Here is a 72089-nt window from a genome sequence, read left to right on the forward strand (position 1 = left end):
ACATGGTTGATGTGGTACTGGGAGGCTTCCCATATGCATAATGGTTGCCTCCGGTCTTGTAATGAAATACATGGCAAGAGAATCTGAATTTCATTGAAGACACAGAGCCTAACATTATCCCACCCTCCCGGCCCAGAAGTGGAGATTAACTTCTGTTAGATTAGTGGTACTAAAAAAAAACATAACAATAAAAAGGAGTTAGAGAAGAGTTAAGGAAAATGTTATGGTTTTAGATGAACATTTAATTGTTAACTGTCTTGCTGTTTTCTTGTTCTTTAGGCTTCCTTAAACTGGATTATTAATGTTTCCCTGTCCATACGGATAATAACCAATAGTTTGCTTCCTATACGGAGCTTTGCTCCGCTGAGTTTTTTTGCGCTCCCAGTGGATTCTTTATCTTCGTTCATCCATGAAGGAGAGAGCAAGTTTCACTTTTTAAAGAGGCAGATTGTTCTGTTCATGGACTTATTATATGTTATGTATGTTCTTTTCTAGAATGTTTACTTTATGATGTAAAAGGTCTTTCAAGTGCTGCGTGGAGTGGCATTAAAGAAAAAATGCATAATGGTAGCCTCTGTGTCTTTAATGAAATGTAGATTTTTCTAGAAATTTATGAAGGACAGTCTTAATTTTATTAAAGACACGGAGGAGAGTATTATGCTTTCTCAAATCTTGCAAATTTAATAGCAGCAGATAAGCAAAAGCACAGAAGAAAACTACAAATCCCATCAGGCGGAGAGTAACAGCCAATGGGATTAAAACAGTTGTATCAGAACAGATCATAACCAATCACAACAATAGACCTCCAATTATAGCTCAACTTGACTGAGAGCAGCCCTCCTTTCTTATGCGAGGTGTCAAAAAGTGTCAAACAGTGGAAAAATAGTAGAAATAATAGCAACAGCCATAACAATAAAGTTCATAAATACAGGACTGATAATGGAATGGCGAGAAGTCGAGCAATCTGGAATCCCATGGTGATCCTTAGACCACGTAGCAGTGATGCAGGAAAAAGAGGTAAGTGAAGAAAAATTAGGAGGAGGATGTTGCAGCCGTAGTAGTTGCTGAAAGGGAGAGAGAAATGCAATGAAATGAATAAATGTTGCAGTTGGATAATACTCGCCTCTGTGTCTCTAATAAAATGAATACTTTCCTTCAGAAATTACTAGGAAAATCTACATTTTATGTCAAGACTGGAGACTCGTATTATACTTGTTGAAAGAGAATTAATTACAGAAAAATAAATATTATGTACAGGTTTGCAATAAAACACTTTAAACACATTGTCATTTGACCAATCTGCTGATCTGAGAATGTCAAGACGGGAACCCGCCCAAAAGGCCTTAGAAGCCATGGCTCCCCTGGAAGAAATGACCGCCATAGATGGAAGTATCTATTCTCGCTAAGGGCATATTCTATTTAACCCAATGTGCCAGTGTAGGGAAGGAAACAGGTTTATATGGTTTTCTGAAGGAAATCAAGAGTTGCGTAGCTGAGGACGTTCTTAGATCAGCAGTTTTCTGTTCATAAACTTTTAGGCATTGACCCACGCAAAGTTTAGGTTGATCTGGAAAGTAAGGATAAAACATAGTGAAATTATTTGTTTTGGTACGTCTATGCATCATGAACAAAACCCCTGTTGGAGTAAATTGTCTAGAGGAAATATCCAAAGCTCTAACATCTCAAAGTTGTTTAATGGATATCAGGCATAACAACATAGTAAGTTTAGCAGATGACATTTTAAGGGAAAGAAACATATAATCAGGCCATGATTAAAATAGTTTGAAAACGACACTCACATCCCACAATGAACTATATTTAGGCACAGGAGGATTACAAAAGTGTACTCCCTTTAGTAGTCGACAAATGAGTGGATGTTCACTCACTGGTTTTCCACCAATGTAAGGGTAATTGATAGAGACAGCTGATCTGTATAGGTTTATCATTCAATATGTTTTGCCACTGCTGGCTTCAGCAGCTAAGAAGTTAACAATAAACACTACATCTGCTGAAAAGGGATTGATGTGTTTTCCCATACACCAACTTGACCATAAAGACCAAGCTGACTTGTAAGCTTTTGCTGTTGCTGAGCCCATGACTGATTGATGTACTTGCAAGCTTCTGTCAAAATAAGAGAGGAAGATTGGGAACGCCTGTTATTTTCCAACCTGAGAGGGAAAGCTTATTGTCTAGAATCAGATTGTGAGGCTGGTTGAGAGGGTCCAGGAGGAGATCCTGGAAAGATGGAAGGAGAACTGGAAAGTCTTCTGGATCGGATAAGTTCCAGAAGAGGAGGGAACCATACTTGAGACTGCCAGAAATGTGTTATCAGGACGCAGATGCTTGCTGATGTCTGACGTGTGCAAGAACTTTGTTTATCATGATAAAAGGAGGAAAGGCGTAATTCGTTGAAGTTGACCAATTCTGTAAGAAAGCATCTGAGGCTAGTGCTAAGGGATCTGGGCCCCAGCTGAATAATCCAGAAAGTTCAGAGTTGAGACGGGACGCAAAGAGATCTATTTGAAAAGGACCCCCTTTTTGGTGAAGTTTGTTGAATATTGAAGGATGTAGTTTCCAATCGATGGAACCTCGACAATGTCGATAATGCAAATCTGCTACTGAATTCAGATTGCCTGGAAGAAACTCAGCATGAACAGAAATTTTGTTTAACTGCAAAAATTCCAGAATGCTTTTGCCAGTTCCGCTAGAGGTTTGGATCTGGTGCCGCCTAAATGGCTGATATATTGAACGGTAGAGATGTTGTCCATACGGAGAAGAATGGAACAACTGACCCTGTTCTTCTCAAGGCTTCTGATAGCAAAGGAGCCTGCAAGCGTCTCTAAACAACTGATGTGCAATTGGGACTCCTCTAGCGACCATGAACTCCCAGTCGAGATTGGTCCACAGTGGGTGCCCCATCTTTTGCGGCCTGCATCTGATTCTAACACAAGATCTGGGGCTGATGCAAAAATAGTACTGCTGTTCCAGGTGTCTAACTGGTCTATCCACCATTGCAACTCTAGAAGAGAGTCTTGATCAAGAGAAATGTTGTCTGAGTAAGAAAGACCTTTTTGAAGGTGACAAATGTTTAATCTTTGAAGTGCCCGATAATGAAGAGGACATGGGAATATAGCTTGTATTGAGGAAGAGAGTAGACCCACTATCCTTGCCAAAGATCTGAGGGAGATTACTGAGCTGTACAAGGCTTGTAGGGTTTCGGATTTGATGGACTTTACTTTTGCTGAAGAAAGATGTAAAGAGGCTGAGTTGAATTTATGAGGAAACCTAGAAACTCTATCTGTTGAGTGGGAAAAAGAAGAGATTTTTTTTTTGTTGATCAGAAAGCCTAAGTCTGAAAGGAGCGAATACATTAGGTAAATATGATTCTGTAGAGAGGGAAGTCTTTGGCTCATAATGAGGATGTCATCCAGATAAATAATCAGTCTTACCCCTTAAGCTCTGAGGAAGGAGACTACAGGCTTCATCAGTTTGGTGAAGCACCAAGGGGCTGATGACAGACCGAAAGGGAGAGATGAAAACTGATAAGTGTGGTCTAGCCATTAAAATTGTAGATATTTCCTGTAGTGTGGATGAATCGGGATGGTGAGATCTGATCTTGTAAATACAAGTGAATCATCCAATCATGAAGAGGAAGAGAGTCTCGGAGATGAATAATAGTTTCCATTTTGAAGTGACCATACACTACAAAATGGTTGAAGTGTTTGAGATCGATGACTGGACTCATCTTCTTGTTTTTCTTTTGTACTAAAAAGATAGAGCTGAGGAAACTGGAATGATCGAGATGACATGGAGAAATTGTTTCTTTCTGTAGGAGAGATTGAATCTCTAGAGAGATGAGGGATGACGTTTCTGTGGAGAAATGAGGAGGATGAGGAAGTATTGGTTGAAAAGGTTCTGAGTAAAGCTCTACATCATAATCTTGGACTGTGTCTAGAAACCATGGATCTGAGCTTATTGTAAGCCATTTTGGAAGAAACAGACAAATACGACCTCCTATTGGAGGATAGCCAGAAACTGGACTTACCTAGCTGAGAGGCGTATCTGGACATTGCTGCGGATGAAGAAGGGCACTTTCTGCTATCCCCAGCAGAATAGGCCAACAAAGTCTTTGACATGATGTTGATTACAGAATTCTCAATATTCTTAGAAAATGTATCCATAGAGGCAGAAACTGCCTGTTCGACATTATTCTGGATACATTTGTTCAAATTATCCTTCAAAGAATCGCGTGCGGATGTAATGGTTATGTAGTGCCTCAACGTGCTGGCTTTTATGAACACAGTGAACTATATAAGTGTAATACAACAGTAAAAAAGTAAGGTAATATCAATGAAAGACCATTCATTAATGAATATTAAAATATTGAAAGTACTTAACTTGACTTCGAGCAGCAAGAAAAGAGGGCTGTTCTCAGTAAAGTTGTGCTATTCTTGGAGGTGTATTGTTGTGATTGGCTATAATCTGTTTTGATACTACTTTTTAAATCCCATTGGCTGATAATCTCTGCCTGATGGGATTAGTAGCTATTGTTGTGTATGTACATGACTGCTGCTATTAAATTTCAAGATTTGAGAAAGCATAATAGGAGCCTCGGCTCTTCACATAAAATTCAGATTCTCTTTGCATTTATTTTGTAGAATCGTTATTCTCGACCTGTTCAGGACCGCTGCACAGATTGGTGGTACACGGCTTAAGATTTCCAGTAATTCTGAATGCTGATTTGCATATCATCCACATACACGAACACAGAGAAGCCAAAGGATTGGATAGATGATCAAAGGGAATCTTATAAAGGTTAAAAGGCAGTGGGGGCAGAACCTATCCCTGAGGGACACCACAAATCAGCTAGGTTAGTGCTCCGTCCTTGACACAAGAGTCTCCATTCTGTAAAACAGCAGCTGGTGGTCCACAGTAAGCAGGGGCATCTTAGTCGACGGACCAACCTATTTTGCGTAAAGCTGCTACCACCACCAAATTAAATTCTGCATTCAGATCAGAATCCGGCTTTCATCGGATGCTGGGCTTTGAAAGCTAGGTGAAGACAACCTTTTCCAAAAGTTTGGCCAAACAAGAGAGTGATGAAATTGGCTGAGAATTTTACAAATAGCCTGAATCCCACATGGGTTTTTTCAATAATGGTATAAGACGTGCTATCTTGAAATCTTCTGGAACGGTGCAAGAGCCCATAGAGGCATTCATGGTGGATCTCGCTTGTGTGTGTGAGTGTGTGTGTGTGTGTGTGTTGCAGAAGATGTTTGTGCATTCCAATAGAAAGAAAATCAGCATAGGATTCCAAAGAAATAAAGATACCAAAGAAATTAATTCCTCACTCTCAAGAATGAAAAGTGAGTTATGTCCCTCAGAAGCTTGGTCTGCAGAAAGTAAAGATTAGCTAAAGAAGAAAGATTTAATGGCCCGATTGTATGTTCAACTGAACTTTTTGCTAGTTACGTTTGGCAGCAAGGGAGTAATCCTGATGCCAAAAACTTTTCAAGGTGGCATAGTGTGTAATGCATTGTATACAAATGGTTGTTAAACCAGCGTTTAACCAACTTAGGACATTTCGAGGAACCGTGTCTCAGTGAAATAATCTGATCTAATATTGTATTAAGTTGTCCATTATAGATCTGAAACAGCAAATTAAGCTCTGTGGCTTCACTGCGGAAGCCAAATATTCTACAGACACAGTGCTCCATTTCCAATTAACAAAAGGTACGGAGTATTCACAATATTTGTTAGATGGAGGGGGTAATATTACATAAAATGGAAACAAAAAGGTCTTACCAATGAACAGTGATTGGGGGAAAAGGACTAACAGAAAGGGAAATCAGAGCAGAGAATATCTAGAGGATAACCCTATCTATGGGTTAGGGCAAAATGATTCATAGTTTGATTAACAGGAGAAAAGATATCCTTTTATTTCATTGGAAGTGTTCTGTGGGCTTGTCTGAAATGAGCTGAGACAATGTAGTAGCCTCAGGTCATATGCCTCAGAGGTACAGTGAGGGAGGCTGTATTTAAAAACAAATTCTAGTCAAAGTGTGTCATGACCACACAAACTTGCCAAATCAAATCAAAGAAATGCTTGAGGAAAGCAAAGAGATATCCTCAGTGGAGACAGCAAAGCCCAAACTGGAAGAAGGTTTGCAGAGTAATCTTGCGCTTATTTCAAAGTAAGAATCAAGAAGAGAAGATTCAACATGGCCGTCGTGAGTCCTGAAGGTTAGTTACAGTTCTAGTCTTGCAATCAGTTGGTTGCTAGGTTACGAGCTCTCCAGCTGGAAGCTTCGCACTTCAACTGAGGTCCGACAGGAATCAGCTGTGTGGAGAGAGAGCGCGCTTCAGAGCAGAAACTCCTGTGAGGTAAAATTACCCTTGAAGACTATTTTACAGAAAATGTGATAAATATTGTCAAGGTTTATTTGAGGAATTTGATAGTAGACCGTTCCAGTGGAGGTTTGGCAAGGCTACAGAGTTTAATGTATGAATAAACCTTATGTTTACAAGGTTCCTGTTTAAGATATCAAAGTCAAAAGAAAAACGAACTTTAACAAGCAAGTATTTACAAATACCAAGGTTATAAACGAAGGCCGAGTTTAACGGAGAAATTAATGTTAACAAGTAAGCATTTACAAATGCAACGGTAATAAACCAAAGTAGAGTTTAAAAGAGAAACAAACTTTAATAAACAAGCATTTACAAATACAAGTTATCGACAGATGTCGAAGTAAGAAAGGAGACACTAACTTTAATAAACAAGCATTTACAAATACAAGTATTGACAGAAGTCAAAATAAGACATGAGAAACAAACTTTCACAAGCAAGAATTACCAATGCAATAAACGTAATTGAACTCTCTAATGTAAAGTAGAAACCAACTAACATCAGCTGATTTGGAGAACGCATTATCACCAACTATATATATATATATATAGCAACATAAAACCAATCTCTAACAAAGGTTGAGAAGTTCTTCCAGAATCAGTAATAAGCATTTTTAAGAAGAGCTTCTCATTCATAGAGAGAAGCAAGGCTACAGAGAACTCAGGGTGAGTGAAGAAATAATAGAATTAAAGAGAATCAAGTGTTAAGAGTAGAAAGTGTAAAACTGATGTTGTATGTCCCTAGTAATTGCGACTGTGACTCTTGCAGGTGCTGCATCCAATCATAGACGTGAAGAGGCAGACTGAGTACTGGCGTTCATCATCTCTGTGGCAGTCTCTCTACAATCCCATTCCCCTTTCCCCCTCCGGGGTACTCAGCACGAAGGATTAAAATTAGTTGTGAGTAGCTCGGGTCGGGACTGAGGAGTTATCTTCTGCTTCTGAGGAAATAGAATTGAAGTATCCTGACAAAGTGAATTAGGTCAGAAATCCTGACCGATAGGATTGCAAGATTTGGGTGAGTATCAGAATATAATTTACAATGCTTCAAATTGTTTATCACATTGAGAGCAAGCAGCTACCCCCATCTAAGCAACCCAATCGGTATATAGTGCTGGGCTGCTCAGAGGAAACAGATTGTTAATCGCTGAGCCACAATCATCGTTTATCATTCTGACAACAATTTCTATATCATGTGCGCCGGGCACCACTTCCTTTTCTATCTGTGGAGCATGGGCCAAGCTGATTATGCTATGATTAAGGTACGTTGTTTAGGACACTTCCTCTGTTTCCAGTTCTCATGCTGCTTTGCCTATTCCTGCCTCTGTTTGCTTGTTTGTACAACTAAAGTAAAATTACATTTTACGTAAGTTAGTTAAAGCTGTTATAATGTATAAATGCCACATTAGCAACACATTTACACCTTTATGATGCTTGCTGGCGGATGCCTACTTTTGTTGTCTTTTAGAAATTCTTACCTATTTCTCATACCTTTGGATTGGTTTCAGGTTTGGTTCCTTTTTTAACCCCTTCGCTGCCAGGCCTTTTCCCCCTCCTGTGCCGATCCTTTTTTGAGCTATTTGGGGCAGTTTGCGCTTAGGCCCTCATAACTTTTTGTTCACATAAGCTACCCACGCCAAATTTGCTCCTTTTTTTCCAACATCCTAAGGATTCTAGAGGTACCCAGACTTTGTGGGTTACCCTGAAGGAGACCAAGAAATTAGCCAAAGTACGGTGAAAATTTTGTTTTTTTCAAAAAATGGCATCAACAAAGGGTTTGCAGTGGCAAGATCACCATCTTCCCAGATTTCAGGAACAGGCAGACTTGAATTGGAAAACCCAATTTTTCAATACAATTTTGACATTTTACTGGGACATACCCCATTTTTACTATTTTTTGTGCTTTCAGCCTCCTTCCAGTTAGTGACCAAAATGGGTGAGAAACCAATGCTGGATCCCAGAAAGCTAAACATTTCTGAAAAGTAGACAACACTCTGAATTCAGTAAGGGGTCATTTGTGTAGATCCTACAAGTGTTTCCTACAGACAATAACAGCTGAAATAAACAAATATTGAAATTGAGGTGAAAAAAACAGCCATTTTTCTCCACGTTTTACTCTGTAACTTTTTCCTGCTATGTCAGATTTTTGAAAGCAATATACCGTTACGTCAGCTGAACTCTTCTGGTTGCCGGTATATATGGGGCTTGTAGGTTCATCAAGAACTCTAGGTACCCGGAGCCAATAAATGAGCTGCACCTTGCAATCGGTTTTTATTCTATACCAGGTATACAGCAATTCATTTGCTGAAATATAAAAAGTGAAAAATAGGTATCAAGAGAACCTTTGTATTTCCAAAATGGCCACAAGATAAGGTGTTGAGAAGCAGTGGTTATTTGCACATCTCTGAATTCCGGGGTGCCCATACTAGCATGTGAATTACAGGGCATTTCTCAAAAAGACATCTTTTTTACACACTGCCTTACATTTGGAAGGAACAAATGTAGAGAAAGACAAGGGGCAATAACACTTGTTTTGCTATTCTGTGTTCCCCCAAGTCTCCCGATAAAAATGGTACATCCAGTGCTTAATTTGTGCTTGTTGTTTCCGGTGCTGAGCACTGGCACTTATTTTTGAGGGCTGGCGCTTACTCTTCTGCCTCAAGCATTTGCTGCGAGCAAAAGACACGTTTGGGAAAGACGGAGGAAGACAAAAAAGAAAAAGCGTCACAATGAGAGAAAGCAGAAGGCTGCAGGTGTGAGCTGAAGGGGCAGGGAGTGGTTTTAAATGGATTGAAGAGGTCCGAGATGGCTTCGGGAATACGCTGCCTCAGTATTCCGCGTTCGCACATTTAATTGCAGCAGCCGTGTGTTTAAGAGGAGGGCTTTGGGCACTGGCACCTTTTTATTTACAAATTAAGTACTGGGTACCTCACTTGTGTGGGTAGGCCTAGCGCCCACGAAAGGAAATGGCTCAAAACACAACGTGGACACATCACATTTTTTCACAGAAAACAGAGGTGTTTTTTGCAAAGTGCCTACCTGTGGATTTTGGCCTCTAGCTCAGCCGGCACCTGGGGAAACCTAGCAAACCAGTGCATTTTTGAAAACTAAACACCTAGGGGAATCCAAGATGGGGTGACTTGTGGGGCTCTGACCAGGTTCTGTTACCCAGAATCCTTTGAAAACCTCAAATTTGACCAAAAAACACATTTTCCTCTCATTTCGGTGACAGAAAGTTCTGGAATCAGAGAGGAGCCACAAATTTCCTTCCACCCAGCGTTCCCCCAAGTCTCCCGATAAAAATGGTACCTCACTTGTGTGGGTAGACCTAGCGGCTGCGAAAGGAAATCCCCCAAAACACTATCTGGACACATCAAAATTATCAAATACAAAACTACCTGTTTTTGCAGGGGGGCACCTGTGTTTTTGGTCCTAAAAAAATCACATTTTTCCCACATTTCTGTGTGGGATCACCGCACTGGGACACATTTCATACCACCCAATGTTCCCCTCAGTCTCCCGGTAAAAATAATACCTCATTTGTGTAGGTGGGCCAAGTGCTTGTGAAAGGGAAGAGCCAAAAACATGTCGATATTTAGGGGGAACAAAGGGGGTCCAAAAGGGCAGTTTGCAAAAAAACATTTTTAGGCTGACAAGTGCAGCAGAATTTTTATCGGTATAGATGAGACAATGCTGGGTGGTAGGAATTTTGTGGATTCCTGCAGATTCCGGAAGGTTCCATCACAAAAACGTGGGAAAAATGTGTGATTTCCAGCAAAGTTGGAGGTTTGCAGGGGATTGTGGGTACAAAAATGGTGCGGGCTGCATGTGAAACACACCACCCTGGAATCACCCAGATGCTTAGTTTTCAGATGTGTCTAGGTCTTGTGGCTTTTTCTACATGGCAGCGTCCCAAAGTCCATAAAGTGCAGCCCTCACCATTCCAAGTGGGACGATTTTGAGAGTAAGCCAAGTTCTCATGGCCCAAATGTAAAACTAAAACCCAAAATAATCAAATGTCTTCTTGCTTGCTGTGGGATAAGATGTTTTAGAGTGCGGGGAGAGCTGAAACACTGTTACCCCCTTCAGTTGAGGTGGGGGCGTAACCAGGCCCATACTGGTTGGTAGCCACCACCTCAATAGTTTTCTTTAAATTCCCTGGCATCTAGTAGACTTTTTACCCCCCCGGGGTGTGGATCAGGGGTAATTGCCCCATCTGCCCACTAGTGGGCAAAACAACTTTGGCCCCATTTATTTGGGGTGGGGGTATGGCCATACCCCCACCCTCTTATTTTTGGGAAAAGATGGGCCTTCCAAAAATAGGCCCATCTGCCCCCAATGGGGGGAAGATATGGCCAACAGTAATGTGCCCCCATGGGGAGTGACCCTTACCCAAGGGGCTGCCTCCCTAAAGAAAACACACGCATACACACATACCAATCCTGGTGCCTAAGTGGTTTCTGCCCCCATGGGGGCAGATTGGCCTAACAAAAATTGGCTGATCTGCCCCCAAAGGGGGCAGAAATGGTCTAAATACAATTTGCCCCCCAGGGGAGTGAACCTTGCCTAATGGGTCGCTCCCCATCTCTAAAAAAACAAACAAACAAAAAAAAACACAAAAACAAATGTGCCCTGGCGCCTAGAGGTTTCTGCCCCCCCTGGGGACAGATCGGCCTAATAACAATAGGCCGATCTGCCCCTGGGGGGGGCAGAAATGGCCTAAAATAAATGTAGCCCCCATCCCACCACCCCCCCCCAGGGGAGAGACCCTTGCCTACGGGGTCGCTCCCCTTGCGTGAAATTGTCGCAAAAAAAAAGATCCCTGGAGCCTAGTTGTTTCTGCCCCCCTTTGGGGCAGATTGACCTAAAATCGGCTGATCTGCCCCCAAGCTGGGGGCAGAAATGGTCTAAATACAATTTGCCCCCAGGGGAGCGACCCTTGCCTAATGGTTCACTCCCCATCTCTAAAAAAACAAACAAAACAAAAAACTAAAACAAAAAATTTGCCCTGGCGCCTAGAGGTTGATCGGCCTAATAACAATAGGCCGACCCCGCCTTTTCCCCTAGCGCCTTGAGACCCGCACGGGTGAGTAGCGCGCTTTATAAATGTTAATGATTTGATTTGATTTGATTTGATCTGCCCCAAATGGCCTAAAATAAATTTGCCCCCCAACCCCCGCGGGAGCGACCCTTGGGTCACATTGGTGCAAAAAAAAAAAAGATCTCCGGTGCCTAGTGGTTTCTGTCCCCCTTGGGGGCAGATTGGCCTCATACAAATAGGCCAATCTGCCCCCAGGGGGGGCAGAAATGGCCTAAATATAATTTGCCCCCTAGGGGAGCGACCCTTGCCTAAGGGGTCGCTCCCCAACTCTAAAAAAAAAAAATACAAAAAAAAAAAGATCCCTGATGCCTAGAGGTTTCGGCCTTTAAAAAAAATGCCCCCCCTGGGAGTGACCCTTGCCCAAGGGGTCGCTCCCTCATGCCAATTTCCTAAAACAAAATAAATCCCTGGTGTCTAGTGGGTGTTTTAGCAGCCGGATTGCCCTTCCATCCACGACCGGGGTGTGTGGGTGGGGGGCCCAAGGGAGGAGCGCTAGCGCTCCCCCCGGTTCCCGGGTGCAGGACAAGGTGATCTCGTCCAAGGCACCCGGGAACCGGTGCCATGGACGAGATCACCTCGTCCAAGGCACCCAACAGGTTAAGTTACTTACACCCACAAATGTACTACTTCATGCCACTCTACTTTATGCTATTCCACTCTACGCCACTCCACTCTACACCACTCTACTCTGTGGCACACCAATCTACTCTAAACCACTCTCCTCTACTCTACACCACGCTACTCCACTCCATCTCAACCCAATTTACACTTCTCCACTCTATTCCACTCTACACCACTCTATGCCACTCAACTTGACTCCACTCTGCCCTACTTTGCTCCATTCTACTCTACGCCACTACTTTCTATTCCACTTTATTCTGTCACTTCGCTCTATTTTATGCCATTCTACTCTACACCACTTTATGATGCTCTACACAACTCTACACCATGCCAATCAAATTTTATGCCACTCCAAATTATGCCACTCCACTTTATGCCACTCTATACCAGTCGACTTTATGCCACTCCACTCTACTGTATGCCACTCTAATCCATGCAATCCTACTCTATTCTACTCCATGTCTCTCTACACAACTGTAGGCCACTCCACGACAGTCTACTGTATGCCATTCTACTCTACCCCACTCTACTCCACTCTACACCACTCTAATCTAAGCTACTCCATGCTCTACCATGCCATTCCATGCCACTCTAAGCCACTTTACCCTGCTCTTAGTCACTCTTATCCACTCTGCCTCTCTACACCACTCTGTGCCACTCCATGCTGCTCCATGCCACTCCATGCCACACTACACCTATCCACTCTAGCCTATGACATGCCACGCCACTCCTGTCTATGCCACTCTACCCCACTCCATGCCACTCTTATCATTCCATACCACTCTGCACATCTCTACTCCAGTCCATGCCACTCCACTCTACATCACTCTACTCCATGCCACTCTACGCTACCCCATGCCACTCATCACCACCCCATGACATATATGACGCTACATAACTCTATTCCACTCTATGCCACTCCGTGCCACCCTATGCCTCTCTACACAGTTCCATGCCACTTCATTTCACTCTAAACCACTCCACTCTGCATTATTCCACTCTGCTCTTCGCCACACTCCTCTATGTCATTCTAAGCTACGCCACTCCACACCTCTCTACAACACTCTCTGGCACTCCACGCCAATCCATACCACACTATGCCACTTTACACAACTCCACTCCACTGTACACCACTCAACTTTACGCCACTCTGCGCTATGCCACACCACTCTATGCCATTTTATGCTACTCCACACCAGTCTGCAGCACTCTACACCACTCTCTGCCACTCCATGCCACTCTGCACAACTCTCCTTCACTCCACTCTGATGCTCCAGTCCATTCCATTCTAGTCCACTCCAATCTATGCCATACTGTGCCACGTTATTTTACGCCATTCTACTCTATGCCACTCCACTCTGCTGTATGCCCCTCTACTCCACATCACTGTACTATACGCCACTTGACGACACTCTACACAACTCTCTGCCACTCTACTAGACTCTACTCTTTCCTCTATTCCATTCCACTTTACTCTACACCATTTTGCATCACTCCACGTCACTAACACAAATATACTCCACTCCACCCTACACCACTCCACTCTATGCCACTATCTATACTCCTTGCCATCCCACTCCATGCCACAATACGCCACCCCACATCACTCTACTCTGTTCTACTCCGCTCTATGTCACTCCACTGTACGCCACTCCACTCTGCCACTATACTGTGTGTACTCCACGACACTCCACTCTGCCCCACTCCACTCTAAGGGCCAGATGTAGGTAGCCTTTTGCGTAAAACGCAGTTTGCGAGGCGCAAAAGGTTGAACGCGATGCAGAATCACATTTTGCGAGTCGGTACCGACTCGCAAAATGTGATTCTGTCTCGCAAATAGGAAGGGGTGTTCCCTTCCTATTTGCGACCGCATCGCGATGTAGAGTTGCTTTGTGACCGCGAAAGTGGTCGCAAACCAACTCGCAGTTACCACCAACTTGAAGTGGATGGTAACTCATTCGCAAAAGGGATGGGTCCTCATAGGACCCCTTCCCCTTTGTGAATGCCCACAAAAATATTTTTTCAGATCAGGCAGTGGTCCTATGGACCACTGCCTACTCTGAAAAAACCGAAACCAAATGGTTTCGGAATTTTTTCTGTTTGCAGCTCGTTTTCCTTTAAGGAAAACGGGCTGCAAAGAGAAAATAAAATACTGCTTTATTAAAAAAGCAGTCACGGACATGGTGGTCTGCTGTCTCCAGCAGGCCACCATCCCCGTGAGTGCCTAGATTCGCTATGGGGTCGCAAACTGCGACCCACCTCATGAATATTTATGAGGTGGGTCTTTGCGACCCCATAGCGAGTCGCAGAAGGTGTCTGAGACACCTTTCTGCATCTCGGTTTGCGAGTTGCAATTTGCGAGTCGCTATGACTCGCAAATTGCAAGTCGCAATTTGTAACTTACCTACATCTGGCCCTAAGCCTCTCTACTCTACACTACTCTATTCTACTCTATGCCACTCTACTCCACTCTGATCTACTCCACTCTACTATACGGCATTCTACGCCACACCACTCCATACCACTCCACTCTACACTGCTCCATGCTACTCAACGCCACTCCATGCCACTCTATACAAATCTAAGTCCTTGTCATCTCCGCTACTGCTCTCCCTCTGCTCTATGCCACACCAGTCCATTCCGTTTGATAGGGAAGGAACAGTATTCCTTACTTGTATCCTCAAGTGGCATTTCTGTGCATCTGAAGCCCACTCTGCCCACTCCCCGTCCATGGTCTCTTCCTTGGGAATCCCTCAAACTCTCTTTAGTTTGCCATAGGCTGTCTATTCTGAGAGCCTTTCTTCTCTGGGGGCCTTGGAATTTGACATAGCCAGACAAGTCCCCTTGCCTTGGCTGGCCCATGTAAAAATATTGGGCTCAAAGATATTTTAGGTCAACACCTCAGCTGTATCAAAAGATGAAAATGTAGTAACAAATGTGTCCAATTTGAGGGGCTGTGCACTCCATGGATAGGGTGTAAGTGACATTTCCTAGAAAGAAACTGGGCATTGGACCAATCCGAACTATCTGCTGAAATCAGACTCACCAATTCCTTCGCTTTCTCCTCATGTCAAGGATTTGTGTCAACCAGCCAGAGGTGTAAAGCCGTTCTCCTGCCACGCTCACCAGGACCTATCTATATATTTCCTTCAGCCTCAGATGAATTTCACCAGGAAGGTGACCATCTACCCATCGATCTCTGGAGGTGCAATTCTTGATTCACATGCAGGTAGATACAAAAGACATATTCATACACGCCTTCTCCTCCTAATGTCCAGGAACCCATCTACAGAGCTGGTTTACTTTAAGCATCTTTAGAAGACTATAATTACACGTGCAAACACGTGTACACACCAGGTGCACTGCAGGGTGCAGCAGCACGGGTGCAGCCTGATAAACTGCAGTATGAACTCCCATATATGCCAGACTCTTACTGCAAAAGAAGCAGCAATGCAGGGGAACGCCTCAGACACACACACACAGAGCAGCAATGCAACCTTCTCTGATCTACAGAGACTTATTACAACTCTGTAGCAGCAGTAGTGGGAATAAAAAATGTTCTAGCTTACGCGTCAAGAATTTTCAATTCTATTAAGGACATGGAGGCGAGGATTATGCTATCTCCTTCTTTACTGACCCAAATACAGCAGCCAATCAAAACACAGAAAAAACATAAACTACACATCCCATGATGCTCAGTCTTAGTATCACATGGTCCAATCACCTCCCGTGCCCTCTGTCCATAACAGCTATGACCCTCAATGTCACTTCCTCTTTCTTTGTCCAAATCCGACAATTTTGAACTTCTGAAACGAAACTTCTTACATAGTCGAAGAGCCCTCGGTCCTCAGACTCATAAGTGTAACTCAACTCTAGCTCAACTGGAACCAAGTCCTTAAAACTGTACCGGACAACAGATCCGAATAACGATGCTATCCAAGGAATATCACGAGTACTTCATTTAGTCTTCTGATCAGAACCTAGGAAATATAAAATAGTCAAAGGTAATATCACGTAATTTATTATATCAATAATACTTTAAGACCATACATATATTTCAGGGCGGGTAAATATAACATTGACATATAACCAAGATATTAAGAAAACATTTTACTCAAATAGTACTATTTTAATGGGAGGGATAATCCTCGCCTCCGTGTCTTTAATAGAATTGAAAATTCTTCACTCGTAAACTAGAATTTTTTTTATTCTATTTCAGGACCGGAGGCTCAGATTATGCTTGTTTTAAGCTGACTAATAACTACAGAAGCAACATCTACCACAGGTTTATGATTTGTTTTTCTAAATGTAGACTCAGAAGGCCAATCAGCTGCCTTCATAATGTTCTTCAGACGTGAACCTAATGCATACGTCTTTGGAGGCCATAGCCCTCTAACTGAATGGGCTCCAAATTGGTTGGTATCTATCCCTGCTTCATTCATTAACCATTTAATCCATCGAGATAGTGTGGCTGACGAGACTGGTTTGAAAGGTTTTTGTAAAGATATAAGCAACTGACCATTAGAATCTTGTCTGAATTCGTCTGTAACCACCTCATACTCCTTCAAACATTGAACTACGCAGAGTTTGGCATTATCCAGAAACATTGGGTATGATACTGACCTGCAATTAGTTTTTGTCAGTCTGGTAATTGTAAACGTAACACCTTCAGGAGTGTAAACCCTACCAGCCAAGTCCAAGACTTTGACATCTGAGACTCTCTTACAAGAGATCAAGCAGAGTAACATTGTCAATTTTGCAGAAATCTGCTTACGAGACAGATATCTATTGGATTGCCAGGAATCTAAAAATCTCAAAATAATGTTCACGTCCCATAAAACTGAATATCTGGTTTGAGGGGGATTAGATAAGCGAATACCTCTAATTAACTTACAAATAAGAGGATGTTCCCCCACAGGCTTGCCCTCAATATGAACATGACCGGCTGAAATTGCCGATCCAAAATTATTAATGGTTCTATAAACTAAACCTGAACCTACTAATTCTGCCAGAAAGTTTACTATCATATCAACACCTGATTCCACGGGATTAATACTCTGTCTATCACACCAATCACTCCATTTGCGCCATGCAGAGGCATATCTTTTATGAGTGCCTACCGCCCAAGCTTGCTTGATGAAATCAGCAGCTTGTTGCCAAATTCCTGGGGAATTGCATCTTGTCCTGAAACCCTCCAAGCCATCAATGTTAGTTTTCCTGAAATGATCATTGGATGTTGATGGTTCTCCGGATTCAAGAGAAGATCTGGACGTGGGGGAATGAGAAGCGGGGAGCACAAGCTAACTGTAGAGCAAGTGGGAACCAAGGCTGAGCTCTCCAAAAAGGAGTCACTAATATGATCTCTGCTTTCCTGCGCCTTATCTGAGAGAGAACTCTGGGAATCATTAGAAATAGAGGGAATGCAACCCCCCGAAATCTTGAACAGTCCTGAAGGAAGACATCTGTCGCCGGTGCCAGAGGATCCGGCCGCCCACTGAAGAATTTTGGGATCTGGGTATTGAGCCGAGAGGCAAATAGATCCACTTCGCATGGGCCCCACACTTTGATTATCTGTAAGAAAATTACTGGATCTGGCCTCCAGTCACTGGAATCCGTTAAATACCTGGAGTTCCAGTCCGCTATTGTGTTCTGATCGCCTGGGAGATATCCTACCAGGACAATCAGACAATGATTGAGACAATAATGCCAGAACTCCTTGGCTATCTCCGCCGGGATTCTGGATTTCGTTCCCCCTAACTTGTTGATGTACTTCACTGCTGAGATGTTGTCCATTCCCAACAGTATACAGCAATCCGTTTTCTGAGGGGAAAGGCTCCTTATGGCAAATGTGCCTGCTAGAAGCTCTAGACAATTGATATGCAGAGTCTGTTCCCAAGTCGACCATCGACCACCGGTTACTAAGGAGCCGCAGCGAGCTCCCCACTCCCAACGGCTGGTGTCGGATTATATCACTATTTCCGGAAGAGAACGGAATATCGCTCTGCCGTGCCAAGCTTCCATGTGTTGAAGCCACCAACGAATCTCTGCCTTTAGTTCATTGGTCAGGGGGATCATCTCCGAGTAACTCAGGCCCTGTTGCAAATGTCTGATCTTGAGTCTTTGTAAGGCCCAATGATGCAGGGGGGCTGGGAAGATTGCCTGAACCGAAGAGGCCAAAAGGCCCACTATTCTGGCAATGTTCCTCAATGATATCATCTGATTGGATAGAGCAGATCTCAATTCTCTCTTGATACTTCGAATTTTCTGAGACGGGAGAATCAGTTGCGAGCGAAAAGAATCTATCTTGAACCCCAGGAAGTCTATCACTTGGGAGGGTTCCAATAATGACTTCTGCACATTGATAAGAAAACCCAGATCCTGCAGAATACTGATGGTCCATTCCAGCTGAGACCTGAGTGTTTGAGGGTTCTGCGCCATCAACAGAATGTCGTCCAGATATATTATCAAGCGGACTCCCTTGGTCCTCAGCCATTCCATCACTGGTCTCAACAGTTTTGTGAAGCACCAGGGGGCTGACGAGAGGCCAAAGGGAAGCGCATTGAATTCTAGGCAATGTCCCTTCCAAAGGAACTGTAGGAACCGCCTGTGAGGGGGGAAATGGGGACCGAAAGATAAGCATCCTTTAGGTCTAGACGGACCATCCAATCTCCTTCTAACAGGATATCTCACAACATGTGGATTCCTTCCATCTTGAAGTGTCTGTATGATATCCAGTAGTTTAAATCCTTTAGATTCAATACTAGACGATGGCCTCCACCTTTTTTGTCTTCGACAAATATGGGGCTGAGGAATCCTGAAGGATGGGGGGATGAGAAACTCACCGCACCTTTGTCTAACAAAGCCTGAACCTCTATGTCTGTAAAGGTCTGATCTGCGAGGGAAAAAGACATTTGAGTTGTATGGGTTAGTTGAGTAGGAGTCCCGATGAATTCCAGATGAAACCCTAAAACTGTTTGAAGAATCCAGGGATCCCCTGAAATCTTTTTCCAGTTTTCCAGAAACAGTCCCACTCTGCCCCCAAAACGAACCTGAGAATAATGAATAATGCTCACCTGAATAACTGGATTCCTGGATTGCTCCTTGTTGGCCTCTACGGGGACCTCTTCGATATCTGGGACGGCCTCCTCTATTGCGAGTGGGGTAGAAGGTGGTGTACGCCTGGTCGTTATACCAACCTCCTCTTCCTCTCGGATAATAGTTTTGAGGACTTTGGAAGGTTCCTCGGCCGGGCATACGTCCTCCAAAACGTCCAGCCCTGGCAAAAAGGCTTCTTTTAAACACTTTTTTAAGCGACATTTGCGCTTTATCTAGGGATAAAAATGTGGAGCAGAATTTGGCCAATTCCTTGATAAAGGATGAACCAAATAGAAGGCCATCTGCAGAAGGACCAGCTTCAGAACAGGCGAGATCCGTTAACTTAGGATCAATCCTCATGAGGATCGACTTTTGTCGTTCTGATGATATAGCGCAATTTGCATTGCCTAAAAAACACAGGGACCTCTGGGCCCAACCAATCAGGACATCTGTGTCCATAGGCGTACCCGATTCTTTGGCCAGAAATGCCATATCAAGGATCTTTGTCAGGGGGCATGTGGCGTCAAGTAATTTGTCTTGGCATAAACGCCAGGATCTATCTAGACCCTTCTTAGGGTCTTTGCCGAACTTTTTCATGAATGTGACCATCGTAGGGACTATGTCTGGGGTGTCCGTCACTTTCTGGTCCAAGTCTGGTCTGGGGCATTCCGCTCTAAGGCGTGACTGAACCTCCTTATCAAAACTCTTCCTGATATTGTTGTGGACATACTGCGCCACTTCTGAAAAGAGGGTCCAATTGGAGGCTCTTGGGTGGACAATCTCCGTCGGGTCGAAATCTAGGACTCTAGGGGTGGATGCCTGTTTTTTAGGCTTTTTAAGGGGGCCCGGAGTATCAGGGTCATCAGAGAGAGTGGAAGAGGAGTCAGAATCATTAGAGGATTGGGAAGCAATCATGTCTTTTTTAGAGCAGTAGTTGTGCTCAGCAGCATGTTTTTTACGTAATTTATTAAATGCTTCTTCATGTAAACCACCAGAAGTCTCCTCACTTCCCTCTAGGTCTTTAGATTTTGATTTGCCTTTCGACTTTTTCTCATTTAGAGAAGGTTGTTGTTCTTGAATCCAGCCCTGGGACCTGGCGTAGTCAATGAGTTGCCGTGAGAAGGGACCTAAAGCTCTCACCAGGGCATCGTTGACAGATTGTTGGACCCTATTGTCGAGGGCTTCAACGAGGTTAACCTCGAGCTGATTACCCAGCTCCTCAGGGTAGTGCCCTGTATCATTCTCACTCCAATGATCCATCAGATTTGCTTCAAAATATATATAAAATTGAATAGGGGGAGTGCAAAAACCCCTGCCAGGCAATATGAGCCCAATAGAAGGTGGAAGGAGCAGCCTGGTAAAGGCACTGTAGGTAGAACCTCGAATGTTTTACAGCCCAAGCTCTATTATTATAAGCTGGGCGTCAGGGAGCCAAAGAATCTTGAACAGGGAGAATACACCGGGATTCAGCTGTTCCACGCGTCCGCTATCGAGCCGATCTGTCAGGAAACTGACAAGATGGGCTCGATGCGAGCAGGGAAGCGCTAGTACTAGAAATGAAAAGGGGACTACACAAACGCCGTGTAGATTGGTCCTGCTCCCTCTCCACAGGGGATAAAGCTCAAAATAACGGCACTAAGCCGAAGGCAAATAGAACGCTCAAGGCGTTTAAACAAAAGCAATGAAGCGCGCAAAATCGCGTCGCTACGATATCAACAATGAACAATAACCATACACAGAGCATACATTAAGAATAAACTGAGTAAATATAAAAGCCACTTATCTGCTGCGAAGCAGCAAAGAAAGAGGAAGTGACCTTGAGGGTCATAGCTTTTATGGACAGAGGGCACGGGAGGAGATTGGACCATGTGATACTAAGACTGAGCATCATGGGATGTGTAGTTTATGTTTTTTCTGTGTTTTGATTGGCTGCTGTATTTGGGTCAGTAAAGAAGGAGATAGCATAATCTGAGCCTCCGGTCCTGAAATAGAATTTATTTCCACTTATAATGAACATATATAAATGTAACAAACTTTTCAGAGAAGATAAAAACGCACAAAATAATTTAAGGTCTCAAAAGATGTGCCCTCTGTGAGGCTCGAACTCACGACCTTCAGATTATGAGACTGACGCGCTGCCTACTGCGCTAAGAAGGCTCTGAAGATACTGTAGTAATCAGTCTCTGATAACCCGTGTTCCCTGCGAGGAGGTGACACTTCATATGGTATGTTTTCACAATATTGACATTCTGCGTCATCCAGTGCTTTAAATGGAAAAATAGAAGTGCAGGTACTCTCCAATTAAAAGTATTACGTTTTTCTTGAGGTGTGCCGGTACTCTCCCTCTCAAAATAAAAAAATGCCGGTACTCAGTACCGGAGAGTACCGGCCCATTTAAAGCACTGGCGTCATCACTCTGAATAGTCCACCTTATAAATTTACAACAGACAATATCTTTAAACGAATGTGCGTCACTTCCGCTGGCAAGCACACACTGACCGGAAATTGCCGCCGACAAAGCGAGACCAGTTCATGTTGACGCAACTAAGTTTCTCCCGAGGGGAGCTGGAGCAGGGAGTTATCCACCGAGACTGAGTGATAACTTTATTCTCAAGGCGGTGTCTGGGCGAGTTCTAGAGAAGAAAGTTAGTTTGGGTGAATTTGATTCAATGTAACAAATAAAACAACAATGGCCAGAGTATTTACTTGAAAATAACACACCGTGAAAATGTGTCCAAAGGACAGCATCCGTTCTGAGCACTACCCTTCGACCTAGTCTATAATATCCCAAAATGTGTCACATTCGTAAGCAGAGATCGGAAGAGTGAGTCCTGATGTGGAGCAAAAGCCATACTGTGGAGTCAGTCAGTTCTTTCCCACAGGAGCACCGGGTAGCAGATGTGTGAAGCATTTTTACTGTCGGACACGCTCAAATTTAGCGTTTGTGAGCATAAAAATGCTTTACATGTGTACTAATCCCATTTTAGTTGCCCGGAAAGTTTCCCTGTTTTAGGCGTCCCTTCCAAATACCAATACAAGTATCATCTAATTCTTGTTGGGTTCCAGAGTAGCGTGCTACTCACCGAAAAGCGCTTCACCTCCTCGTCAGGGGTAGTAAGCGCTATATAAATACGATTACAATACAATACAATCTGTGTAAATGCCTAGTGACCAAAATGCATTGGCAAAAAAAACACCTGAAGTGTTACTGACCCTGAAGCTGGTGTGGGATCCCATTCGCAAAAGGAAAGGGTCCCCTTTAGGAATTTCTACTTTGTGAATAATAACAAAAAATATGCTAGGGAGTAGGCAGTGGTCCACGGGGTCAATTCCAACGCTCAAACAAACAAAATAAAAAGCTATTTTTTAAATTGAATGCATCCTTTCCTTTAAGGAACTGGCTGCATTAAAAATAAAAGTTTATTTTATTGGTGGTCAATCACAGACCTGTGGCTGTATTACAGTAAGTGCTCCGGGGATGCTAGGGGTATGTGCACTGTCTGTGAGGTTCTCAATCATGATAAATTAGGCACTGCATAGGTGGCAAGTTTCCTAAGTCCATGAGTGAGTAGCTACTCCAATTTTTTTTAATTTTTTTTTGCATTCTGAATCATGTAGTCCTGGTTGTAATGATTGCTGGGATAAACCTAACAGCAAAGAAACTTGGTAGGTCTCGGACTTTGTAGCCGAAATATCTTTTGGAGGATTTAGGAGTTGATAGGATGATTGAGGGTGGCTAATTTTCCATTATTTGGGACAAGCGAAGGCAGGAAGCCATCTGGACACATTTTCTAGAGGATGTGGAAAAACATTGTGTGAGGTCAATGAGCTCATTTTAGGGGGTTGATGTTTTATTCCATATCTCACTCCTCCAAATCAGGTTCCTTGTTCCTGTAACTGCCCGTTAAGCTTGTCAAATGTTATTACAGCCTCATAGTGTTTTTGAATTGCAATCCCTGGACATTCTATTGCAGGAAGCCTTGACTCCTCAATATCCCACCCTTGAAGAGTCAAGTGCACCAAAGAGAGTCATTTGATTATTTAATTGTGATTAAACAGTAATTTATCCCTAGGCCACCAATAGTAAACAAGAATAGTGACTCTATACTGGGCGTAATGGCCTACTGCCCCAGGACCCAGAGAAATATCTCACAATCTCCTTCTATCTTTTGCCCTTATCTGCAGACAGTGCAAGGATTCAGAGTCTCACTTAGATTTTGGTGGACGGGTTATTCTGTCACTAACGTTACGGATATCCCCTCCACTGTATTTCGATCCCCATAGACTATAATAGGATCGTAATACGGCAGACGGTATATCCATCACATATTAACCCCATCTGCCAAACTGTAAATCAGGACCCAAGTGACAGTTTAGGTAGCGAGGGCTATAAAACAAAAACCTTGACCAGAACCTCAACAAGGTGGACAATCCACTGGGATGGGCAGCGAGCGCTTCAAACTCCCTCACCCCATCACTCGGTGTGGCCCAATGGGTGAGTTTTAGCCACAGAGCTGTGACACTTGACATCTCATCTTGACTTAAATACTTTTTACCAACAAAGACTAAGGTTTGTATAGGCATGCTGCTTTGTTCACGTCATAACATAATAAGTGATTTGTGGGATATAATTTGAGATGGTAAAGACTAAGGTTTGTATAGGCATGCTGCTTTGTTCACGTCATAACATAATAAGTGATTTGTGGGATATAATTTGAGATGGTAAAGACTAAGGTTTGTATAGGCATGCTGCTTTGTTCACGTCATAACATAATAAGTGATTTGCGGGATATAATTTGAGATGGTAAAGACTAAGGTTTGTATAGGCATGCTGCTTTGTTCACGTCATAACATAATAAGTGATTTGCGGGATATAATTTGAGATGGTAAAGACTAAGGTTTGTATAGGCATGCTGCTTTGTTCACGTCATAACATAATAAGTGATTTGCGGGATATAATTTGAGATGGTAAAGACTAAGGTTTGTATAGGCATGCTGCTTTGTTCACGTCATAACATAATAAGTGATTTGCGGGATATAATTTGAGAAGGTATAGAGTCATCCATGACTGGAGCTCCCTTGTGGTCTTAAGGACTTTGGTATTCTGGTTATGTCTTCTGGGGAGTACACTTCCTTTATAGCTGCATATTTTCAGTGTAAAGGTGAAAAAGAGACCATTTTAGGACCGTGCCACATATTACCGTCTGTTCTTTGATGATATTTAGCAGGGAGGCATGGCTGACTGTGTCAAAAGCTGCAGACAGGTTCAGAAGAGCAGGAAGGCATGATTCACGTTAGTCTAAGATGCACATTGCCAGTTATTTGTAACATTGCCCCATCTGCAGCTTCTTCTAAAGCCGCATGGCGGCCATCTAGTAAGCTGTTTTCTTCTATGAAGTATTTCCGCGGTTTGACAACACATCTTTCAAAGACCTTCACTATGAAGGGGCAGGGTTGAAGGTTGTTAAGCTCTTCAGGGCCTGAGTCAGGTTTGTGTGAAATGAGGAGCCATCTGTAAAGTTTTTAGACAAAGATCCCCTTGCGTTAGAGACGAGTTAATCAGCTTTGTGACCTAAGCAGAGAGAGTGAGACCTCTACACTTCGTTATATTTGCCGGAATAAGGTCAGTGAAATGGGCGGAAGTACTTGGGCAAATTATTGTGTTCATCAGGTCCCTTTCAATACGCATCTTAAGGATTTGGTGGGCCCTGGGCCAAAGCTATTTTGGGGGCCCCTGTTCAGAACAGGTTTGAATTTATGGTGCAATTTCAGCTCTTTCTTGCCCTCTTTGACCAGGTGACTGACAGCGCACAGGCGCAATTGTCCAAATTCTAAGTGTGTTTACATCCATAAGTGGCTTTGAATGGCCTCATCGATACAGAGAAAGGCAAGGAGGCGGAAATCGCTGCGTTGCCTGACTCTGCACTATGGAGTCAGTTCATTGGCATTTCGGCGGGTCTTCCCATGCAACACCCATGGATTTTGACGCTGCCCCACATTTACAAGAACTTGTAACCCTTTATGAGGCTCCTTAGAATGCCCTTACTAGGACAAATTTACTGTCACATTTATCCTTGATACGAATTTCTTTGAGCGGGTTTTCTTTTTTTAATAAAATGCATAAGTTGACTGTTGGACTCTGCTTTTCAAGCTCTGCCCCTCGTGACTCCACCCCTTTCCTCTGCCACACCTTGATCCCTAATTTATGGGTTTCCAGAGTAAATGTTTTCCAAACCCAGCACTGCTGACGAAGCTCCTGTGCTGCAACTGCCCACTGGAAGTATTGCAGCCCTCCTGAGTAAAACAGGCAACATCTCTCCCTCCCCACCAGGGTGCACTGTGCATGCTTGGTTGGGTCGGGAGGGGTTAACAGGTCATACCTACAGGTACACAATCGCAAGGCCTCTGCACTGAGAGTACCGACAAGTCACAGCACACTCATTATCATACACAGAGACACAACACATCCCCACACTAATTGCACGAAATATTTTCAATGCAAACTAGTATTTTTGTCTTTACCAGTGCTTGTTGAGGAAACATGCTTCATTGACAAATAATGTATATATGGATCAGAACAAGCTTCGCCCACCTGTATGTTTTAATATGAGATATCAGATTTAATTCTCGTCTTGATCCGAATGAGCCTCGTTTATCTGTGTTTTAATAGGACATATTCATACATGCCAATATTTTAAATAAGCAAAGTGGGAGATTTTTACAAAATAATGGGGAGAATGTGTTTCCTCTATTGACTTCTATTAGTGCAAAGGCAATTTAAGTCAGGACACAGCCAAAAACAGTGTCACTTTTGGCTCCAAAAATCGGGACTCTCCCGTCTGAATCGGGTCCGCTTGCATGCAGGGATGCAGCTGAGGGGTGAAGCCGCGGCCCCAACCTGCCGCACATCGAGTGACGTGCGCACCCTGGGCCCAGCAGCTGGACCGTCCCGTGTTTTTGAGTGACAGGGCTGGTGGCCACTCAGATGGGCGGTGCTTGCGAGGGGCGCGGTCTATGCTCCAATCAGGCTCCAGCGTGTGCTGCAGGTACCTTCTGGTCCTCCCTTCGGGGAGGGTGCAGTGCACGAGGCCGGAGGGGGGAGTGTGTAGGGGGGGGGGGCTGCATGAATCAGAAAGTAGGGTGGGGAGCTGTGGGAGGGATGGGAAGTGCAACTGATACGTGCACTCGTGGGGGGCCGCACCCCAGCTCTGGCCGGGTGTACGGAGCGCACACCCGGTACCGGTGCGGGCAGTGCCAGACACGAGGACACCACGTGCACACCTACTCACAGCTGGCTCCATAGCTCAGGGGTTAGAGCACTGGTCTTGTAAACCAGGGGTCGCGAGTTCAAATCTCGCTGGGGCCTCGTACAGTTTTACTTTAAATTTTTATTTTTCTTTCCACAGCACAAGCACCGCGGTCAGCTGTTTTTAAATCCTGTTTGCATCGAAAAATACATAAGTTGAAAACGTTGCCAATTGAACACGTGACTTCGGTAGTGCATCATACGTGCCAACACTGGGGAAGCAGAGAGAGGGAGGATTTAAAGAACTAACCGGGTGGATTTATTTTCTCCATTCTCTTGGAGTGAAATGGATAACATTTCATGCGGGAGAAAACTAAACGACTGCCGCTTGGCTTTAACAATCAGAATCTTTTAGAACTCTGTCTGAATGATGGAATGGGCCAGAGGGCTCGTCCCATGAAATGCATCACGCCATCGATGCCTCGCTGACTAGGGTGACCAGGCGTCCCGGATTTGCCAGGACAGACCCGGTTTTCCACCAGCTGTCCCGGCGGATTTCGGGAAATTTAGCTCATGTCCCGGTTTTTAAAGAGAGCCACCTGAAAACTGTAAGAAGCAATTTTTTTTGTTTTCTAAAGCAGAAACACAAAGCAGGTGTCATTGGAAAGCTATTTAATTAACAGGCATTATTCTGGCTTTAAAAATAGCATTTGATTTGTGTTCTTAGTGCCTCTTCTGTAATTCTGTGGTGATGAGCGCTGTCATTCTCGGCGCTCGGTTGAACAAAACATGTTGTCCTTCTTCTATTTTTGTGAAATGTCCCTGTTTTTGGCTTAAACAATTCTGGTCACCCTATCACTGACATGTTTAAACCTGAACAATACACCCCTTTGAACATATCACATATTTTGCCATAACAAAGTCCCAACCTATTGCTACAACCCCACCGAGCTGACCTGCCCGCCCAGCAGCGAAACCAGCCTTATTGGGGCCTGTAAACCATCACCACACCTGCCACTCAGAAAACCCCCTGCTTACAGGCCGTTTTCTGTTCTTCTCCCAAAAACAAGGTTTCCCCTTTTACAAATAGCCTTGTCACTCTAATTTGCATTAGGTATAACAACATTCATATCAAAGAGAGATACCCACCCAGAGTCAGCTTTAGGGCGGTGCGAACAGTGCGGCCGCACAGGGTGCTCACCTGAATCGGGGGGGGGGCGCTGTATTTAGCATTATCTTAGAAACTTTCGATTTAAAACAAATGCTGAAAAGTTCCCTCTGCGTCCAGCCTTCATAAAAAAAGTTAAAATGTCAAGATACCGCTTATGATTAATGTTCCTGCTAGGGGGGAGAGATGGGAGTTTTGTCTAGAGGCAGCTTTGATTCGCCATAAAGTAGCGCAGAGGGTTAATGTGCCTGCTGCAAAAAACAGAACTATATTTTATGTGGCTAGCTTAGTGGATTAGTAAAGCCAAACTTTACAAGCCCTTTAAAACAAATGAATGTATATGAAGGGTGGGGGGGCTATGGAGAGAGAAGGGGCATATTTACTGGGTGGTAGTGAGGGAATCCGAGGAGGTGGTCATGGGGTGGGGGCACTAAAAAAGATTGTCGCACAGGGCGCCACCAGCACTAAAGCCATCCCTGTGCCCACCGTTGTCCTTAAATACGTGTCTGCCTTCAGAAGGCGATGTTGGAATGTCCCAGTACCCATTTGTCATCCGCAAGACAAGGATTGGAGTTGGACGTCTCCCTACTGCGCTTCCTGCATGCCCTGTCAGTTGCCGTTGGGTCCATGGCATCCCTCTAAAGCCGTCCCACACCACAACCTCCACAGCTCTTTATGAGAGACAAACACTTCAAATGGCCCAGATTGTTCTCCCCTAAGGGGACCAAAAAGTACATCCGAATAACCCGGGCCTTTAAACAGTTCTGCAAAGTGCAGCAGCAATTACCCCAACGCATCCTTCCATTCCCTCTACGCTTAATCTGAAAATGAACGTTGTCCAAACCTAGCTGGCTGCCAAAAGACCTCCACTCAGCCACCCACTTAATGAACAAATGGCCGCCGATCCAGACCAGAGTGTGCTAGTGTGCTGGACCAGGATCACACCCACAAACGAGCTACAGTTAAACCAACTTCAGTCTCACATGACGCCTGTAAGTGCCCGACCTCCACCTGCTCAAAGACTTAACTCTTTCTTCTGATCCTCCATGTAGGAGGCTGGCCTGGCTTGTAGTGGGTTCCAGAGGTACTTACACCTTGTGCCAGCTCCAGTTATCCCTTAGTGTAGAAGAGGTGTTTCTAGCAGCTTAGGCTGATAGAAGGTAGCTATAGCAAAGCAGCTTAGGCTGAACTAGGAGACATGCAAAGCTCCTGCTACACCACTGGTATCATATGCACAATATCATAAGAAAACACAATACACAGATATACTAAAAATAAAGGTACTTTATTTTTATGACAATATGCCAAAAGTATCTCAGTGAGTACCCTCAGTATGAGGATGCCAAATATACACAAGATATATGTACACAATACCAAAATTATGCAGTAATAGCAAAAGAAAGTAATGCAAGCAGTATAAAGTTACAATATCAAATCAAATCAAATCATTAACATTTATAAAGTGCGCTACTCACCCGTGCGGGTCTCAAGGTGCTAGGGGAAAGGGGGGGTTACTGCTGCTCGAATAGCCAGGTTTTTAGGAGTCTCCGGAAAGCGGAGTGGTCCTTGGTGGTCCTGAGGCTGGTGGGGAGGGAGTTCCAGGTCTTGGCCGCCAGGAAGGAGAAAGATCTCCCACCCGCCGTAGAGCGGCAGATGCGAGGGACGGCAGCGAGTGCGAGACCAGAGGAACGGAGGAGGCGGGTGGGGACGTAGAAGCTGAGGCGTCGGTTGAGGTATTCCGGTCCCTTGTTGTGGAGGGCTTTGTGTGCGTGGGTGAGAAGTCGAAAGGTGATCCTTTTGCTGACTGGGAGCCAATGCAGGTGTATCAGGTGTGCGGAGATGTGGCTGTTGCGGGGTACGTCGAGGATGAGGCGTGCCGATGCGTTTTGAATGCGTTGCAGGCGATTTTGGAGTTTAGCTGTGGTCCCGGCGTAGAGGGTGTTGCCGTAGTCCAGGCGGCTCGTGACGAGGGCGTGGGTCACGGTTTTTCTAGTGTCGGCGGGGATCCAGCGGAAGATCTTGCGGAGCATGCGGAGGGTGAGGAAGCAGGCGGAGGACACGGCGTTGACTTGCTTGGTCATGGTGAGAAGAGGGTCCAAGATGAAGCCGAGGTTGCAGGCGTGGTCTGTGGGGGTCGGTGCGGTGCCGAGGGCCGTGGGCCACCAGGAGTCGTCCCAGGCGGACGGGGTGTTGCCGAGGATGAGGACTTCCGTTTTTTCAGAGTTCAGCTTTAGGCGGCTGAGCCTCATCCAATCTGCGACGTCCTTCATACCCTCTTGTAGGTTGGTCTTGGCGCTGGCGGGGTCCTTGGTGAGGGAGAGTATAAGTTGGGTGTCGTCGGCGTAGGAGGTTATGATGATGTCGTGCTTGCGAACGATGTTGGCGAGGGGGCTCATGTAGACATTGAAGAGTGTCGGGCTGAGCGATGAGCCTTGAGGTACGCCGCAGATGATCTCGGTGGGTTCTGAGCGAAACGGAGGGAGGTAAACTCTTTGGGAACGGTTTGAGAGGAAGGAGGCGATTCAGTCCAGGGCCTGGCCTTGGATCCCGGTGGAGCGGAGGCGGGTGATTAGGGTGCGGTGACAGACGGTGTCGAAGGCAGCCGAGAGGTCGAGGAGAATGAGGGCGACTGTTTCACCGTTGTCCATCAGGGTTCTGATGTCGTCAGTGACTGAGATGAGGGCGGTTTCCGTGCTGTGGTTGGTTCGGAATCCGGTTTGTGAAGGGTCGAGCAGGTTGTTGTTTTCCAGGAAGGTGGTCAGCTGTTTGTTGACGGTCTTCTCTATTACCTTGGCTGGGAAAGGCAGAAGAGAGATGGGGCGGAAGTTTTTCAGGTCGCTCGGGTCAGCCGTAGGTTTCTTTAGTAGGGCGTTGACTTCGGCGTGTTTCCAGCATTCGGGGAAGGTAGCAGAAGAAAAAGAAGAGTTGATGACGGTCTGGAGGTGCGGGGCGATGATGTCGTCGGCTTTGTTAAAGATGAAGAGAGGGCAGGGGTCCAAAGGGGCGCCGGAGTGGATAGAGTTCATGATGGATTTGGTTTCTTCAGTGTTGATGTGGGTCCAGTTGTTGAGGGTAATGGCGGGGGTGCGGGTTCGGTGGTGTTATGTTGGGTCTGGTGTCCGAAGCTGTTGTGGAGGTCGCTGATCTTGCGATGGAAGAAAGTGGCGAGGGATTCGCACAAATCCTGTGAGGGCGTGACGGCGTTGGCGTTGGGGTTGGAGAACTCCTTGACGATGGAATAGATTGCAATAGGAGCACATAGGTATAGGGAAAACACAAACCATATACTCCAAAAGTGGAATGCGAACCACGAATGGACCCCAAACCTATGTGAGCTTGTAGAGGGTCGCTGGGACTGTAAGAAAACAGTGAGGGTTAGAAAAATAGCCCACCCCAAGACCCTGTAAGGTAGGTGTAAAGTGCACCTACAACCCCCAGAGAGCATAGAAGTCGTGATAGGGGGATTCTGCAACGAAAACCAAAACCAGCAAAGCAACAACAGTGGATTTCCGGACCTGAGTACCTGTAAGACAAGGGGACCAAGTCCAAGAGTCGCGACAGTGTCGAGAGTGGGCAGGAGCCCAGGAAATGCCAGCTGAGGGTGCAAGGAAGCTGCCACCGGATGGAAAAAGCTTGGTGTTTTGCAAGAACGCAGAGGACTAGGAACTTCCCCTTTGGAGGATAGATGTCCCACGTCGTGAAGAAGCTTGCAGAGTTGTTCCCACGCAGAAAGACCGCAAACAAGCCTTGCTAGCTGCAAGGGTCGCGGTTAGGGTTTTTGGATGCTGCTGTGGCCCAGGATGGACCAGGATGTCGCCACTTGGATGAGGAGACAGAGGGGGCACCCAGCAAGTCAGGGAGCCCTCACAGAAGCACGCAGCACCCGCAGAAGTACAGTAACAGGCACTTAGAAGAGGAGTGAACCGGAGTCCACCCGAAGTCAGAAAAGGGAGTCTCACGACGCCGGAGGACAACTCAGAAGGTTGTGCACTGCAGGTTAGAGTGTCGGGGACCCAGGCTTGGCTGTGCACAAAGAAAATCCTGGAAGAGTGCACAGGAGCCGGAGCAGCTGCAAATCACGCGGTACCCAGCAATGCAGTCTAGCGTGGGGAGGCAAGGACTTACCTCCACCAAACTTGGACTGAAGAGTCACTGGACTGTGGGAGTCACTTGGACAGAGTTGCTGAGTTCCAGGGACCACGCTCGTCGTGCTGAGAGGGGACCCAGAGGACCGGTGATGCAGTCTTTTGTTGCCTGCGGTTGCAGGGGGAAGATTCCGTCAACCCACGGGAGATTTCTTCAAAGCTCCGGGTGCAGAAAGGAGGCAGGCTACCCCCAGAGCATGCACCACCAGGAAACAGTTGAGAAAGCTGGCAGGATGAAGCGATACAAGGTTGCAGTAGTCGTCTTTGCTACTTTGTTGCAGTTTTGCAGGCGTCCTAAGCAGTCAGCGGTCGATCCTTTGGCAGAAGGTGAAGAGGGAGATGCAGAGGAACTCTGGTGAGCTCTTGCATTCGGTATCTGAAGAATTCCCCAAAGCAGAGACCCTAAATAGCCAGAAAAGTTTGCCAGGTAGTTTGGCTACCTAGGAAGGAGGATTGGCTATTAAGAGAGGTAAGAGCCTATCAGAAGGAGTCTCTGACGTCACCTGCTGGCACTGGCCACTCAGAGCAGTCCAGTGTGCCAGCAACACCTCTGTTTCCAAGATGGCAGAGGTCTGGGGCACACTGGAGGAGCTCTGGGCACCTCCCCTGGGAGGTGCAGGTCAGGGGAGTGGTCACTCCCAGAGCAGGGCTGGGGGATCCCTGAACCGGTGTAGACTGGCTTATGCAGAGATGGGCAGCATCTGTGCCCATCAAAGCATTTCCAGAGGCTGGGGGAGGCTACTCCTCCCCAGCCATCACACCTATTTCCAAAGGGAGAGGGTGTTACACCCTCTCTCAGAGGAAATCCTTTGTTCTGCTTTCCTGGGCCAGGGCTGCCTGGACCCCAGGGGGGCAGAAACCTGTCTGAGGGGTTGGCAGCAGCAGCAGCTGCAGGGGAGACCCCAGAAAGGCAGTTTGGCAGTACCTGGGTTCTGTGCTAGAGACCCGGGGGATCCGGCATGTCTCCCCAATGCCAGAACATGGCCATGTTCGGAGTTACCATTGTGACGCTATACATGGGTAGTGACCTATGTATAGTGCACGCGTGTAATGGTGTCCCAGCACTCACAAAGTCCGTGGAATTTGCCCTGAACAATGTGGGGGCACCTTGGCTAGTGCCAGGGTGCCCACACACTAAGTAACTTTGCACCCAACCTTCACCAGGTGAAGGTTAGACATATAGGTGACTTATAAGTTACTTAAGTGCAGTAGTAAATGGCTGTGAAATAACGTGGACGTTATTTCACTCAGGCTGCACTGGCAGGCCTGTGTAAGAATAGTCAGATCTCCCTATGGGTGGCAAAAGAAATGCTGCAGCCTAAAGGGATCTCCTGGAACCCCAATACCCTGGGTACCTCAGTACCATATACTAGGGAATTATATGGGTGTTCCAGTATGCCAATGTGAATTGGTGAAATTGGTCACTAGCCTGTTAGTGACAATTTGGAAAGCAGAGAGAGCATAACCACTGAGGTTCTGGTTAGCAGAGCCTCAGGAAGACAGCTAGTCATCGCACAGGGAACACATACAGGGCACATACTTATGAGCACTGGGGCCCTGCCTGGCAGGGTCCCAGTGACACATAGACTAAAACAACATATATACAGTGAAATATGGGGGTAACATGCCAGGCAAGATGGTACTTTCCTACACAACCTCCTCCCCCAAACGAAGGACAATAAGACTAGCCATGACCTGATAAGTCTTCATTGTCTAAGTGGAAATATCTGGAGAGTCCATCTGCATTGGAGTGGGTACTCCCAGGTCTATGTTCCACTGTATAGTCCATTCCCTGTAGATATATGGACCACCTCAACAATTTAGGGTTTTCACCTTTCATTTGTTTTAGCCAAAGTAGAGGTTTGTGGTCTGTCTGAACAATGAAGTGAGTGCCAAACAGGTATGGCCTCAACTTCTTCAGTGCCCAGACCACAGCAAAGGCCTCCTTCTCTATGGCAGTCCAACGCTTTTCTCTAGGGGTCAACCACCTGCTGATAAAAGCAACAGGTTGATCCTGGCCCTCAGAGTTAAGTTGTGATAAGACTGCCCCTGCCCCTAATTCAGATGCATCAGTTTGGACAATGAATTTCTTGGAGTAACATGGGCTTTTTAGGACAGGTGCAGTGCACATGGCCTGTTTGAGCTCCACAAAAGCTTTCTGACAGCTAGCTGTCCACAATACCTTTTTAGGCATCTTCTTTCTATTGAGATCATTAAGTGGGGCTGCAATGGAGCCATAGTTTTTAATGAATCTCCTGTAATACCCAGTGAGGCCTAGGAAGGCTCTCACTTGGGTCTGAGTTGTAAGGGGAACCCAATCTATGATAGTCTGGATTTTCCCCTGAAGTGGTGCAATCTGTTCTCCACCTACAAGGTGTCCCAGATAAACCACTTTCCCCTGCCCTATCTGCCACTTTGAAGCCTTGATAGTGAGACCTGCCTTTTGCAGGGCCTCCAAAACTTTCCACAGGTGGACCAGGTGATCATCCCAGGTGGAGCTAAAGACAGCTATATCGTCCAGATATGCTGCACTAAAAGCCTCCAACCCTTGCAGGACTGTATTCACCAACCTCTGAAAAGTGGCAGGTGCATTTTTCAAACCAAAGGGCATTACTGTGAATTGGTAGTGCCCTCCTATAGTAGAAAATGCAGTTTTTGCTTTAGCATCCTCTGCTAATTTGATCTGCCAATACCCTGCAGTCAAATCAAAGGTGCTTAGATACTTGGCAGATGCCAGTGTATCTATGAGCTCATCTGCCCTGGGTATAGGGTGAGCATCAGTTTTTGTTACCTGGTTGAGACCTCTGTAATCTACACAAAACCTCATCTCCCTTTTTCCATCTTTTGAGTGAGGCTTTGGTACTAGCACCACAGGAGAGGCCCATGGGCTTTCAGAATGTTCAACCACTCCTAGATCAAGCATTTTCTGAACTTCTTGCTTTATGCAGTCCCTGACATGGTCAGGCTGCCTATAGATTTTACTTTTGACAGGCAAGCTGTCTCCAGTATCAATTGTGTGTTCACACCAAGATGTGGTGCCTGGCACAGTTGAAAAGAGTTAAGAAAACTGTCCAAGGAGATTTATGTAGTTGTATGTCTGCTCAGCAGTAAGACAGTCTGCCAAAACTACACCTTCCACTAAAGCATCATCTTCAGTGGAAGAGAAGAGATCAGGGAGAAGGTCACTCTCTTCTTCCTGTCCTTCATCTGTTGCCATGAGCAGGGTGAGATCAGCCCTGTCATAGTAGGGTTTTAGGCGGTTGACATGGAGCACCCTAAGGGGACTCCTGGCAGTACCCAGGTCAACAAAGTAGGTGACCTCATCCTTCTTTTCAACAATTAGATGGGGTTCACTCCATTTGTCTTGGAGTGCTCTTGGGGCCACAGGCTCCAATACCCACACCTTCTGTCCTGGTTGGTACTGAATCAGAACAGCCTTCTGGTCATGCCATTGCTTTTGGAGCTCTTGGCTGGCCTGAAGGTTTTTACTGGCCTTTTTCATGTACTCCGCCATTCTGGATCTTAGGCCAAGTACATAGTCCACTATATCCTGCTTAGGAGCTTTTAAAGGTTGTTCTCAACCCTCCTTCACAAGTGTTAGTGGACCTCTTACAGTGTGCCCAAATAGGAGTTCAAAGGGGCTGAAGCCCACTCCTTTCTGGGGTACCTCCCTGTAAGCAAAAAGGAGGCAAGGTAATAGGACATCCCATCTCCTCCTGAGTTTTTCAGGGAGTCCCATTATCATTCCTTTGAGAGTTTTATTAAACCTCTCTACCAGTCCATTTGTTTGTGGATAAGGTGAAGAATTGTCAGAGCTCCCTATGGGTGGCAAAAGAAATGCTGCAGCCCATAGGGATCTCCTGGAACCCCAATACCCTGGGTACCTCAGTACCATATACTAGGGAATTATAAGGGTGTTCCAGTAAGCCAATGTAAATTGGTAAAAATGGTCACTAGCCTGTCAGTGACAATTTTGAAAGAAATGAGAGAGCATAACCACTGAGGTTCTGATTAGCAGAGCCTCAGTGAGACAGTTAGTCACTACACAGGTAACACATTCAGGCACACTTATGAGCACTGGGGCCCTGGGTTACCAGGGTCCCAGTGACACATACAACTAAAACAACATATATACAGTGAAAAATGGGGGTAACATGCCAGGCAAGATGGTACTTTCCTACACAACCCCCCCCCCAAACGAAGGACAATAAGACTAGCCATTACCTGATGAGTCTTCATTGTCTAAGTGGAAATATCTGGAGAGTCCATCTGCATTGGAGTGGCTACTCCCAGGTCTATGTTCCACTGTATAGTCCATTCCCTGTAGGGATATGGACCACCTCAACAATTTAGGATTTTCACCTTTCATTTGTTTTAGCCAAAGTAGAGGTTTGTGGTCTGTCTGAACAATGAAGTGAGTGTCAAACAGGTATGGCCTCAACTTCTTCAGAGCCCAGACCACAGCAAAGGCCTCCCTCTCAATGGCAGACCAACGCTTTTCTTTAGGGGTCAACCTTCTACTAATAAAAGCAACAGGTTGATCCTGGCCCTCAGAATTAAGTTGTGATAGGACTGCCCCTACTCCTAATTCAGATGCATCAGTTTGGACATAGAATTTTTTAGAGTAACAAGGGCTTTTCAGGACAGGTGCAGAGCACATGGCCTGCTTCAGCTCCTCAAAAGCTTTCTGACAGTTTGCTGTCCATAATACCTTTTTAGGCATTTTCTTGGATGTGAGGTCATTAAGAGGGGCTGCAATGGAGCCATAGTTCTTAATGAACCTCCTGTAATACCCAGTGAGGCCTAGGAAGGCTCTCACCTGAGTCTGAGTGGTAGGGGGAACCCAATCAATAATAGTTTGGATTTCCCCCTGAAGTGGTGCAATCTGTTCCCCACCAACAAGGTGTCCCAGATAAACCACCTTACCCTGCCCTATCTGGCACTTTGAGGCCTTGATAGTGAGGCCTGCCTTTTGCAGGGCCTCCAAAACTTTCCAAAGGTGGACCAGGTGATCATCCCAGCTGGAGCTAAAGACAGCTATATCGTCCAAATATGCTGCACTGAAAGCTTCCAGCCCTTGCAGGACTGTGTTCACCAACCTCTGAAAAGTGGCAGGTGCATTTTTCAAACCAAAAGGCATTACAGTAAACTGGTAATGTCCTCCAATGGTAGAAAATGCAGTCTTAGGTTTAGCATCTTCTGACAATTTGATCTGCCAATACCCTGCAGTCAAATCAAAAGTGCTTAGATACTTGGCAGATGCCAGTGTATCTATAAGCTCATCTGCCCTGGGTATAGGGTGAGCATCAGTTTTGGTTACCAAGTTGAGACCTCTATAGTCTACACAAAACCTCATTTCCTTCTTTCCATCTTTAGAATTGGGTTTTGGTACCAGTACCACAGGAGAAGCCCATGGACTGTCAGAGTGCTCAACCACTCCTAGTTCCAACATTTTCTGAACTTCTTGCTTTATGCAGTCCCTGACATGGTCAGGCTGCCTATAGATCTTACTTTTGACAGGTAAACTGTCTCCAGTATCTATAGTGTGCTCACACCAAGAAGTGGTGCCTGGCACAGTAGAGAAGAGTTCTGAAAATTGTCCTAGGAGATTTATGCAATTATCTTTCTGCTCAGCAGTAAGACAATCAGCCAAAACTACACCTTCCACAAGAGCATCTTGTTCTGTGGAAGAGAAGAGATCAGGTAGAGGATCACTGTCTTCTTCCTGTCCCTCATCTGTTGCCATGAGCAGAGTGAGATCAGCCCTGTCATAGTAGGGTTTCAGGCGGTTGACATGGAGCACCCTAAGGGGACTCCTGGCAGTGCCTAAGTCAACCAAGTAGGTGACTTCACCCTTCTTTTCAACAATTGTGTGGGGTCCACTCCATTTATCTTGGAGTGCTCTTGGGGCCACAGGCTCCAAGACCCACACTTTCTGCCCTGGTTGGTACTGAACCAAAACAGCCTTCTGATCATGCCATTGCTTCTGGAGCTCTTGGCTGGCCTGAAGGTTTTTACTGGCCTTTTTCATGTACTCAGCCATCCTTGATCTGAGGCCAAGTACATAAGCCACAATATCCTGCTTAGGAGCTTTTAAAGGTTGTTCCCAACCCTCCTTTACAAGTGTGAGTGGACCCCTAACAGGGTGTCCAAAAAGAAGTTCAAAGGGGCTGAAGCCCACTCCTTTCTGGGGTACCTCCCTGTAGGCAAAAAGGAGGCATGGTAGAAGGATATTCCATCTCCTGCGGAGTTTTTCAGGGAGTCCCATAATCATGCCTTTGAGAGTTTTATTAAATCTCTCCACCAGTCCATTTGTTTGTGGATGATAGGGTGTTGTGAACTTGTAAGTTACACCACACTCCTTCCACATGGCCTTTAAGTATGCAGACATGAAATTGCTTCCTCTGTCTGATACTACTTCCTTTGGGAAGCCCACCCTGGAAAATATTCCCAGGAGGGCCTTTGCCACTGCAGGAGCTGTAGTGGTCCTTAAAGGAATAGCTTCAGGATATCTTGTGGCATGGTCCACTACCACCAAGATAAACCTATTGCCTGAAGCAGTAGGAGGGTCAAGGGGGCCAACTATGTCAACCCCTACCCCTTCAAAGGGAACCCCAACCACAGGCAGTGGGATAAGGGGTGCCTTTGGAGTGCCGCCTGTCTTGCCACTGGCTTGACAGGTTTCACAGGACTTACAAAATTCCTTTGTGTCCTCAGACATCCTAGGCCAATGAAACAATGGAACCAATCTGTCCCAAGTTTTCATTTGACCCAGGTGCCCAGCTAGGGGAATGTCATGTGCCAGTGTTAGGAGGAACTTTCTGTACTCCTGAGGAATCACTAATCTCCTGGCAGCTCCAGGTTTAGGATCCCTATGCTCAGTGTACAAGAGGTTGTCCTCCCAGTAAACTCTGTGAGAGTCACTGACATCCCCATTAGCCTGTTTGACAGCTTGCTGTCTGAGACCCTCTAATGTGGGACAGGTTTGCTGTGCCACACTCAGCTCCTCCCTGGCAGGCCCCCCTTCACCCAAAAGCTCAGCAGTGTCTGCTTCCAGCTCCTCTGGTGTAGGTTCTGCACAGGGAGGGAATTCTTCTTCCTCAGAATTAGAATCCACTGTAGAGGGAGGGATAGTAGGAAGTGGTTTGCTTCTACTAGCCCTAGCTTTAGGGAGCACTTGGTCCATTGTTCCAGGATCCAAGCTTCCCTGTCCTTTTTGATTTTTGGCCTGAGCCCTTGTCAAAGCAAAAATATGCCCTGGGATGCCCAGCATTGCTGCATGGGCCTCCAACTCCACATCTGACCAAGCTGATGTCTCCAAATCATTCCCTAATAGACAGTCTACAGGTAAATGTGAAGCTACCACAACTTTCTTTGGACCAGTTACCCCCCCCAGTTGAGATTTACAACAGCCATCGGGTGGCTTTGTGTTATGTTGTGAGCATCGGTTACTTGGTACTGGTGTCCAAGTATGTGTTGTTCAGGGTGCACCAGTTTCTCAATCACCATTGTGACACTGGCACCTGTGTCCCTGTAGGCCTGGACCTCAACACCATTTATTAGGGTTAGTTGCTTGTACTTCTCCAAGTTATGGGGGCAAGCAACCAAAGTGGCTAAATCAATAGCCCCTTCAGAGACTAAAGTAGCCTCTGTGGTCTCCCTAATCAGACCAACCCCAACTAAATTACCAAAAGTGAGCCCAGCTACTCCCTTGGATTGGCTATTAGTAGGTTTGCTCCCACCACCACTGCTATTAGTAGGGACACTAGGTGTAGCAGTAGGGGTTGTAGTGGTAGGAGCTGTGGTGCCTTTCTTTGGACAACTGGGATCTGTTGTCCAATGGCCTTTTATTTTACATAAATAGCACCATGGTTTCTTTTCCTTGTTCTGATTAAAGGAGGATTTGGACCCACCACCCCCACCAGAGTGTTTTTGTGGGCCTGATGAAGACTCATTTTTAGATTTGTCCCCACCCTTGTCAGAAGACTTACCATCCTTCTTTTTGTTGCCATCTTTGTCACCCCCTGTATGAACTTTTCTGTTCACTCTTGTTCTGACCCATTTGTCTGCCTTCTTTCCCAATTCTTGGGGAGAGGTCAGATCAGAGTCCACCAAGTACTGGTGCAACAAATCAGACACACAATTATTAAGAATATGCTCTCTCAGGATTAAGTTATACAGGCTGTCATAATCAGTAACTTTACTGCCATGTAACCACCCCTCCAAGGCCTTCACTGCCTGGTCAATGAAATCAACCCAGTCTTGTGAAGACTCCTTTTTGGTCTCTCTGAACTTTATCCTGTACTGTTCAGTGGTTAAGCCATAACCATCCAGGAGTGCATTCTTAAGAACTTGGAAATTATTAGCATCATTTTCTTTTACAGTAAGGAGCCTATCCCTACCTTTTCCACTAAATGATAGCCATAGGATAGCAGCCCACTGCTTTTGAGGGACATCCTGTACAGCACAGGCCCTCTCAAGTGCAGCAAACCACTTGTTAATGTCATCCCCCTCCTTATAAGGGGGAACTATCTTGTGCAGATTCCTGGAATCATGCTCTTTTGCAGGATGACTATGGGGAATACTGCTGCTGCCACCATGGGTATCTAAACCCAACTTCTGTCTTTCCTTCTCTAATTCTAAAGACTGTCTATCCAAATCCAGCTGTTGCTTCTTGAGCTTCAGTCTGGTTTGTTCCACTCTCAATCTATTGAGCTCCCTTTCTAACAATCTGTCATCAGGGTGGGTGGGAGGGACATTTCTAGATACAGAGGTATGATGGGAATGAACAGAAGGAGACCTGTCCCTTACAGAGGGCACCCCAACAGCTTGGCTACCAGCATAATGTGAGAGCACACCATCAGTATGGTGTGATTCAACCTCTGTACCAACTATGCTAGACTGTCTAGTAATGGGCAGGCTGAGAAGTTTCTTTCCTGAACCTTTTCCTGGGGGAGTCCCTGGATCAGATTGAGAACCATTAGCTACTTTTTCTACAGATTGGGCACTTATGGCCTTATCCTGTACTCTAAGCATATTAATTAACAGTTCTAAAGAAGGATTCTTCCCTACACTCAAACCTCTCTCTATGCAGAGACTCCTTGCTCCTTTCCAGCTAAGGTGATCATATGCAAGTTTGGACAGTTCAACATTTTTTCCTGTGCCAGACATTTTTTAGAGAGAGTTAAAGTGATAGAAAAAGAGAAAAAAGTTTTCAGAACTTTTTGGAAAGACAGAAAAAAAACTTTTTAAACTTTTAAGAACTTTTTGAAAGTTTTAGAAGTACTTTTCAGCACTTAGAAAAGAGTGCAAAGAGGAAATGCAAAACTTTTTGGCTATGTGTATATACACTGACCTTGTTTTGTATATTTTTCTCTTATGAAAAGTACAATGACAAGAGTGGTAAGTAGTCTCAAGCACTTATCCCACCACTGCACAACCAATGTAGGAGGCTGGACTGGCTTGTAGTGAGTACCAAGGGGTACTTGCACCTTGCACCAGGCCCAGTTATCCCTTATTAGTGTATAGGGTGTCTAGCAGCTTAGGCTGATAGATAATGGTAGCTTAGCAGAGCAGCTTAGGCTGAACTAGGAGACGTGTGAAGCTACTACAGTACCACCTAGTGTCATATGCACAATATCCTAAGAAAACACAATACACAGTTATACTAAAAATAAAGGTACTTTATTTTTATGACAATATGCCAAAGTATCTTAGAGTGTACCCTCAGTGAGAGGATAGGAAATATACAAAAGATATATATACACAATAGCAAAAATATGCAGTATAGTCTTAGAAAACAGTGCAAACAATGTATAGTTACAATAGGATGCAATGGGGAAACATAGGGATAGGGGCAACACAAACCATATACTCCAAAAGTGGAATGCGAACCACGAATGGACCCCAAACCTATGTGACCTTGTAGAGGGTCGCTGGGACTATTAGACAATAGTGAGAGTTAGCAAAATAACCCTCCCCAAGACCCTGAAAAGTGAGTGCAAAGTGCACCAAAGTTCCCCTAAGGACAAAAGAGTCGTGTTAGAGGAATAATGCAGGAAAGACACAAACCAGCAATGCAACAACTGTGGATTTCCAATCTAGGGTACCTGTGGAACAAGGGGACCAAGTCCAAAAGTCACAAGCAAGTCGGAGATGGGCAGATGCCCAGGAAATGCCAGCTGCGGGTGCAAAGAAGCTTCGACTGGACAGAAGAAGCTGAGGTTTCTGCAGGAACGAAAAGGGCTAGAGACTTCCCCTTTAGTGGACGGATCCCGCTCGCCTTGGAGAGTCGTGCAGAAGTGTTTTCCTGCCGGAAGGACGCCAACAAGCCTTGCTACACGCAAATCGTGCGTTTGGCGTTTTTGGACGCTGCTGGGGCCCAGGAGGGACCAGGAGGTCGCAAATTGGACCTGCAGAGAGAGGGGACGTCGAGCAAGACAAAGAGCCCTCACTGAAGCAGGTAGCACCCGGAGAAGTGCCAGAAACAGGCACTACGAGGATGCGTGAAACGGTGCTCGCCGAAGTTGCACAAAGGAGTCCCACGTCGCCGGAGACCAACTTAGAAAGTCGTGCAATGCAGGTTAGAGTGCCGTGGACCCAGGCTTGGCTGTGCATGCAGGATTTCCGCCGGAAGTGCACAGGGGCCGGAGTAGTTGCAAAGTCGCGGTTCCCAGCAATGCAGCCCAGCGAGGTGAGGCAAGGACTTACCTCCACCAAACTTGGGCTGAAGAGTCACTGGACTGTGGGGGTCACTTGGACAGCGTCGCTGGATTCGAGGGACCTCGCTCGTCGTGCTGAGAGGAGACCCAAGGGACCGGTAATGCAGCTTTTTGGTGCCTGCGGTTGCAGGGGGAAGATTCCGTCGACCCACGGGAGATTTCTTCGGAGCTTCTGGTGCAGAGAGGAGGCAGGCTACCCCCACAGCATGCACAAGCAGGAAAACAGTCGAGAAGGCGGCAGGATCAGCGTTACAGAGTTGCAGTAGTCGTCTTTGCTACTATGTTGCAGGTTTGCAGGCTTCCAGCGCGGTCAGCGGTCGTTTCCTTATCAGAAGGTGAAGAGAGAGATGCAGAGGAACTCGGCTGAGCTCATGCATTCGTTATCTAAAGTTTCCCCAGAGACAGAGACCCTAAATAGCCAGAAAAGAGGGTTTGGCTACCTAGGAGAGAGGAAAGGCTACTAACACCTGAAGGAGCCTATCAGCAGGAGTCTCTGACGTCACCTGGTGGCACTGGCCACTCAGAGCAGTCCAGTGTGCCAGCAGCACCTCTGTTTCCAAGATGGCAGAGGTCTGGAGCACACTGGAGGAGCTCTGGACACCTCCCAGGGGAGGTGCAGGTCAGGGGAGTGGTCACTCCCCTTTCCTTTGTCCAGTTTCGCGCCAGAGCAGGGGCTAAGGGGTCCCTGAACCGGTGTAGACTGGCTTATGCAGAATTGGGCACATCTGTGCCCAACAAAGCATTTCCAGAGGCTGGGGGAGGCTACTCCTCCCCTGCCTTCACACCATTTTCCAAAGGGAGAGGGTGTCACACCCTCTCTCAGAGGAAGTTCTTTGTTCTGCCATCCTGGGCCAGGCCTGGCTGGACCCCAGGAGGGCAGCTGCCTGTCTGAGGGGTTGGCAGCAGCAGCAGCTGCAGTGAAACCCCAGGAAGGGCAGTCTGGCAGTACCAGGGTCTGTGCTACAGACCACTGGGATCATGGAATTGTACCAACAATGCCAGGATGGCATAGAGGGGGCAATTCCATGATCATAGACATGTTACATGGCCATATTCGGAGTTACCATGGTGAAGCTACATATAGGTAGTGACCTATATGTAGTGCACGCGTGTAATGGTGTCCCCGCACTCACAAAGTTCAGTGAATTGGCTCTGAACAATGTGGGGGCACCTTGGCTAGTGCCAGGGTGCCCTCACACTAAGTAACTTTGCACCTAACCTTTACCAGGTAAAGGTTAGACATATAGGTGACTTATAAGTTACTTAAGTGCAGTGTAAAATGGCTGTGAAATAACGTGGACGTTATTTCACTCAGGCTGCAGTGGCAGGCCTGTGTAAGAATTGTCAGAGCTCCCTATGGGTGGCAAAAGAAATGCTGCAGCCCATAGGGATCTCCTGGAACCCCAATACCCTGGGTACCTCAGTACCATATACTAGGGAATTATAAGGGTGTTCCAGTAAGCCAATGTAAACTGGTAAAAATGGTCACTAGCCTGTCAGTGACAATTTTGAAAGAAATGAGAGAGCATAACCACTGAGGTTCTGATTAGCAGAGCCTCAGTGAGACAGTTAGTCACTACACAGGTAACACATTCAGGCACACTTATGAGCACTGGGGCCCTGGGTTACCAGGGTCCCAGTGACACATACAACTAAAACAACATATATACAGTGAAAAATGGGGGTAACATGCCAGGCAAGATGGTACTTTCCTACAAAGGGGGCCAACTATGTCAACCCCTACCCTTTCATAGGGAACCCCAACCACAGGTAGTGGAATAAGGGGAGCCTTTGGAGTGCCACCAGTCTTGCCACTGGCTTGGCAGGTCACGCAAGACTTACCAAAATCTTTTGTGTCCTCTGACATCCTAGGCCAGTGAAACAGGGGGACAAGCCTTTCCCATGTTTTGATCTGGCCCAAATGCCCAGCCAAGGGAATGTCATGTGCCAGAGTTAGGAGGAACTCTCTGTACTGCAGGGGAATGACCAATCTCCTGGCTGCTCCAGGTTTTGGGTCCCTTGCCTCTGTGTACAAGAGGTTGTCCTCCCAGTAAACTCTATGTGAGTAACTGACATCCCCATTTTGCTGCTTGACAGCTTACTGTCTGAGACCCTCTAATGTGGGACAGGATTGCTGTGCCACACTCAGCTCTTCCCTGGCAGGCCCCCCTCCACCCAAAAGCTCAGCAGTGTCTGCTGCCAGCTCATCTGGTGAAGGTTCTGCACAGGGAGGAAATTCTTCTTCCTCAGAAGGAGAATCATCTGTAGAGGGAGGGATAGTGGGTAGGGATTTACCCTTGCTACCCCTAGCTTTAGGGAGCACTTGGTCCATTGTTCCAGGATCGAAGTCACCCTGTCCTTTTTGCTTTTTAGTCTGAGCCCTTGTCAAAGCAAACATATGGCCAGGAATGCCCAGCATTGCTGCATGAGCCTCCAACTCCACTTCTGCCCAAGCTGATGTCTCTAAATCATTTCCTAGTAGACAGTCTACAGGTAAATCTGAAGCAATCACAACTTTCTTTGGACCAGTAACCCCTCCCCAGTTGAGATTCACAACAGCCATGGGGTGGCTAAGAGTGTTGCTATGAGCGTCTGTCACTTGGTATTGTGACCAAGTAGGTGTTGTTCAATGTGTACCAGTTTCTCTATCACCATGGTAACACTGGCACCTGTGTCCCTGTAGGCCTGAATCTCAACACCATTTATTAGGGGAAGTTGCTTGTACTTATCCATATTAAGGAGACAAGCAACCAAGGTGGCCAAATCAATGGCACCTTCAGAGACTAACACAGCCTCTGTGGTCTCCCTAACAAGACCAACCCCAACTAAATTACCAAAAGTGAGCCCAACTACTCCCTTGGATTGGCTATTAGTAGGTTTGCTCCCACCACCACTGCTATTACTAGGGGCACTAGAGGTTGCAGTAGGGGTTGTGGTAGTGGGAGGTTTGGTGTTTTTCTTTGGACAACTGGCATCAGTTGTCCAATGGCCTTTTACTTTACATAAATAACACCAAGGTTTTTTTACTTGATTTGAAGAGGATTTGGACCCCCCCCCATACCCCCCCCCACCAGAGTGTTTTTGTGGGCCTGATGAAGACTCATTTGTAGATTTGTCCCCACCCTTGTCAGAAGACTTACCATCCTTCTTCTTGCCATCCTTGTCACCCTCTGTATGAACTTTTCTGTTCACTCTTGTTCTGACCCATTTGTCTGCCTTCTTTCCCAATTCTTGGGGAGAGGTCAGATCTGAGTCCACTGGATATTGGTGTAACAAGTCAGACACACAGTTATTCAGAATATGCTCTCTCAGAATAAGATTATACAGGCTTTCATAGTCAGAAACTTTACTGCCATGTAACCACCCCTCCAAGGCCTTCACTGAATAGTCAACAAAGTCTATCCAGTCTTGTGAGGACTCTTTTCTTGTGTCTCTGCACATAATCCTGTATTGTTCAGTGGTTAAGCCAAATCCATCCAAGAGTGCATCCTTCAAAACTGCAAAATTATTAGCATCACTTTCTCTAACTGTAAGGAGCCTATCCCTACCCTTTCCATTGAAAGATAGCCATAGAGTAGCAGCCCACTGCCTTTGAGGGACCCCCTGTACCATACAGGCCCTCTCAAGTGCAGCAAAGCACTTGTTAATGTCATCCCCCTCCTTGTAAGGGGGAACTATTTTGTGCAGATTCCTGGAATCATGCTCTCTCACAGGATTGCTATCAGGAATACTGCTGCTGCCACCATCGGGTCCAAACCCCAACCTCTGTCTCTCCTTCTCCAGGTCTAGGGATTCCCTGTATAGAGCCAGCTGTTGCTGTGTAAGCTTCAGCCTGGTCTCTTCCACTCTCAAATTTTTGAGTTCCCTTTCTAACATGTTGTCTTCAGGGTGGGTGGGTTGGGAATGTTTAGACACTGAGGATATATTGGAACCAACAGAGGGAGACCTGTCCCTAACAGCTTGCACTCTAACAACCTGGCCTCCAGGAACAAAAGCATCCCTTCTATGGTGAGAGCTTCTATTACTACCAGCATTGCTATGTGGTCTGCTAAGGGGCAGATTTGGAATAGAACCCTCCACACCTCCCTCAAGGGGTTCCCCTGAGTCAGAGTGTGAGCTATCTACCATCTTCTCAATTGAAGTGCCAACTAGGGTCTTATCATTCTCAATGAGCAAATTAAATAGAAATTCTCTTGAAGGATTCTTTCCTATCACTAAACCTCTATCAATGCAGAGACTCCTTAGGCTCTTAAAGTTTAGATTGTCATAAGTAGTATTGACCATTTTAAGAGAAGTTTCTACATCAGACATGATAGAAGAAGGTTTAGAGGCAGTGAGAAGAGAGAAAAAGTTTCAGGACTTTTTAAAAATCAGGAAAAACAATTTTTTCAAACTTTTTGAAAGTTTAGAAGTACTTTTCAGCACTTAGCAGAAAGTGTAAGAGAAGAAAAACAAAACTTTTTGGTTAGGTGTACATACACTGAACTTGTTTTGTATATTATTCTCTTATGAAAAGTACAAAATGACAAAGTGGTAAGTAGTTACAAGTACTTATCCCACCCCTGCACAACCAATGTAGGAGGCTGGCCTGGCTTGTAGTGGGTACCAGAGGTACTTACACCTTGTGCCAGGTCCAGTTATCCCTTATTAGTGTAGAAGAGGTGTTTCTAGCAGCTTAGGCTGATGGAAGGTAGCTATAGCAAAGCAGCTTAGGCTGAACTAGGAGACATGCAAAGCTCCTACTATACCACTGGTGTCATATGCACAATATCATAAGAAAACACAATACACAGATATACTAAAAATAAAGGTACTTTATTTTTATGACAAAATGCCAAAAGTATCTCAGTGAGTACCCTCAGTATGAGGATGCCAAATATACACAAGATATATGTACACAATACCAAAATTATGCAGTAATAGCAAAAGGAAGTAATGCAAGCAGTGTACAGTTACAATAGATTGCAATAGGAGCACATAGGTATAGGGGCAACAGAAACCACATACCCCAAAAGTGGAATGAGAACCACGAATGGACCCCAAACCTATGTGAGCTTGTAGAGGGTCGCTGGGACTGTACGAAAACAGTGAGGGTTAGAAAAATAGCCCACCCCAAGACCCTGTAAGGTAGGTGTAAAGTGTACCTACAACCCCCAGAGAGCACAGAAGTCGTGATAGGGGGATTCTGCAAGGAAAACCAACACAAGCAATGCAACAACAGTGGATTTCTGGACCTGAGTACCTGTAAGGCAAGGGGACCAAGTCCAAGAGTCGCGACAGTGTCGAGAGTGGGAAGGAGCCCAGGAAATGCCAGCTGAGGGTGCAAGGAAGCTGCCACCTGATGGAAGAAGCTTGGTGTTTTGCAAGAACGAAGAGGACTAGGAACTTCCCCTTTGGAGGATGGATGTCCCATGTCGTGAAGAAGCTTGCAGAGGTGTTCCCACCCAGAAAGACCACAAACAAGCCTTGCTAGCTGCAAGGGTCGCGGTTAGGGTTTTTGGATGCTGCTGTGGCCCAGGAGGGACCAGGATGTCGCCACTTGGATGAGGAGACAGAGGGGGCGCCCAGCCAGTCAGGGAGCCCTCACAGAAGCACACAGCACCCGCAGAAGTACCGGAACAGGCACTTAGAAGAGGAGTGAACCGGAGTCCACCCGAAGTCAGAAAAGGGAGTCCCATGACGCCGGAGGACAACTCAGAAGGTTGTGCACTGCAGGTTAGAGTGTCGGGGACCCAGGCTTGGCTGTGCACGAAGGAAATCCTGGAAGAGTGCACAGGAGGCGGAGCAGCTGCAAATCACGCGGTACCCAGCAATGCAGTCTAGCGTGGGGAGGCAAGGTCTTACCTCCACCAAACTTGGACTGAAGAGTCACTGGACTGTGGGAGTCACTTGGACAGAGTTGCTGAGTTCCAGGGACCACGCTCGTCATGCTGAGAGGGGACCCAGAGGACCGGTGATGCAGTCTTTTGTTGCCTGCGGTTGCAGGGGGAAGATTCCGTCAACCCACTGGAGATTTCTTCAGAGCTCCTGGTGCAGAAAGGAGGCAGGCTACCCCCAGAGCACGCACCACCAGGAAACAGTTGAGAAAGCCGGCAGGATGAAGCAATACAAGGTTGCAGTAGTCGTCTTTGCTACTTTGTTGCGGTTTTGCAGGCGTCCTGAGCAGTCAGCGGTCGATCCTTTGGCAGAAGGTGAAGAGGGAGATGCAGAGGAACTCTGGTGAGCTCTTGCATTCGGTATCTGAAGAATTCCCCAAAGCAGAGACCCTAAATAGCCAGAAAAGGAGGTTTGGCTACCTAGGAAGGAGGATTGGCTACTAAGAGAGGTAAGAGCCTATCAGAAGGAGTCTCTGAGGTCACCTGCTGGCACTGGCCACTCAGAGCAGTCCAGTGTGCCAGCAACACCTCTGTTTCCAAGATGGCAGAGGTCTGGGGCACACTGGAGGAGCTCTGGGCACCTCCCCTGGGAGGTGCAGGTCAGGGGAGTGGTCACTCCCCTTTCCTTTGTCCAGTTTCGCGCCAGAGCAGGGCTGGGGGATCCCTGAACCGATGTAGACTGGCTTATGCAGAGATGGGCAGCATCTGTGCCCATCAAAGCATTTCCAGAGGCTGGGGGAGGCTACTCCTCCCCAGCCATTACACCTATTTCCAAAGGGAGAGGGTGTTACACCCTCTCTCAGAGGAAATCCTTTGTTCTGCTTTCCTGGGCCAGGGCTGCCTGGACCCCAGGGGGTCAGAAACCTGTCTGAGGGGTTGGCAGCAGCAGCAGCTGCAGTGGAGACCCCAGAAAGGCAGTTTGGCAGTTCCCGGGTTCTGTGCTAGAGACCCGGGGGATCATGGAATTGTCTCCCCAATGCCAGAATGGCATTGGGGTGACAATTCCATGATCTTAGACATGTTACCTGGCCATGTTCGGAGTTACCATTGTGACGCTATACATAGGTAGTGACCTATGTATAGTGCACACGTGTAATGGTGTCCCCGCACTCACAAAGTCCGGGGAATTTGCCCTGAACAATGTGGGGGCACCTTGGCTAGTGCCAGGGTGCCCACACACTAAGTAACTTTGCACCCAACCTTCACCAGGTGAAGGTTAGACATATAGGTGACTTATAAGTTACTTAAGTGCAGTGGTAAATGGCTGTGAAATAACGTGGACGTTATTTCACTCAGGCTGCACTGGCAGGCCTGTGTAAGAATAGTCAGATCTCCCTATGGGTGGCAAAAGAAATGCTGCAGCCCATAGGGATCTCCTGGAACCCCAATACCCTGGGTACCTCAGTACCATATACTAGGGAATTATATGGGTGTTTCAGTATGCCAATGTGAATTGGTGAAATTGGTCACTAGCCTGTTAGTGACAATTTGGAAAGCCGAGAGAGCATAACCACTGAGGTTCTGGTTAGCAGAGCCTCAGTGAGGCAGTTAGTCATCACACAGGGAACACATACAGGGCACATACTTAGGAGCACTGGGGCCCTGCCTGGCTGGGTCCCAGTGACACATAGACTAAAACAACATATATACAGTGAAATATGGGGGTAACATGCCAGGCAAGATGATACTTTCCTACACTCCACCCCAGCTTGCTTCTGTAGTCACACCTATCCTTCTGCAGAAAGCCCAAACTCTACAATGCCTCATGCAAAACAGCCAAGCATTTGTAATGCAATGGGTCTCACGTTTGCTCGAGTTAAAGCTATTAGTGTTGTAAACTCCTAACCGGACTTTTCTTGTCACATAAACTGAAAATGAAAAGTAAAACAGTTTCACATAACTAACAGGATTTTTCTTGCCATACAAACTGAAAATGAAAAGTAAAACAGTTTCACAGAAGCGAGCCGACTGCCACAATGAGCACAAAACAGACACACAAAAGGAAACAGAAGATTGCTTGCAGTGAAATGTATCGGCAAAAGTGCAATTATCCACGTAACTGGCAAAAGTGCAAATATTCATGTAACGGGGTCGATGTCATGCAAAGCGCTTGACTACTGCTCAGAGAGATTGCGCTGCCTACGAAATAAAGAGAAAAAGTAGTCCAGAAACAATACTGAAAACATGGAGCCTCGTATGTTTTCAGTAGTTGGCCGGTGCACTTGAGGCGGGCTAAACACCAGAAAAGGCATGACATAAACATGCCTTTCACTAATTAAATCAAGCAAATTTTAAAAGGCAAGCCCACAAACCAACCAAACTGATGGGCGTGACATGGGCGTGGTTAAAAGCTCACAGAGAGATTACACTAGGGAAAGAGTGTTTTACACTTGACCCTAAAAAACATGAGCGCTTCAGACCTTAAAACCCCAATATGGTCAAACACACACTCCTCTCCTCTTCTGACAAATTCTCTCCACCATCCAACCAGTCATATGTCTCTCAAAGCACTTTCTTCTGAACCAATGACCTTCATTGTCCCCCTTTGGTCCATCTTCAAATGTTGTATGACAATCTCAATCCTTGTTCTCACATACCTACTCCTAAACCTCCTGACTTCCGACTCTCGAAGTTCCTCAAAAAACAATCGTACCACTAAAAGCGGAAACACACCTCCGTACTGTCATGACAAACCCCCTCTACACTAAGTAACAACCTTCTCAACAGCAACGTAATGGGTCATCTAACTTTTTCTCCCTTTCTTTTGCCCATCCTTCTAAAATCCTCTGACTCAGCTGTCCCCCAATTGGACCATAACCTCACCAAAGTTTTCCAAAGCAAGCTATTTCCGCAAGCTTCCTCCCTGTAGTAACCAGAGCTAAACCTTTTTAACTCTGCATCATGAAAAAGTTCAACACGTCATCCAGACATCAAGTGCCAACCCCCTCCTCAACCAATCTGTTACTTGCCGCTGATTCAAGAAACTCTCTCCATGCCTGAACATACGCCTTCCAAGTGAACGGTGCTAATTATTTTCCAATAACTGAAACATTCTAACTCTCCTAGCTTCCTTACATACTCTGGAATCACTGACTTTTCTGATGTGCTCCGACACAATCCCACGGAACCTCTGCCACTGGGAACGAGATAATACATCTGCAATGTGATCAGCCACTCGCGGGGCTTGGTGGGCCAGAAAGACTATGTTGAAGTTTAAGCATCCCAACACAAACGCTCACTCACAACAAGCGCAGAGGACTCACATCTCTGGTGGGTTGCCTATTAACAATGTTTACATCTGCCACCTTTTCCACATTAAATGCCACCTTCTTGCTCTTGAAACACTTGCCCCACAACACCAATGCCACTACCAAAGGAAAAAACTCAAGAAAGGCAATGCTCCTACCCGTACCAGCCAACTCTCTGGCCACTGTTTTAAACACCACCTCCCTTGCCAGAAAAGTCCAAAACCACCCCTCCCTGCCGCATCCGAACAAAAATTGAATGGACCATTCAGACTCATTCTCATCTCAAGTAAGGAAATACCATATACATTTTTCAAAAATGCGATCCATATCCTGAGATCAGTTCGCACCCCAGCGGACAGGTGAACCCTCTGGTGTGGTAGTGATAAGCTTGCCAATGCCAAACCAAGTCTCCCACAGAATTGTTTTCCGCCTCCACCAGCTTCACCGCCCCTTGCACAATGCCAGGTCCCAGTGTGCCTTATTTGTCTGCCTCCTCTCTGGCCTCCCTGTAAGACTCCAAACTTCTAGCTACATTGAGTAAGAGGATGGTTTCCCCTGCACTTAGAACATTCATGCCTATATCGGCAATACTCTCTGGGATAAAACCCTCTGTTAAAGGACCACCCTGCTCCTGCAAGGCCTCTCCCAGCTGGGCCCACCCTGCCCTGGGTGGGCTTCCGTAGAAGGGGCTTATAGGGAAGGGGTAGGCCACTGGCCTTAAATATAGTAGAAGCAGGCCTTGACTGTGTTTTTGAATGGAACCACAGGTCTTTGTACAGTTCTCCTCGCTTACCGTCTTCATCCTCTGCTAGACGAGCCCTAAACTCCTCAACATATTGCACCCATGCCAGGCCCCATAAAATAACTTGTGCTTTGGGGCTCTCATCCATGTATTTAAATGAAACCACTGAATGTCCCAGGTACTTGCAATAGACACTGGCGTAGATGAGAAAGCGGCTTTCCAATTTTAAAATGTTACTGGCACTTCAGGCCTTTTGGAAAGCTCGAACTCTTCCTCCTTTAAGCCCTCTTTGGCTCTAGCTACCCTATGCAGCAATTTAAAGACTTCTATGTATTCACCGTTCCATATATGTTATTTAGTAGTAGTCATCAAGTGTACTGCGAAAGGCTTTGCAATACCCATGTAAAGTCATTTTCCCATTTTATTTCTTTACTCTCTTTTCCATCACTGTATTTGGCTGTGCCCTTGTCCACCTCACTTTTTTCCTGCACCTTGTCCTATGACTTACCTTCCAGTCCTGAGGGCGCTAACTCCTCCATGTCTGTGCCTGATTTACCAAATATTTACCTTTAGACAGCCTCGCCCCTGTTTCCTCAAAACTACCTTCCACTTCAGCACAAATGGACCTACTTGCTGCAGATGTACCAGCAGAGATAGTTGGGGTCCACACCGAAGCCCGACACCCAGCTGTTGAAACTTGTTCTGTATCTCCCCCATCGTTTTCTTCACCCACACCAAATTCACTTCAGTGTCTGGAAAAACACCAACCATACTTTTGTTAAGTTTCTGCCCCGCCGGGCACTCCAGTCCTCAGAACGTCAGTGATAAGTGATAACTGCCCTTCTGTTTGTAAGTTCCAACTTCTGTGTAACTCTACAAGAGGCACCTTCCCATCCATGGGTTATACACTTGAACCTGGTTCAATACACCAGCGTTGAGCGTGAGACATTATTGTACCCCCACAAAACACTATTCAATGTGAAATTGACATATAAGTATTGCTTTTGGGTTACTAACAATCCTACATAGAGATCAGGGGCATCGTAGAACAGCAGCAAACAAATTTCTTTATTCACAGTATAACACACACACTACTAAGAAGAATTAACACTTTTATATTAAAAGTATTTATTACTACAGAAATGATCTGTTTCATAGTACATCTAAAAAACTACACAGAATATGATAAAAACAGCAATGACACATGTAACAAGTAACAAGAATAAAATTAAAATGTCCAGCATTGCTAAAACATCATTTAAAATATCATTTAGAACCTAGCACCCTGTTGCTTATTTATATGCGCTATACTCGAACAGCATGAAAGACAGAAGAACTTGCACTCTAGAGTTTCTTAGGGAGAAAGGACGCACTGCATACCTGTTGACAGCAAAGGCTGTCTTTATAAGCGGAGGTGTGAAGACAGTGCTCCCAGTGAAGGACAAACACCTACTGCAGTGGCAGTCAGTCTTCCTCTGAGACTGGTTTCTAGCAGCTTTAGGCTTTAGGTAAGATCTGTAAAATGTGAAGTGTGCCCGCAATAGGTGAGATCGTTTCTGTCAGAATCTTGGGTGATAATCTGGAAGGAGGACCTCTCCCAAACAGGTGAATGACTGTCTTTATATCCTAAATATTATCAAGCACTGGAATGTCAAACCTAAATTATAAACATCAAAGTCTACGTTTCTGACATTGTCGTATGCACACATACAGAAGGGAGTCATCATTTCAGACTACACTCTTATGATTAAATATCTATATCGGTTGTTTATCCTCTGCATAATGGGGAATCAATATCTGATCCAGACAAGTGTCACCTTAGATGCTGTATCTATGTCACTCATCTGAAAACCTGATGAAGCTACAGTCCTTAGAAAGATAAGGTCTGGCGACAATAACAATGGTGCTAAAGCAGATACATGACAATGATTCTGCAAAAACAGGGAACATAGCGATGCCCAGTGTCCGAGACGGAGAAGACGGCGGCACCCATGAGCTATGTTGGAGTTGCGGCCTAGCTAAGATGGAAGCAGACCATAAGGACTTTACGTCACTTGAAATGTGATTCTTTAACACATTCATCACCAATCCGACCCTCCTCCAGCTCTTGCACGAAAAATAAACACAACATTTCTCTGCAAAATGCCTTTAATAGACTCTCACACATCACCCACATTAAAAATCAATTTAAGGAAAATGGTATTGAAAAATTCGGTCAGTTAGTAACTCTCCCAATAGGGCTACTTGGATTGTAATGATGCAGTACAATATTTCACAGCATGAATGTAATTTTTAGATCTGGCATTAGCAAGACCTTTTGATTTTACTAAAATTCTATCTATAATATATGTGCTTATAGATGTTTTCCACACTTACTTATTTTTCACTAGTCTGATATTGTGTCATTCACATTTTTCTTCCCCCCACGACAGAATTTGGCATTGGTTCAGCCCAACAGCTCAAATTTGCCATTGGCTAAATTCACTGCGAGGAGCACACCCACACACAAAATAGTTCCCTTTACTGAAAGGGACTAGTATGGTAAAATGGCCTTTTGAGAACAAAAATATACTTTTGCTTTTAGCCAATGCCTTTTTAGACTCACAAGGGTCCAGCAGCTTCCTCAACAATAAAGGGCTGCAAAAACCAAAATTAGACAAAAAAAATCAAGCACTGACAAAGCCAAAATACTGACTGCACAAGTCAGGTTGATTTGGCTTTGCCGATGCTTGTTAATAATGGGATCAATTAGAAAATTTAGGGCCTGATTCAGATGTTGGTAGATGGGTTACTCCGTCACAACAGTGCTAGATATCCCATCCACTGAAATATAAATTCCATAGGTTTTAATGGATTTAGATGTCGGCAGACTGTATATCCGACAGAGTAACCTGTCTGCCAGTATCTAAACCAGCCCCTTAACCAGGATTGACTAAATTTACACCTCAAAGCAGGGCCACAGCTTCAGTGGTATGGTTCTAGTATATCTTTGCTCGGCCACCTTTAAATTAAAAAATGCCAAAACCTCTCAGCAGAAAAAACATTTTTATGGAAAAGTACCAGACCTTGATAGTAGGGTTTGGGTACTTTTAATGGGACGGAACCAACCCTTCTTAGTAGGGCAGCAATGCTTTTCAATTGGCCAATGCTAGATCACCTTAACAGGACTGCTATTCATTTGCTTCATCAGTACCAGGACGTTTCAGCAGGGTTGCTTTTCTATGTCACTTTACCTTAAATAGTGCACCATTGATAGCTGTTTACAGTCTCAGTGAAGAGACCAATGTGCACTGAGTGTGGCCTCCACTGTTGCCCTCCTCAGCCAGTGTGTGATGGATAATGTGTGGTGTGCACACAGCAGCACTGTTGTAAGCTTTTTTTTAAATAGAGGATAGCTACAGTAGAGTCAGCAGCTGTGCCTTCATCAGTCAGAACATTCATCAGTTTACTAAGTCTCACTCTATACATTATTTATTACACATAATTGTATCCTCCTGATTAGAAATTTACAATGGACTTTTTGAACTTTATATACACTGTACATTTACGACTTTAAGAAATGATATGACTGTCACATAAAGTTGTTGTTATGTATGCTTTGTTTGATGCAGGTGTATTGCGCTGTCCTTCATGTACATGACCATTTAGCACATCTCACGCGCAGACATCATGTTTGTGAAGTTTAAAAAAGAAAAAAATAACATTATTACTTTGAGATTCTGTTTATTTCTGTCTCTCTGGAGCCAAGCTGCTTTTTCTGATCAACCGACAGAGGGCTGTGGAGGTTTTGGCTTTGATATGCAGATACAACTTGCCCCTTACTCTCAGATAAAATGACAACTTACTTTGCTTTAGGAAGCAACGTAAGACCCATCTATTGCTTAAGTTCTTAGTACCGAGCCTGACAGTCCTTTAGCGCTTGGAAGCCCATTCGGTAGCCATGTGCTTGATAAATTCCCTTGAACTGAACTGAATTGCGTTTGACATTCAGCTTGCTGACATCACAGTGTTAATGACACATATACAAACTTAGGTGGCTGATAACTTCTTCCACAGCTGTTCATTGCTGCTGATCAGGACCACAGTATTCGAAACAAAGTGACACAGTGAAACGATTTAATGGTCTAAGAGAGGCTGGTGGAAGTGTGCTCAGTGCTTAATTTGAGCCAGTGGTTTCTGGTGCTCGGCACCAGCACTTCAATCTCAACACTGGCACTAATGACAGTCCGCCACATGATGGCACTGTCTGTTTGATTTTGAGAAGAGAACAGCAACAGTGTTTACTATATCAGTATACATTAACGAGCATTTGCAATGTAATATGTCTAGCGTTTGCTCAAGTTAGAGCTATTAGCGTTGTAAATTACTAACAGGACTTTTCTTGCCACATAAATTGAAAATGAAAAGTAAAACAGCTGACATAAGTGAGCCGATTCAAAGGGCCACGGCCGCCATGAGACTGAGCTGGAAGGAGGGACACAAAAGGAAAAAGAAGTTTGCTTACAGTCAAACGTATCGGCAACCGTGCAATTATCCATGTAACAGGGTTGATGCCCAAGATGGTAACAAAACTGCCCCAAGGAGGGACAAATGTAAAGTATTTACCAATGATAACAAAGTATTTTTGAAAGGCAAGCCCATGAACGCGTGACAGTAATGTTAGTTAGCAGTGGTGTTCTCGTAATTGGCAGCGCTGGTCCCTGGCACTTACGTTTTTTACAAACTAGGCACTGAGGGGGTCATTCCAAGTCTGGCGGGCGGCGGAGGCCGCCCGCCAAACTTCCCCCCTCCGAAATACCGCTCCGCGGTCAAAAGACCGCAGAGGGTATTCTAAGTTTTTCCCTGGGCTGGCGGGCGGTCGCCAAAAGACCGCCCGCCAGCCCAGGGAAAAACTCCCTTCCCACGAGGATGCCGGCTCGTAATCGAGCCGGCGGAGTGGGAAGGTGCGACGGGTGCTGTTGCACCCGTCGCGTATTTCACTGTCTGCCAAGCAGACAGTGAAATACTTGTAGGGGCCCTCTTACGGGGGCCCCTGCAGTGCCCATGCCACTGGCATGGGCACTGCAGGGGCCCACAGGGGATCCGCGACCCCCCCCTACCGCCATCCGGTTCACGGCGGGCGGACCGCCGGGAACTGGATGGCGGTAGGGGGGGTCGGAATCCCCTCGGCGGCGCAGCTAGCTGCGCTGCCTTGGAGGATTCCAAAGGGCGGCGGTACACTGGCGGGAGACCGCCAGTGTTGCCGGTCCGACCGCGGCTTTACCGCCGCGGTCGGAATGCCCTTGGGAGCACCGCCGGCCTGTCGGCGGTGCTCCCGCGGTCCTCCAACCCGGCGGTCATTGACCGCCAGGGTTGGAATGACCCCCTGAGTGTGCTACTTTCCCCGCATTGTGTGACAACCCTGACTGCCAGGGCCTAGTAGATGTGAGCCTGCAGGGTAGAAGGAAGCATCTAGAACATTAGGAGAAGGGCAATTCTGCCCGGCCATTGAGAAAACAAAGAGAAACAAAAGCAGTTCTGTCTAGTGGCTAGTCTGTTTCAGAGACCATGAGTGCAGCTCTGTGAGTGCTGGCAAAGCGTGCCCAGACTCCCCCATCTAAGACCATCCAGGGGTAAAGTCCCCTTATCCATCTCCATACCTCAATATGCCCACAGGTCCCACTGCCTGCTACATCTCATCCTCTCTGACAAACAAAGCCACAGATAGCAACTTCCAGCATACAGGGTGATGAAGATGGGTGGGTGCATGGAATGGAGGATGGGAAGCGTGAATCGAAGCTACAAACCTTCACCACAGTGACGTCAACGGAAGTAACATCACCAGAAGCCATATGTCACTAAGGCAGTCACTACACTGATGGAAAATGGAAGATGTCATGCTGATGGTATCATACCAGAGTTCGCTCTAGAACTTGCCTCAGCAGTTAAGAGTCAGAAATTAGGCACTCTTTGTGTCATTTAAAGTACGACAGGATGCCAGCAAGCTCATTGTGTCAACAGAAACCCTGGTGTCACCCTCCGCAGCAGAGGACTGCCAGCCATATTTAGAGATCCCAGCCTGCCTGTTGGAGGCCTCCATCCACATAGTGTATCTACTGTAGGTACATTGTTGCATCTGAATCTGCCGCCCCACTCTTCCTCACACTACACCATTTCACTCTACACCATTGCACTCTATTCTACAAATTCTGTAACCCTCCACCCTACTCCCTTCTAAACCACTTCCCTCTATTTTACGCCACTCCACTCTACTCAACTCTGCTCTACTCTATGCAACTCCACTCCACATCACTCCACTCTACTCTTCGCAACTCCACACTACCCCAGTCCGTTCTACTCTACACCACTTCACTTGACTCCACACAATGCCACTCTACGGCACTCTGTGTCACTACACGCTATGCCTCCCTACTGTATGCTACTCTACACTTGAGACACTGCTCTATGCTACTCTACTCTATGCCACCCTACGCCTCTCCACTCCACTGTAGGCTACTCTATTCTACGCCACTCAAATCTACCCTACTCCATGCTACGCCACTCGATTACATTTTATACCATTGTACTCTGCACCACACCACTCTACATCACTCTACTCTAAGCCACCATACTCACTCCCTCCCACTCTATGCCACTCTACTTTGAAGTACTTTATTCCACTCTATGATACTCTACTCCACTCTACATCATTCTGCCTCACTCTACTCTACGCCACCCTTAGCCACTCTTCTCTACACCTCTCTACTCTACACCACTCCACTTAATGCCACTCTATGCCATTCTACTCTTTACCATTCTACTCTATGCCACAACATTCTACTCCACTCCATGTAACTCTACACCACTCTGTGCTGCTGTACCCTATGCCACATTATGGCATTCCACTTAATGCCACTCTATTCCATACCATTCTACTCCACTCCATTCCATCCCATGTCACTCCACTCTACTGTGCCCCACTGTACTCTATGCCACGCCACTCTCTACGCCACTCCACCTCATCTTATGCAACTCCACTCTATGCCCCTCTACGCCACTCTATTCTACACCCTATGTGACTTCAGTGATACTCTACTTTAAGCCACTTATGTCACTCTATTCCACTCTAATCTATGCCACTCTACTCTACACCACACCACTGTACTTTACACCACTCCACGGTACTCCCCTCAACACCATTCTTCTCCAGGGCACTCTGCTTCACCCCACTCTTTGCCACAACAGTCTATGCCACCCCCACGCCATGACACTCTACTCTATTACACTCCATTCTGTGCCACTTTACTCCACTCTTTGCCACTCCACTCTATGCGACTCCACTCCATGCCACTCTACCCCGCTCTACTCTAAGTTACTCCAATCTGTGCCATCCAACACCACTCTACACCGCTGTAGTCTACTGTACACCACTCCACTCTACACCATGTCACTTTACTCCACCTCACTATACACCACTCTACTCTACTCCACTCTATGCCACTCCACTCTACACTCTATTCTACGCCATTCTATGCCATTCCACTCCGCTCCATGCTGCTGTATGGCACTACGACACTCCAATCAACACCGCTCTACTCTATGCCATTCTGCATAACTCCACTCTACACCATTTTACTCTATGTCAATCTACTATACTCCACTCCACTCGACACAACTTCACTGTACACCACTCTGCTCTGGGTCACTCTATCCACTCTACGTCAGTCTACTCCAATCTACATCTCTCTATTCTATGCCACTCTACTCTATGCTACACTACTCTATGCCACTCCATTCTATCCCACTCTATGCCACTTTACATCTCTCCAACATGTGCCACTCTTCTCTACGGCAATCTACTCTGCAACACCCTACTCTAATGTACACCACTTTACTGTAAGCCACTCCACTCTACATCACTGCAATCTACTCTACGTCACTTTACCCTAAGCCACTCCATTCTATACCACTCCACTCTAAGGCACTTTACGCCACTCTATTTCACTCTGTTACTCTACACCATTCCACTCATGCCACTCTACTCCACTCTACTCTATGCCAAACTACTAACTTTTAGCAATGCTGAACAGCATCCACACTGCTGTAAAACACAGCTAAAAGATATTTGCAAAGCCAGTAGCTGTCACATAGGTGAGACCAATTGGTTTTCCCAATGCTTGCTATATTGTGCTGGAAGTTCAGAAAAATGTCACTGTTGACTTTCTGGAAAAGTGATAGTGTAAAAGCCTGCCTTTAATTAAGGCATTAATTAATTGCTTATTTCAGATAAATGTTACTTGCTGATGCTTTGGTGGATGAGCTCAAGAGCCTCATAGGTGCAACACTGCCTTCTCTCAGGCATTTTTCTTCCCTTGTAATTTGTTCTCTCCACTGTCTCAATGACTGTGGTGTTACAGACCTTTCCTGCAACGGCTCACCGAAACTAACCCAAATGCAAAGGTTGTATCCAGCGTCTTAAAAAGGCTGATACCCATTAGTAATGAGTACTATCACTTTTTCATTTTCTCCCCTTGAGTACCAGAACTTCTCCTTGGACAAGGAGAGTACCGGTACTGAGAGGGGCGTACCTTGTATGCAGATGGTGCTGCGTTCACCACCTCGTACCTCTGTAGCACCTTCAGCATGTCCTGCACTGACTCAATCACAGTGAAAGCCTAGGCTGAGCTGGTACAAGAACTCTAGAACAGCAGCTGCTGTCACCAGAAAACAGCGATCTGCATTTGCTGCTCTGGAAACCATCATAGCGGGCCTGTGGCTGTAGGGCAGAGGTCTTCAAACTGGGGGGGGGGTGCCAGACTCTGGCTAAAAGAAGAATTATACACATAACAGGGCTTTGTTTTAAGCAGAAGCATGTTATTGCATTTTTCATAAGGTAACCGTACTTATCTGCAGTGTTTAAATAGGTCTAGACCAGTGGTCTTCAAACTTTTTAATGCCGCGCCCCCCCCAGTTGAAAAATAAAAATCATTGGGCCCCCCCTCAGAATTTTTCACAATCATTTTAGAAAGATGGTAATGTTTAAATAGGTCTAAACCTATTTAAACATTGCAGTTAAGTACTGTTACCGTTTTAAAACTACAATAACATGCTTCTGCTTAAAACAAAGGCATGTAACCTGTATAATATTTCTTTTGGCCAGAGTTTGGTGCCCCCCCTGGGATCTCTTGAGGCCCCCCAAGGGGGGCCCGCCCCCCAGTTTGAAGACCTCTGGTCTAGACATATTTAACCCCTTCGCTGCCAGGCCTTTTCCCCCTCCTGTGCCAGGCCTTTTTTTGGCTATTTGGGGCAGTTCGCGCTTAGGCCCTCATAACTTTTTGTCCACATAAGCTAGCCAAGCCAAATTTGCGTCCTTTTTTTCCAACATCCTAGGGATTCTAGAGGTACCCAGACTTTGTGGGTTCCCCTGAAGGAGGCCAAGAAATTAGCCAAAATACAGTGAACATTTCGTTTTTTTCAAACAAAATGGGAAAAGGGGCTGCAGAAGAAGGCTTGTGTTTTTTCCCCTGAAAATGGCATCAACAAAGGGTTTGCGGTGCTAAAATCACCAGCTTCCCAGCTTTCAGGAACAGGCATACTTGAATCAGAAAACCCAATTTTTCAACACAATTTTGGCATTTTACTGGGACATACCCCATTTTTACGATTTTTTGTGCTTTCAGCCTCCTTCCAGTCAGTGACAGAAATGGGCGTGAAACCAATGCTGGATCCCAGAAACCTAAACATTTCTGAAAAGTAGACAAAATTCTGAATTCAGCAAGGGGTAATTTGTGTAGATCCTACAAGGGTTTCCTACAGAAAATAACAACTGAAAAAATAAATATTGAAATTGAGGTGAAAAAAACAGCAATTGTTCTCCACGTTTTAATCTGTAACTTTTTCCTGCAATGTCAGATTTTTTAAAGCAATATACCGTTACGTCTGCTGGACTCTTCTGGTTGCGGGGATATATAGGGCTTGTAGGTTCATCAAGAACCGTAGGTACCCAGAGCCAATAAATGAGCTGCACCCTGCAGTGGGTTTCATTCTATACCGGGTATACAGCAATTCATTTGCTGAAATATAAAGAGTGAAAAATAGCTATCAAGAAAACCTTTGTATTTCCAAAATGGGCACAAGATAAGGTGTTGAGGAGCAGTGGTTATTTGCACATCTCTGAAATCCGGGGTGCCCATACTAGCATGTGAATTGCAGGGCATTTCTCAAATAGACGTCTTTTTTACACACTCCCTTATATTTGGAAGGAAAAAATGTAGAGAAAGACAAGGGGCAATAACACTTGTTTTGCTATTCTATGTTCCCCCAAGTCTCCCGATAAAAATGATACCTCACTTGTGTGGGTAGGCCTAGCGCCCGCGATAGGAAATGCCCCAAAACACAACATGGACACATCACATTTTTTGACGGAAAACAGAGGTGTTTTTTTGCAAAGTGCCTACCTGTAGATTTTGGCCTCTAGCTCAGCCGGCACATAGGGAAACCTACTAAACATGTGCATTTTTGAAAACTAGAGACCTAGGGGAATCCAATATGGGATGACTTGTGGGGCTCTGACCAGGTTCGGTTACCCAGAATCCTTTGCAAACCTCAAACTTTGGCTAAAAAAACACGTTTTCCTCACATTTCGGTGACAGGAAGTTCTGGAATCTGAGAGGAGCCACAAATTTCCTTCCACCCAGCGTTTCCCCAAGTCTCCCGATAAAAATGATACCTCACTTGTGTGGGTAGGCCTAGCGCCCGCGACAGGAAATGCCCCAAAACACAACGTGGATACATCACATTTTTTTACAGAAAACAGAGGTGTTTTTTTGCAAAGTGCCTACCTGTGGATTTTGGCCTCTAGCTCAGCCGGCCCCAGGGGGGCCAGAAATGGCCTAAAATAAATATGCCCTCCCAAGCCCCCTGGGGAGCGACCCTTGCCTACGGGGTCGCTTCCCCTGCGTGATATTGGCGCAAAAAAAAAAGATCCCCGGTGCCTAGTTGTTTCTGCCCCCCAGATTGACCTAAAATCGGCCGATTTGCCCCCAAGGGGGGCAGAAATGGTCTAAATACAATTTGCCCCCCAGGGGAGCGACCCTTGCCTAATGGGTCGCTCCCCATCTCTAAAAAAACAAACAAATAAAAAAAAAACACAAAAAAATTAGCCCTGGCGCCTAGAGGTTTCTTTCCCCCCTGGTGGCAGATCGGACTAATAACAATAGGCCGATCTGCCCCCAGGGGGGGCAGAAATGGCCTAAAATAGATGCGCGCTGACGTCACAGGGAGGCACTAAGTGGCGTAATGAAACACGAAGTACATGGAGTGGCACACCTCTGGACTCACTCAAGAGCTTCCGGCCAGGGTATTGTGTTGAGGGGGACCTGTGGAGCTCAAGCCCCCATCCACAATGCAGAAGCTGTGGGGGCCTTTGTAACACCTCTGGAGGTGCTCTCGCTTGTGTCTGCCTCAGTGCCAGTGATGTCAGGAGGCACTATAAATGTGTGACTTGTGCATTTTAGTGCGGTGATGCGGATCACCACACTAAAATGCGTTAGCCTAGCGCTTGATGCGTGGTTCTTGACAGGGCTGCAGACCCCACTCTTTCACTTGAGCCCAGAGACTGCTCCATCACCGTATTACAGGGCCTACGTGGTGCCATGAAAATCCAGTCCAGGACAAATTATTACTTTACTTAGACCTGCGCTTTTCTGTAGCCTGGGAGCTTTATACTACTGAGCATGCGCAACGACTCTTGGTTCCCGGAGATACCATTTGTTTTCCCCACCTATCTGGTGGTTCGGCCCAAATGACGTATGTGAGTTAATAAATAAAGCAGAAAGCGCGTGCCGCCGCATTGAAACGTCTAGCGTTTACCGGTGTGTCTTGGTTATTGAATGCGGGAACCCCCTCTTTTTTTAGCATATTTCCCTCTCGCCTTAGCGGTCTCCGCTCCTTGCCCGCCACCCCCCCGGGATCGGGCTTCCGCAGCGGTCTGGCCCTCCAGCGCCCCTGAGGGAGCGAGGCCGTAGGGGCGGGGAGGGGTCGCTTGACTCGCCTTCTCGCCCACGTTGTTGCCAGCCCTCGGCTCAGACGTTCTCCTACCCTGTTGTGGGGGGTTTAATCCCGCATGACGTACCTCGGTGACAGTTATAATTTAAATAAATAATACTGTTGGCATGTGTTCTCGCGCACGTCACCACGCTGGGTAACACGCGCCTGTCACAGTCAGTGTGCAACCGCCGAAATAGCTCAGTTGGGAGAGCGTTAGACTGAAGATCTAAAGGTCCCTGGTTCGATCCCGGGTTTCGGCAGAGCTTTTTTATTTCCAACTCTTCTGATCTACAGTTGACACAAGCCTCTGATTTTTGTCATTGTTCTGTGCTCCATTCGTCCGTCCTCCATTATAGTTTTCTAATGCTGCGAGATTGCATTACGTCGTGAACACTGCACGTGCACTTGCTCTCAGTGTTGTAGATTCTCAGGCTATGCATCGAGGACTTGGGAGAGTTTGCAGCTGAAAAGTTGAAACGTTAATGCAAAAATTGGGGGCAGGACACCCCCACAGACTCCTGACCCCTGAGAAGTGTTTGAGAGCTGCGTGTGTGCCTGCCCCCCTCCTCCCCGGGGTGTAATATGCGTGAATATGTATCAAGGGGTTTCTGTCTCTGCAAAAGATTTTATAAACCGCATGCACCATTATATTCGGCTGTATGACCGCCCTCCCCCCCCCCAAAAAAAAAATACACAAATCAGGCAATTTTTTGAGGATGTTGGCTGCAATCTTGCGGAGGCGTTAGTGGAAGTGGTCTGTGTGCACTACAGAAATAAATGTTTATTTATTCAGTGATTCCTTGCTATGCACATTGTTTAAGTCCCCTTAAACCGCATTGCCTCTTTCCGTGTTAACATGTGGTTCAGTACCGCTTTATCCATCACGTCTAGGAAACACACACATGACAGCTCTTGTGTCATCAGCCGAAATAGCTCAGTTGGGAGAGCGTTAGACTGAAGATCTAAAGGTCCCTGGTTCGATCCCGGGTTTCGGCAAAGTTTTTGCTTCATATCCTATTTCTTCAAGTGTATGTAAAACATATCAGTAGGCTAGTTTTTAATGGCTTCTCATACTTGCAATATAAATGGAGATAATTAGGTGATATTAACTTAATAGAATATTCCAAGTCGGTTTTATTGCTTTATTTCATATTTTTCTTCTTGGTTTTGGGACCATCCTCGTATCACTATTGCCGTGCCCATGTTTTCTAATAATATCTAATCGAGTTTTTTTTCTAATTATTTAGAGGTTCGCCCGAGCTCTTCAATGCCCGTACAGTAGATCTAAATCTTGGGTTATACCTGGATGCATTTAGCGGTTGTGCATATAAAAGGGACACAAGTTAACACGTTTAGCACTTACAGGGAGTGCAGAATTATTAGGCAAGTCGTATTTTTGAGGATTACGTTTATTATTGAACAACAACCATGTTCTCAATGAACCCAAAAAACTAATTAATATCAAAGCTGAATATTTTTGGAAGTAGTTTTTAGTTTGTTTTTAGTTTTAGCTATGTTAGGGGGATATCTGTGTGTGCAGGTGACTATTACTGTGCATAATTATTAGGCAACTTAACAAAAAACAAATATATACCCATTTCAATTATTTTTCATTACCAGTGAAACCAATATAACATCTCAACATTCACAAATATACATTTCTGACACTCAAAAACAAAACAAAAACAAATCAGTGACCAATATAGCCACCTTTCTTTGCAAGGACACTCAAAAGCCTGCCATCCATGGATTCTGTCAGTGTTTTGATCTGTTCACCATCAACATTGCGTGCAGCAGCAACCACAGCCTCCCAGACACTGTTCAGAGAGGTGTACTGTTTTCCCTCCTTGTAAATCTCACATTTGATGATGGACCACAGGTTCTCAATGGGGTTCAGATCAGGTGAACAAGGAGGCCATGTCATTAGATTTCCTTCTTTTATACCCTTTCTTGCCAGCCACGCTGTGGAGTACTTGGACGCGTGTGATGGAGCATAGTCCTGCATGAAAATCATGTTTTTCTTGAAGGATGCAGACTTCTTCCTGTACCACTGCTTGAAGAAGGTGTCTTCCAGGAACTGGCAGTAGGACTGGGAGTTGAGCTTGACTCCATCCTCAACCCGAAAAGGCCCCACAAGCTCATCTTTGATGATACCAGCCCAAACCAGTACTCCACCTCCACCTTGCTGGCGTCTGAGTCGGACTGGAGCTCTCTGCCCTTTACCAATCCAGCCACGGGCCCATCCATCTGGCCCATCAAGACTCACTCTCATTTCATCAGTACATAAAACCTTAGAAAAATCAGTCTTGAGATATTTCTTGGCCCAGTCTTGACGTTTCAGCTTGTGTGTCTTGTTCAGTGGTGGTCGTCTTTCAGCCTTTCTTACCTTGGCCATGTCTCTGAGTATTGCACACCTTGTGCTTTTGGGCACTCCAGTGATGTTGCAGCTCTGAAATATGGCCAAACTGGTGGCAAGTGGCATCGTGGCAGCTGCACGCTTGACTTTTCTCAGTTCATGGGCAGTTATTTTGCGCCTTGGTTTTTCCACACGCTTCTTGCGACCCTGTTGACTATTTTGAAAGAAACGCTTGATTGTTCGATGATCACGCTTCAGAAGCTTTGCAATTTTAAGAGTGCTGCATCCCTCTGCAAGATATCTCACTATTTTTGACTTTTCTGAGCCTGTCAAGTCCTTCTTTTGACCCATTTTGCCAAAGGAAAGGAAGTTGCCTAATAATTATGCACACCTGATATAGGGTGTTGATGTCATTAGACCACACCCCTTCTCATTACAGAGATGCACATCACCTAATATGCTTAATTGGTAGTAGGCTTTCGAGCCTATACAGCTTGGAGTAAGACAACATGCATAAAGAGGATGATGTGGTCAAAATACTCATTTGCCTAATAATTCTGCACTCCCTGTATTTCTATTCATTTTCAACCGGCCTCTTAACGACGTAACCCACATTTAACAAATTCATTGTAGAATATGGTGTGACTGCATCTCTCTAAATCCGCATATACGGCTAGAATGTAATCCACTCATGCACAATTTTGATGCACAAAATTATAATTGTTTTGATGGACTAAAACACTACAGGGGGTTTCTACCCCAGAGACTAGTAGTGTGTTTTTATTATTTCGAAGCGGTGGCGCTAAACATTGTAAGGGAGGGCTCTGGGGTTTAAAATTAAATCCAGAAGGGCCCCCCTTTGTTCCTCAGCTCCTCACTTGATTGTGGTTCAGTGGCTTTGATGAGAACAGATTGTCTGGCCCTCCCAGTTTGAGACCTTCCTGCCTGTGGGTGGGACACAGAACCCTTACAAAGATGCATCTGAGGCTTGATTGTTCTGGTTTTGTGCGCTTCTCTCGAGCCCTTCTGCGGACCCCCAGGCCCTAGATGCTTTGGCAGCACTTGGTCCCCATTATTTCTTTACGCTTTTATTCGCTGTCTGCAGTACTGTGCGGTAATATGTCTGAGGTGTTTTGGCCTTGGTGTCGAGAAGCTCGGGTCACTACCAACCTCGCTTTCCTGCCCGCTCAGAGCATCATCCAACTGGCCTGTGTTACCCAGGACCCCACCTCTGCATCGCTCCACGTTGCTCCCTACATATGCCCTAAATCTGACTTTCCCAGCATCCAGCTGCTATTGCACCAGATAAATAAATAAACCTTGGGGTAGTTTATTTACTGGGTGTGAAATATGGCATATGTTAACGAGTTTCCGGGCAAAATCCACATGGTACGGTAGAGAACATACACTTTGCCCTATTATATTTCAACCAGTTTGTCCTACTGAAATGGTAATCGAGGCCAGACTGACTATACCGGGCATCCGGCTTTTCTCCGGGGCGCTGTTTTGTAGTAGTGCAGCAGTGTTAAAGGTGCTGCAGAATTCCTTGTGTACCCAGCAGTTTTCAGGCAATAATGAAAGTGCCATTATACCTCTGATGAATAATGTACCTGCTGGAGAGAGATCGGGGTTTTGTCTAACGGCAGTTTTGACTCTAATGCCTGCTGTAGCGCCGAAGGTTAATATACCTGCTAAAAGAACGTGTGCTATGCAGATTACTGAACATTATTTCATGTGCATAGTTCAGTGGGTTATTGCTTTTGTCACAGAGATCCTTGTGTTACTGTGCAGTTCATAAGTTACAATCACAATCTAGTACAGTGACCTATGAACTGCCATCAAAGAGGTAGTTAGAAAGTTATGCCCCCCCCCCCCACCAACTCTTTGATTATCCTAATTTAGCTAAAAAAAGAGGTTGGGTTTATGCTTCCCCAGATCAAGCAATATTTTTTTTTTTTAAGTGCCTACCAATGTGGATGCCATGTGAATCCTACACCTTGTAGCCCCCGTTGACTTATGTAACCTTTTCTTTGCACTAATTTACACAAACAAGTAACACTCATTGCCTCTGCATGTGTGATGTATAGTGCTCCAACGCCCTACAGTGGTAAGAGGCGCAATAAAACAAATAAAATACATGTGAGAGAGAGGCTATGCAGACATGAGAGACAACCCTGTTAAAGATTGCTGTATCCTGGTACACTGTAAGGTCATGATTTACTATGTGTTAATTATTAATATAACTGAAAATATAATAAAAAGTGTGTTGTAGAAAGCACAGTTTGTTCCCAACTTTTTTTGGTGGAGAGAAGCCTCCAAACCCCATTGTAGTGGTCAGGCTCGCTCGCTATGTTCCTTGTGGGGGTTGGTCTGACAAACTTTGCCAGGGCTGCTTTGGATTCCCAGTCTCGCCCTGCAGGTAGTTACCGAAATGCCCTCCCACTCGTAACCCCTGCGGAAAAAAACACTGACCCACCTTTACCACCAACAGCTATCATCAAAATGTTACATTTCACAAAATTGTAATGCCTGCCTACCATACTGTAGGTCTTCTATTGACAGGAAAAAGTTTGGGTAAATTAATTGATGGGGAAAAACTCAGTAATCTAAAGAGCACTGTTGACTCTTCAAAGACACCTACGTCCTTCTCTGGAGATATTTTTTTTTTAGGTAAGTATAAGACGTCTAGCTGTCCTTATGTCAGTGGCACGAGACACCCTAATAGGGACTGAGGCCCTGGGAGACCTGCTACAAGGGTCCACTGCTCCCTCTGTGCTCTTCCTGCCCCCTCTTCATTGAGGGAGCAAGGGTCATGATTGGATGCCCGCCCTCACCCCTTTTTTCCTATGAGAGTGGGAGGATGTGGCCCTCCACATGGGGCGAAAGTGCAGGGGGGGTCTCCTCGTCGGTCCTGGATCATCCAGGAGTAGGTGTCATGTTTGGGGTGCAGTCAGCAACAGGGCCGGCTTTAGCGCTGGTGGCACCCTGTGCGACAGTCTTTTTTGGCACCCCTTCTCCCCATGACCAGCTCCTCGGATTCACTCACTACCACCTGGCAACTATGCCCCTCATCTTTCCATAGCACCCCTTTCACGTACATTCATTTGTTTAAAAGCGCTTGTAAAAGCTGGGTTTATTAATCCACTCAGTTATCCGCATAAAATATAGTTCTGTTCTTTGCAGAAGGTGTTTTAACCCTCTGCACTACTTTATGGCGAGTATAAGCTGCCGCTAGACAAAACTCCACTCTCTCTCCCTAGCAGGAACATTAATCACAAGAGGTATCTTCACATTTTAATGGTTTCCTGAAGGCTGGATGCACAAGGAACTTTTCAGCAGGTGCTTTTAAATCGCAAGTTTAGTAATTTATTGCTAAACACAGCGCCCCCTGAGTTCAGCCCCCCTCAATCCAGGTCAGCACCACCTGCAGCTACACCGCCCTAAAGCCGGCCCTGGTCAGCAATAATGGGGCAACTTGCATCCACATACAGGCCCCTTTCCCATGTTTGGCAACAGAGCGTCCTTTGAGCTGCTTTGAAGGGCCTCTGTCTGTGCAGTGTAGTTGTAAAGTACATTTGAACAGTTGACAAATTAGTGTGCGTGTCTGGTGTCCAGAGTGAGAGGCAGTGGGGGTGACACTTGGTTGTGTATAGCCTTGTGAGCAGGCATGAATGATAACATGTGGACCTGGTCATTCAAATGTCCCTGGTGGTCTAGTGGTCAGGATTTGGTGCTCTCACCTGTGTGGCCTGGGTTTGATTCCCAATCAGAGAACACTCCTTTTAATCATTTCTACCCTGTCCATTTATTTACATTTGCTTTTAATATCACCGTTTTATGTTCTTTACCTATTCACTATTCCTTCCTTTAGAACCACTCTCAATCAGCAAGTAACCCCTGCTAATGCTAAACAGCTTCTATCAGCCACATCAACGACTCTTCTCAGTTGGGTGAAATTAGCCCAGACAGACCACTATCCATCTTGTGTGCGCAAAATGCTGCTTTATTGGAACAGGTGTGTATCACAATTCAGCCCTTGGCATCCTGCCTTACAAAACTATGTACCTAACTATGTATACAAACAACATCTGCCTAACACCTATCCCTAAAACAACACCCTCCCCTTTAACCTTGCAAACTACCCAATGTCCAACTACCCTCTGTTATTCATAACACTTGAACTTCCCTCCTTAACTTTTAACTCGTGCCTATTTGTAAGTGCTAACTTCCTGTGTAAATAACCCTAACCCCTGCCCTCGTTCTGTTTCTAATTCGTTGCCTCCTCTCTTAAGGCCTGGTTCCCCTCTGTAAACTCCACTGAGCTTCTGTAAAGGCCCCTCCAACCTTCTAGGCATCCGCCCCACTTTTCCTGCTCCAAGAGACAACCATACATCCTTGTCCGACGCACCTGCTCCTACAACACAGCCTTGCCATCACTACCCTCTTCAAATACCATTCTTTTAGGGGTGAGGGGCTGAAAAAGATTTCCCCAAACTCCTATGCAGGGCTGCCACCGTGTGCTCCCACACAAAATGGTGGCTAGCCCTGCAAAATGGTGACTATATATCCATTGGGCTACATCCTTTAATGGATGTAGCCCAAACACAGCCCAGTCGTCTGGCTGTGCTACCTCCCCCCCCCCCCCATGCCCACAGGGGACAGGCTGCCTGCCGGCATCTGTCCCCCAAAGCCCTACTGGGTGAAATGAGCCCAGACAGACCACTATCCATCTTGTGTGTGCAAAAGGCTGCTTTATTGGAACATGTGCGTATCACAGTTCAGCCCTTGGCAGCCTGCCTTACAAAACTATGTACCTCACTATACAAACAACATCTGCCTAACACCTACCCCACCACCCCTAAAACAACACCCTCCCCTTTAACTTTGGAAACTACCTGCGCAATGGAGAAGAGAGGTGGGAGGAATTCAATAAAAAAAAAAACGTACCTGGGCCCCTGCCCCCGTAAGAACCGCGCTGCTCCGCACCTCTTCCTGCAGGCACAGGCTCCCAGCCTGCCCTGCGCCAATCCTTACGCTGCTCAGAGCAGTGTCAGGATTGGATGAGAGCGCCCAGCCAGTGTGATACCTGGGAGCCTGTGCAGGCTCTCTCCAGCCCAGCAACTGTGTTGCTGGGCTGGAGAGAGCCTTGTGCACATGTGTGTTTGGCTGGCACGAGACGGCTGGCCAAACATACATGCCCTCTGAGGGGGAGTGCTCATTGCTCGTCACCCCGGGGCCCTTCCCCAAAAACGATAATAAAGTTTATTATTGTTCTTGTGGAAAACTTTTGCAGCTGTCGCTGCTGGCGGATGGGGGGGGGCGCGACGCACCTCCGCCC

General features: G+C 45.9%; 1 protein-coding gene and 4 non-coding genes across 5 annotated transcripts; 3 read left to right on the plus strand and 2 right to left on the minus strand.

Moving 5' to 3' along the window:
- Positions 1-15749: 15749 nt before the first annotated feature.
- On the minus strand, positions 15750-20995 carry LOC138293595 (uncharacterized). The gene is made up of 2 exons (XM_069232865.1): positions 19201-20995; positions 15750-16107 (listed from the first exon to the last, which is right to left on the minus strand). Exons 1-2 carry the CDS (start codon positions 20480-20482, stop codon positions 16085-16087), a joined length of 1305 nt encoding a protein of 434 aa, XP_069088966.1. The 5' UTR covers positions 20483-20995; the 3' UTR covers positions 15750-16084.
- A 311-nt stretch (positions 20996-21306) lies between these two features.
- On the minus strand, positions 21307-21379 carry TRNAM-CAU (transfer RNA methionine (anticodon CAU)). Its single transcript has one exon. It is a non-coding gene; the product is annotated as a tRNA-Met (tRNA).
- A 5136-nt stretch (positions 21380-26515) lies between these two features.
- Positions 26516-26588, plus strand: TRNAT-UGU (transfer RNA threonine (anticodon UGU)). Its single transcript has one exon. It is a non-coding gene; the product is annotated as a tRNA-Thr (tRNA).
- A 37994-nt stretch (positions 26589-64582) lies between these two features.
- Positions 64583-64655, plus strand: TRNAF-GAA (transfer RNA phenylalanine (anticodon GAA)). Its single transcript has one exon. It is a non-coding gene; the product is annotated as a tRNA-Phe (tRNA).
- A 663-nt stretch (positions 64656-65318) lies between these two features.
- Positions 65319-65391, plus strand: TRNAF-GAA (transfer RNA phenylalanine (anticodon GAA)). The gene has a single exon. It is a non-coding gene; the product is annotated as a tRNA-Phe (tRNA).
- The last annotated feature ends 6698 nt before the right edge of the window (positions 65392-72089 follow it).

Source organism: Pleurodeles waltl, chromosome 4_2 (assembly GCF_031143425.1).
Source record: "Pleurodeles waltl isolate 20211129_DDA chromosome 4_2, aPleWal1.hap1.20221129, whole genome shotgun sequence".
Taxonomy (NCBI): Eukaryota; Metazoa; Chordata; class Amphibia; order Caudata; family Salamandridae; genus Pleurodeles; species Pleurodeles waltl.

Coding starts and splice junctions, on each gene's coding strand:
- LOC138293595 (XM_069232865.1), bottom strand. CDS start 20,482: ATGGATCATTGGAGTGAGAATGATACAGGGCACTACCCTGAGGAGCTG. Junction 16,108..19,200: donor CCAGGAATCCAGTTATTCAG/GTGAGCATTATT, acceptor TATATTTCCTAG/GTTCTGATCAGAAGACTAAA.